General features: G+C 32.6%; 1 protein-coding gene, 1 non-coding gene and 2 pseudogenes across 2 annotated transcripts; 1 reads left to right on the top strand and 3 right to left on the bottom strand.

Moving 5' to 3' along the window:
• Positions 1-3680: 3680 nt before the first annotated feature.
• LOC107904699 (putative laccase-9) lies at positions 3681-6162 on the bottom strand. The gene is made up of 6 exons (XM_016831160.2): positions 5994-6162; positions 5741-5892; positions 5377-5621; positions 5174-5296; positions 4141-5088; positions 3681-4044 (listed from the first exon to the last, which is right to left on the bottom strand). The coding sequence occupies exons 1-6, from the start codon at positions 6096-6098 to the stop codon at positions 3902-3904; spliced, it is 1716 nt and encodes a 571-aa protein (XP_016686649.2). The 5' UTR covers positions 6099-6162; the 3' UTR covers positions 3681-3901.
• Positions 6163-50946: 44784 nt separating this feature from the next.
• LOC107904706 (cysteine--tRNA ligase 2, cytoplasmic-like) lies at positions 50947-57045 on the bottom strand (annotated as a pseudogene).
• A 4141-nt stretch (positions 57046-61186) lies between these two features.
• Positions 61187-63363, bottom strand: LOC121218400 (photosystem II CP47 reaction center protein-like; annotated as a pseudogene).
• A 5243-nt stretch (positions 63364-68606) lies between these two features.
• TRNAW-CCA (transfer RNA tryptophan (anticodon CCA)) lies at positions 68607-68680 on the top strand. Its single transcript has one exon. It is a non-coding gene; the product is annotated as a tRNA-Trp (tRNA).
• Positions 68681-72089: the final 3409 nt, after the last annotated feature.

Genomic DNA, 72089 nt, shown 5'->3' with positions numbered 1-72089 from the left:
CTACAATTCTACATGAAGCATTGTTTCCCATCAAAACAACACCTTCAGACACTGTTTTGTAAGCTGTAAACCAATCTCGGTTGGGACTCATGTGGAAGGTGCATCCCGAATCAAGGATCCACTCCTCGCTCACTCTAGAATTGTTTACAAAAGCGACTAAAAGTTCACCATCGCTGTAGTCTTCTACAACATCAGCTTTACCAAAATTTTCTGGTTGTTTTCCATTTTGATTCGCTGCCTCCCTTTTGATTTTGTTCTGTAGCTTATAGAACTCAGATTTAATGTGTCATTTCTTCTTGCAGAAGTTACAAGTTTTACCTCTGTTTGAAGACTTCAATCTACCCTTAGATTTACCGCGAGAATTCTGTTCCTGTGTCCTTCCACGATCATCATCAACATTTTGATCTTGTCTCCCACGAACAATGAGACCCTCTCCCTGAGAGTCAGTTTTAACCACAAGATGCTTCATCTTATCATACGAGGTTAAAGAATCATAAACATCATCAACTGTGAGAGACTTTCAGCTATATAAAATCGCATCTCTAAAGGTTGAATAAGACGGGGACAACGAACAAATTAGAATCAATCCTAGATCTTCCTTATCATACTGAACCTCCATGGCCTCCAAGTTTGAGAGAATTTCTTTAAACACTGTTAAGTGTTTCGTACACAGACACACCTTCCTCCAAACGATGAGCATAAAGACGCTGCTTCATATGTAGCTTGCTAGTTAGAGTTTTCGACATACATATTTGGTCCAACCTCTTCCATAATCTAGCGACGGTCTTCTCCTTCATCACATCCTGCAAAATTCCGTTAGACAAATGCAGATGTAACTGTGTTAACGCCTTTCGATCCTTGCGCTTCTTCTCTTCCTTCGTCAATGTTGAAGGCATCTTATCTACTCCTAGTAAGACTTCCTCTAAGTCCATCTGTGCAAGAACTGCCTGCATCTTTATCTGCCACAACGCGAATCTGGTGTTGCGATCCAACAGTGGAATTTCATACTTCAAGGACGTCATTACCGTGATTGAAATGAACAACCCGGAAGCTCAGATACCACTTTGTAAAAATAGAATGTCGGTAATGACAATTTATCACAAAGAAAAAAAGAGAGAAAAATAAAGAACACATAGATTTTACATGGAAACCCTTTCGGGGAAAAAACCACGAGCAGAGGAGAAGATAATTCACTATGTCGAATTCGAATAATTACAAGAGGAGTAGATTATGTCTATTTATAGGCTTGTAAAACCATATTCTAATAGGAGTGTAGTAAGACTGAAACACCTTATTCTAACCAATATCAAATAGATTGAGTTTAAAAAGGTTTAAAAAAATTATTATAAAATAAAATAAAATAAGTATAATTCTATAGTGATTTTACTTTTATTTTATTTTACCACTGTATTTGATTTAAATAAGAATTTGAGTCACTTAATTCTAACAATATTTAAATAAGGATTCGGGTCACTTAATTCTAATAGCCCATGCATAAAAAAATCGTAATAAATCCTAAACCACCATTAGAGAGATAGGATTTCAGTTTCCCTTTAATTGAAATAATCAAATTAAGCCCTTTGTTAACAGGAACCCACTAATTGGTCACATGTGACAATTTTTTTGGTTTAATCTAATTTTTCTTTTTTTAAAATATAAAAAAAATCATAAAAAATATAAAATTTATTAAAAATTAAAAATATTTAAATTAATACAAACTTATAAAAATAAAAAATCTAATAAATTATAAAAAAATATGAAATTAACAAAACATATTTAAAATTTTATAAAAAAGGTAAAAGAATTCTTTAAAACTTATAAAAATCACAAAATATTAAAAAAATTAAAATCGATATAAACTTATAAAAATTATAAAAAAATCATAAAAACTTGAAATGGATTGGATCAGTCGGTTGAACTAGTTGGATCGAAATCGACAAGGGTATTAGTCCGAAGAAAATCATTAGATCGATTGACTTGGGAACCATGCAGTTGAATCGATTTTTTTAATGTCTTGTCTAATTGAACTGGATGGATCGGTCGAACCAACGAACTTGTGGACTGACCAGTTCAACCATCAGTCTAGTTTTGAAAACCTTAGTCAGAATAGTTGATATTGATATATGCTAATAGGTGGATTATAAAATTTTGGTTTAATAGTATCTAATTGTACAAAAAAATACTTTATATCATACAATAACTAGCAAACATTTTTTAACTTTTTAAGGTCCAAACTATTGTGTTGCACTTAAAAAATTGGAGATAAAAATTTAAAATAATAATAATTTACCAATAAAAAAGAGGGTCACATAATTATTGTTTTATTTACGGAATAAGAGAACATTTTATTCAACATGAAAATAAACCTAATGTTCTTATAACTATTCTCATTATCCAATGATTGGTGTGATGTCATGTATTCATTATGACTTTAGGGGTATAATTTATAATTTTTTTACAATTTATTAGAATTTATTATATTATTTATAAGTTTTTTATGAATTTTTATTACTTGTTATAAATTATTAAATATTTTAAATATATTTTATTAATTTTATAAATCTATTTATAATTTATTATATTATTATAATTTATATCAATTTTAATAGTTTTAATATTTAATAATTTTTAAGAATTTTATAGGTTTTTATAAAATTTTAAATATTTTAATATGTTTATTAATTTTTTATATATTTTTATAATTAATTAGATTTATTATATGTTTTTATAATATTTATAAGCTTTTATAAGTATTATAAGTTTATATTAATTTTAATATTTTTAAATATTTTAAATATTTTATAATTTTTTCCTTATTTTTTATAATCTTTAATATTTTTTTATGATTTTTATAATTTTTAATGACTTTTTATGATTTTTAATCATTTTAATAGAATATATTAGATTAAACTAAAAGCTATCACGTGCCACCATGTAATTGGTCTACCAATTTATTTTAACGGTGAATGTGGTTGACCATGGATTCTATTAATGGAGGGCCTTAATTAATTATTTTAGTTAACAATAGGGACTCAATTGAGTATGAATTTAATACAATAGCTTAATTGATTTTTCACATTTTCTTAAGGGTTTTTTTTTTACATATAAGCCTTTTTGAAATGAGCTTCAAGAATGTTACATTGTACTTAGGCCTATTTATAGGCTAGATTACTCACTCAAGCTTAAAAGCCTGTTTGAATTTTGGAAAAGTTTTAGCTAAAATGTTAGACTCGAAAAATGGATTTGGGTAAAAAAAATTAATTTCATTTAAAATATGGATTGGGCTCAAGCTTAAACATTTATAGATTGAGTCTAACCCTTTTTTTTTAAGTTTGTAATATTTTTATATATTATATAATTGATAACACATAAAATTTAAATCTATAGTAGCATATAATACAATTATAATGTAAATATTAAAAAATTATTAAGATGATTATATATAACATTTTAATAAATAAAAAATATAAAATTATTAAAAATAATATAAATATATTTTTATTTTAAAAAAATAATATAAAGCTTAAAATAGGTTTAAATTAACTAATTATAAATATGGATGAAATTTGATAAAATTTTAAATTCATATTTTAGATCAGACTCAAACAAACCTAAAATATTTTAATATGCTTTTAATTGCACCCAGACAAATCGTAATATTTAAGAATGGTCAACAAAAGTAAAAAGAAATTAAAAATGTCTTCAATAAATAATCATAGATATTATGATAGAGAAGGGAGGTTTTCCTTGAATAGTCCTCTAACCTATCCCTAAAAATCCATTTTGTTTTTGTTGAGAAATCGAATATAAGGCTACATTTCCTAATGACAAATAATCTTATTGACATTAATAATTAAATCCAAATAAAATCTGCTTCTTTGGATATTAATGACCCAGTCTTCTAGGCTCCAGAACAGACAGGCATGCCGGATGCTGGCGGCGGACGGATGCTTGTGGCTTTGGTGCCTCCATTCTTCACTATGAACACCGTGTCCATACCCCAGCTACTATGCCTTTCGAAGTGGCAGTGTGAAAACCAAACCCCTGAAATTCATAAATAATAAATACATGGTTTTAATTCATTGCTAAATTAAATATTAGTGCTTTTAGTTTGGTTCCTTGAATTAATTGAAAACTTACCAGGATTGTTTGCAAAAAACCTAAGGGCAACCCAGCCGCTAGCAGGAACATGCACGGTGTTAATGAGGGGTGGATCAACCAGGTTGTAAGACTTGGGGTCAGTCACGTTATTGAAATTTCCTGAACCACTCCCCACCCGGTAGAAACTGAAACCGTGCAAATGAAATGGATGACTTCCACCAGCACCAAACTGGGTTGCTTGGAAAACGATCTCAACTGCTTCGCCATAGTTCAGCATAACAACCTTTGTCCCCATAGTAACGTTGCGATTTAGAATAGTCAAGTCTCCAGTGAAGTTATAATATTCAGGTGGTTCAAGGGGGAAATCTTTGGTGAAAACACCATTGATGCTCCTTTTGTAGTATGCTTGGAGAATGTCGATAACTGGGAACACAAAGCTGACATTGTTCAAAGCTGCAACAAATCTCTCTTCAGTAATACATACTGAGTCGTTGGTGCAAGGAATGGAGTTTGTAGAGATTGCGATGTAAACTCGTCTATGGATAGCTCTCGGCACTCTCAGTGGTGGGTTCTGTCTCACTCTTAAGTTCCTAATTCGGCTGAGAAAGCTACTTGTAGCGTTTGAATCGTCAGGTTCCGGCAATGATACTAAGGAAGCATTGTTCCTGGGCCCCCCAACGCTGTTTTTATACTGGAAAATAGCGGTGGTGAGATTATTGTTAGATGAAGCAGCGCTGTCGTGAAAATTCCTCATGACCATGTAATACTGGCCAATGTTTTGGTTAGCATGGACCAAAACATCCATGGTTTGTCCAGGGGTTATCATGATGTAGTCGGTTGCAAACCTTGTGACGTAGGAAGCATCTTGTGCAACCACTATGAGGGTGTGGTTTGCAATGGAGAAGAACTTCTCTTCATTCATTGCAGCATTGATTATGCGGAGAAGGTACGTGTCCTGGTAATTAACTTCCATCCGGAATATTGTATCTGCAACATGAACGAATGAACGAATTGCTGCTGCAACTAAGAAATGAAATCCATCGAAACTACAAAATATAGAGGCTACGCTTACCATTGCAATCATATGTGTCTCCTAAATGCCCATTAATAGCGTAAGCGTTTGGTATTCCTACAGCCTGGCCGTCTAAAGTTGAATTCCGGATAAGTTCCAAATAGTCGTCATTGTACCATGATTCTGTAAGCAATCAAGAATTATCAACTGAACTTGCTCAACTAAGGTTTTCCAATGGACTGGATTGGATAGTATATAGTTACCAAGTATGATAGTTTGATCAGCATCAGGCGGGTGGAATGGGTAAGTTTCGTGCGGAGCTGGTAGAATAACAAAGGCGCCATGGACGGAGCCACGAGTCCAGTCACTGTGGGCATGCCACCATAGTGTACCTATTTCATCCGACAATATCACTTGGTAAGTGAAGTTTGTTCCTGGCTGAATCGGGCACTGAGTCACGAACTCAGGGCCATCGGACCATGGATTTCTTGGTTGTTTCACACCGTGCCTACGGGAGTCAAATTTTCTTTAATTGATCACTAGGATGGATGACAATATATATATATATATAGAGAGAGAGAGAGAGAGTGCGTGTGTGTGTGTGTGTGTGTGTTAGTAAATTATTACCAGTGAATGGTAAAGCCATAAGATCCATGATTGTGGACATTAACAAACACGGTGTCTCCCCTATGAACCCGAATTTCTGGGCCTGGATAACTATCATTCACCACCAACATCGACTTTGTGGTGCACAGCCTTGTAAAGTTGGACTCTCGGACCTGCCGTTAATAAAAAATAGAGACGATAAACAGTAAACAATATTTATTAAATGTTTAAAAAAAGAAGTAAATGTGGTATGGTATGAGATACAATTACTTACAATGAAGTCATAGTAATGGACATCTGCCATGCATAGCAGCTCAAGGCTACTAAGGAACAAAATCCCTAGCAACCATGGCACACAACCTAGCTTGCATAAACCCATATTTTCCCCCAATCCAATCAACTCCTCTCTCTCAAAATATATAAATAATAATCTATTTAGTCTTAACGTGTTGATCAAGTTGTAAGTTTTGGGGTTACAAAATTCATCAATTTATAGCCGCGAAAAGGATGTGGTGTTAAGTTTCTTACATTGAACATTAACAAGATTAGTCTTCAACAATGAATACCTAACCTCGTCAAGGTTTGGAAATTCATCAGTCAAATATATATTAATGAAACTAAGTAAAGTTCCAACGCAGCATTAATTTACATAACATGGTTTTGGATTGTAATAAATAATTATTACTTTCCGTGTTGATCAATTTCTGGTAGCAGCCCCCAGAATGTATCAGACCATACGCGAAAAGCCATGTCAAAGTCAGCTCATATTTGCCAACATATTTTCTTCCCTTTCCAAATTAATCACTTTTATATTTTGCTTCCTCTAAATGATAATTTGGTAGCCAAAATTAATTTTTGTGCTCAAAATTATTCCAAATAGAGAGAGATTAAGTAAATTTTATAATGTATTTTTAAATTTGAGATTATTTGGACTATCAAAAATTAACATTTAACATTTAGACAAAATAAAATAAGTTAAAATGCGATTATTTAAAAAAATTTTATCAAATTTATATTTAGATACTATTTGCCAAATTAATAAAACATATTAAATACTTAATTATTTGTATTTATGTATAAATTTATATAGTTCATTCAATGTAATTTTTTGAGTTAATTGCACTCAACATCCCCAAACTATGATTCTCATTTTAAATTAGTCTTCAAACTGCAAAATATTCTAATTACATCCCTAAACTATTAATTTCATATCAATTAGGTCCTATAATTAAATTAGTTAATTCAGTCGTTAAATAACACGTCAAATTTTATGTGGCATAATTTAAAATGAAAATTTTAAAGAAAAGTACAACATTATGCTTAACTGTTACAAGGTAAAACTAAAGATAACGTAAACCCTCCAAAAAAAAGATAGTGAACAATAAAGCTTTTGTAAAAGTATGGAAAACCTTAAACCTAAGATTTTTATTACAATATTAATTTTTTCTTTAAAATTTTCATTTTAAGCTATACAACACAAGATCTGATGTCGTATTTAACGATTTTAGTAATGAAATGATCTTATTGATATAACATCTATAGTTTAGAGATGTAATTAAAATGTTTTAGAGTTTAGGTATCTATTTGGAATGAAGGTTATAATTTAGGGATATATGGTGAAATTAACTTTTTTTTCTTTAATAAATACACTAACAAATATAATAAATTAATTAGTGTCTAAATTTCAGAATCAGGAAGATGACGCATTTACGTATTTTCGTCAATTGAGATAGAAAAAGAAAAATAAAATATTGCATATAGAGGTCTTGAATGTAAGAATATTTTATTGATAATGGAAAGGTTAAAATATGATATAAGTTTATGTATTTTTTTTATAAATTTATAATTTAGTCTTTATATTTTTATTTTTAGGAATGTAGTCCTTTTATTTTTCAGATTTTAAAATTAAGATCCAATTTTTAACACTGTTAAAATTATTTTGTTAAATTAAAGTTCACTATAACGTCATTTTTCTTAGTTACATTGCTACTAAGTGAGGTTTTTTCTTTTTAATTTCAAAATGTCACACCACCAATTCAGTAGTGGTAACTATTGGACCTGAAATTTGAAGTTTAAAAGTAGAGATACTAAATTCATGAAAATAAATTTACAGTGACTAAATTTTAAATTTATGAAAAGTACATAGACCTATTACATATTTTAACCTAATGAAAACTATTATTTTGCGCGTTAAGTTTTTTTTAGTTCATTATATTTTATGTTGGTTTAAACCCCCTACCGGGGGTGAAGAGAGGAGGTAGGCAAGGACCATAACTCCTAAAAAAATAAATTTTTACTTTAGAACCCAAAAAAATTATAAAATAATAAGTTAATATATGGTAAATTTATAGTTTGGCCTCCCAAAAATGCTAACCTTTTGATTTAGTCCTTTTGAAGATACAAATCAGTACAATGGTGAAACTAAATTTTAGTTGTCATAAAAATATATAACTTAATTTCAACTTCCCTAAAAAAATTATTGTTTCACCCTTGCCCATCATGTGTGGATGTGTGGATCCTGCCTAGACTTATTTTGATTTAGATCTAAATATGTTCTAGTTATTAGTCCACCAGTTTGTGCATATAATAGTTTAATTTGGTCGTAGTTATAAGAATGTATTAATTGTAATTGTAATTTATTTGTGCATTATACTAATTGAGTCTAATTGTACTTAACTTGTAATTTCTAATTTTACTTAATAATTAAAAGAACACATTCTATGTTGACTGAGTCTTAGCTTGGTTAGAATCGATATTGTGCGAGTACAGAAGAACGTGAATTCGAGTGCGCTGAAGTACATTTATCATCCTTTTTAAGGGTTGGGAAAGGGTTATAGGTAGTTCTGAACATTGTATTAAAAAAACACATTTATAGTTTAATTAGTTAATACAATGAATATAACTAAAAAAGAGTTAATACAAAGAATAAGGGTGAACTATATAAATAGTCACTCAACTATTAGTGTGTTTTTATTTTGGTCACTCATTCATTAAATCACTAACAGAGTGCTGATCTAGCTGTTTTTCATTGGCATAATAACAAATTTATCCCTCATATTTACACATTATGTCAATTTAGTCTTAAACCTTAAGAATTCAAAATTCAAAAATAAACAAGAATTATTTAATTTTTTTATTTTTCGATAAAAATACATAAGATTTTATAAAAATATACACAATTGTATAAAAATATTTATAAATAAATATGTATTTTTCTTATTTTCTAACATAACATTTATTTATTAAAATAATAATTTTATAAATAAAACAATTTAAGGGCAAAAATGAAGAAGGCTTAAGTAGATTCAATTATCCCTTTTTTTACAAAATTAACAACCATCATGTTAAAAGTTGGGTAAAAAACAACGTGAAGTTGAAAGGGTAAGAATCAATGTCTTTAGGTTGTTGCCCAGAATAAATTTGTTGAGTTTGAGGTTATGCTTGAAAGCAGACATGATTGAAAATATATAGGTGAAGATGAAGTCTAGAAGATTTAGTAAGTTGAAAGCCATGTTGGTAGCTCCACAATGAATTCTTATTTTGATGGCATGACGATGGAAGATGAGGCAATTAAGGAGTTCGGAGCAAATGTTCTTGGTGTCAGTGGTTTTAGGCGAAGGTGGTGCCCAACGCTTAGTAAATTTGGTGAGGATTAAGGAACAATGCAGACCTAAATAAATTATTATTTATAAAATAAAACTAAAAAGAGGAAAAGTTTGAATTTGGTTTTAGTCAGAAAAAGAGAAGAATGAATATTCATTTATTTATAATTTTGTATGTATTTTTATAATTTAATATATATTTTTATAAAATCTTATGTATTTTTATTGCAAAATGAATTTTTAAATCATTTTATTTTTAAAGTTTTAATTTTGAATTTTGAATTTTTAAGAATCAAGACTAATTGATATAATGTGTAAAGTTGAGAGTTAAATTTGTTGAATTTTTAAAATTGAGATCAATTTGATAGACTCCATAAACTTGGAGTGCTAAATTTGTTATCATGATAATGAAAAATGGCCACATTAACACTTCATTAGTAATTTAACGGATAACTGATCAAAATATTAAATTTCGATAATGTTAGTGATTAAAATAAAAAAAATTAAACTTAGATGACTAAAACGGAAATTATGCTAATAGCAGGGTGAATATTTGTGCATATTACCGCAAAGAATAATTATTATTCTTAGTTAATACAAAGAATCACTTTATAAATGTGATTTATTACTATTATTATTATTATTATTGAGTTCACGAACTGAAGCTGTGTAGTGAGAGATAAAACGTTTATCTTTAAAACGAAATTCCGTTGGAACTTTACTAACTACTTCGAGATTTAAGCCAGCTGTCATGTACGACTCAATAAACACATGCATTATTGGTAATTTGACCCTTTTCTTTTTATACAATTTGACATTAATTCTTATAACACTTTTAGCTAAGGATTTGTTAGATAAATCAAAATTTTAAAAATAAATTTATTTGATTTGGTAAAAATAGAGTATTTGAAAATTTGGAAAGGCTAATATTTGAAAAATTGTAAACCCTAAACAAACTTTTATCTATTAATTTTATTTATTTAAATCCTTAATTTTTTTTATGCTCATCTTATTTTATTTTAGCTTTACATATGTCATTGGTTGTAAAGTTTTATTTTAAATCTCCTATTAAATATTCATATGTGTTGAATTATATCTATTTTAAAAGAAAAAGAAAGGGAATGATTATCACAGTTTTAGGGTTTAATATTTGAGAAATTAATTAGCCAAAACAATTTCTTTCTCTTCACTTTTCAATTCTCCCAATTGAAGCATTCAAGCATGAGAAATTAATAGTTTTAGGGTTAATATATAATTTACCCCTCAATTTATTCATTTGTATCTAATTGGTTCTTAAAAATTCTTTTGGATCTAGTTGATCCTTGAACTTGTATTCCGTCAATTAGGTTGGTAGTTCCACGCTAACACCGTTAGTTGTGCTGATGTAACATTGCTAACTAATCCGTTAGTGCCACATAGTAGCCTCTTAATGCGTCACGTGACAAACATAAATTAAGAAATAAAAATTATGTTTGGCATAAGACGCTTTAAGATGCTGCTGGCTAGAAATGACATGTCAGTACCACCTATCTCAAAAACGAAATTTAGGAATGAACCAAGCAGAAACCAACAAGTGTTGCATTTTGTTTTTAAATCAATCTGTTAGTGCGGTTCACGGCTCCTCCACAAATCTGTTAATATAGGTTTTAAATAAAATGATAGGATGATATCATAATATTGGGTAAAAACAACCATTACAATTACGAGTATAAAAAACTTGTGGAAATACCCTTTCTAATCAAATCTTGGGAGAACTGCAAAGTAAGAAGTCAAATAATTTGTTTTGGTATTGCACCCTTGGCACTTTGTTTAATAAGATATTTGAAATAAAACTTTATAACTACTAAAATAATCAAATGTGTAAAACAAAAAGTTAAAATAAAATACAATTTTACCATGTCACATAAATAAATAAAACAAATTCAATTAAAATTAAGGGTTTAAATGGATAAAATTTATAGATTAAGGGTTTACTTGACTACAAATTAAGTATTAGGTTTTGCTTAAACATTGTGCGGTAGTTTGAGGGCTTTTCTAGTGTATTATAGCCATTTGTAAATAATTTCGAACAGAGATTTGAGTAGCTTAATACTTTCATCTAAAGAGGTGATTTTTCAAAATTCTTGCATGTGAAGTCTAAAAATTCAAGCAGTGTATCAAATATTTTTCAATATATAAAAGAAAAAAATAACATATTATAAACATGACAATGGATCGAGCTTGAGCTGTGAATTTTAGAGATTGGGCTAGCCATATCTTAAACGAGTGAACATTCAGACTGGAGTGAGTAGCTTAGCCCTTGAACATTTAGTGGTATCAGAGTCAGGTTGCAAAACTCGGGCTGTGAATTTTGGGTTCCAAAATTGTGTTTCAAAAAGAACTGATTTTCAAATAATTTGGATAATTTGATAAAGTATGTGGTACATCGAGTCTCCGGCGCCGATCCTATAAGTATTTTTTAACATACTCTGAAAACACTGTAGTTAGCACTTTCTGAAACTGTACTGAAATAGTTAGAGATTGAAGCCTCTGAAAACATATCTGAACTTTTGATAATTTACGCATAAAATATCTGCTAATAAATATTGGAACTGATGCATAAAATTTTATAATATAGATAAAATTTGAAATTTTATGATGAGCGCTCATGGAGCTCGCGGTCGTAGTATTCGTGGGCGTGGTAGAAGCCGTAGGGGGCTCGAGCTGAGTCTTTCTCTTTGGGAAATATGTCAAATTTAGACACGAATGAGACACCAGTTTCGCCTGCTACTGAGACTGGGTCTCAAAGCCACTTGGCTGAGGATGACGCATTGTCCCAAGCCATGTTGAAAGTGTTGGAGAGGGTCGCTGGACCCTATTCTAGATCTAGGGGCTGTGGGTCGATAACTGAATGACTCTGGTCCAATGGAGCTGAGTTGTTTAAAGGTGTCACTAGAGTCGCCCCTACTGTGGCCGAGTATTGGTTGGAAGCCACCGAGAGGATTATGAATGATATAGACTGTACTCCTGAGCAAAAACTTAAAGGTGCAGTCTCTTTGCTTCGCGACGAGGCGTATCAGTGATAGTTATCAGTTGAGGAGGGTACTCAACGTGATCGTCTGAATTGAGATTTTTTTCAAGATTGCCTCAGAGGGCAATTCAGCAGCCACTTAGGGGTCGTGAAACGGTTAGAGGTGGTAATGGTTTGAGCCGAGGGCAGAGAGCACCAGATAGATGTGCTACTCAGACTGAGGCGAGGCAGCCTACATTGGTCTATGCTGCTCGACGTTGAGTGGATAGAGATGCTTCTGATGTTATCACCGGTACGTTCTTTATTTTTGATGTACCTTATACTGCTCTGATAGACATAGGTTCTACACACTCCTATATAGCTAGTACTGCTTCTGAAAACCTGGGGATTTCGGTTGAGAGCATTTCTAGTGAGATTATAGTACTGAGTCCGTTGGGGCAGTCTGTTCGAGTTAATAAACTTTATAGGAATGTTCTGTTAGAAGTGCAAGGGGCTATATTTCTGGTAAATCTGATGGAGCTTCCGTTTGGGGAGTTTGACTTAATTCTGGGTATGGAATGGTTAGTTGAGCACCGAATTAGTTTGGATTGTATGATTAAGAGGGTCGTTTTGAGGACCGAGGATGATAAGGAAGTGGTTGTGATCAGTGAGCGTCGAGATTATCTATCCAATGTGATATCCACTCTTGTGGCTGAGAAACTGGTTCGGAAAGGGTGTAAGACATATTTTGCTTTTGTCAGTATTTCAGTTTCTAGGGACTCTTCTGTCTGGGATATCAGAACAGTGAGGGAATTTTCGGATGTCTTTTCTGAGGAGTTACCTAGTTTACCTCCGAGTTCGAGAAGTTAAGTTTGGTATTGAGCTTCCACCGAGTACAGCTACTGTGTCCATCGCTCAATATCGTATGGCACCAAAGGAGCTTACAGAGCTTAAGGCTCAACTTCAAGAGCTTCTAGATCGTGGTTTCATCCGTCTCAGTGTGTCTCTGTGGGGGCCACCGATTTTGTTTGTTAAGAAGAAGAATGGGACCATGAAGATGTGCATTGACTATCGACAATTAAATAAATTGACTGAAAAGAATAAGTATCCACTTCTGAGGATCGACAATTTGTTTGATCAGTTTCGAGGGGCTTCTGATTTCTCAAAAATAAATCTCCGATCTGGGCATCATCAGTTTAGAGTTAAGGAAGTTGATGTTCATAAGACTGCATTTAGGACTCATTATAGACATTACGAGTTCCTAGTTATGCCTTTTGGCCTAACGAATGCTCCGGTTGCATTCATTGATTTGATGAACCGAGTCTTTCAGCCATATTTGGATCAGTTCATCATGGTCTTTATCGACGATATTCTGGTTTACTCTAAGATCGAGGATGAGCATGATGAACATCTTAGAGTAGTGCTTCAGATACTCCGAGAGAAATAGCTTTACACCAAGTTCAGTAAATATGAGTTCTGGTGGCGAGAGGTAACGTTTCTAGGGCATGTAGTTTCTGCCGAGGGGATTCAAGTTGATCCTATAAAGATTGAGGCTATGCTAGATTGGAAGCAGCCTAAGAATGTATCTGACACCCATAGTTTTCTAGGTCTTACAGGATATTATCAGCGATTTATTGAGGGGTTCTTTTTTATTGCAGCTCATTTGACTAAGCTTTCGTGTAAGGGTCTTTATTTTGTCTAGACTGATGCACAACAATCGAGCTTCGAGAAGCTTAAGTTTGTTCTAACTCAAGCTCCTATTCTGATATAGCCTGAATATGGTAAAGAGTTTGTGGTCTACAGTGATGCATCACACGTCGGTTTGGGATGTGTACTGATTCAAGATGGTAAGGTTATGTCTTATGCGTCCCAGAAACTTAAGACACATGAAAGGAATAATTTGATGCATGATCTCGAGTTGGTTGTTGTGGTTTTTGCGTTGAAGATTTAGAGGCACTATCTGTACGGTGAGAGGTGTATCATCTACACTGATCACAAGAGCCTTAAATACCTCATTACTCAGAAGGATTTGAATCTTAGACAGCGTCGATGGATTGAGCTGCTCCAAGATTATGACTGCACGATAGAGTATCATCTTGGTAAGGCCAATGTGGTGGCCGATGCTCTTAGTCGTAGAGCGATGACTGATTTGAAGGAGATATTCGCTCGTCTTAGTCTGTCGCTAGCTGATTTCGCCTACAATAACAGTTTCCAGTATAGCATTCAGATGACACCTTACGAGGCATTGTATGGTCGTAAGCGTCGTACTCCGATATGTTGGACTGAGTTGGGTGAGCGATGGGTTTTAGATCCTGAGTTAGTTTTTGAGACCGAAGATAAGGTTAGACTGATTCGAGATCATCTGAAGGCGGCTTCTGATAGACAGAAGTCCTATGCAGATTTGAAGATGAGAGATATCGAGTACTTTATGGGTGACTTCATTTTTCTTAAGGTTTCTCCGTGAAAAAATGTTCTGAGATTTGGTCGTAAGGGCAAGTTGAGCCCTAGGTTTATTGTGCCGTATCAAATTCTTAAGCATGTAAGACCAGTTGCTTATCAGTTAGAGCTACCTCCAGAGTTAGACCGTATTTATGATGTGTTCCACATCTCGATGCTGAGGCGGTATCGGTCTAATCCATCTCACGTTGTCTCTGTTGAGGAAATTGATGTTAGACAGAATTTGACTTTTGAGGAGGAGTTGCTTCAGATTTTGGATCGTGATGTTAAGGTTCTAAGGAGGAAGTCCATTCCATTAGTAAAGGTTCTGTGGCGGAAGTATGACATTGAGGAAGCCACATAGGAACCTGAGGACGCGATGCGTCTGCAGCATCCTCATCTGTTTGGATCAGGTAAATTTTGAGGTCAAAATTTCTTTTAGGGGGTAGAGTTGTAATGCCCTGAATGATTTATTTCTATTTCTGTAAATATCTGACACAAATGTATATCTGTTTCAGTGGCTAAGTGTTTTGGGTGTGTGTGAGAGGTTTTGGATTCAAGTCTCACCTCTGCCAAATTTTGTTATTTTTCTTATCCTAGCCTTACCATTGTTGAATGGGTTTATATTAAACTGTCTATTAATTCATATCAGAATAAGCCTGCTGGTTCGAGTGGTAAGGGAATTGGGGTGTTGGAGGTCCTGTGTTCGAATCCCTGCATGAGCGTGGATGTTATTTTTGCTCGGTGGTGAGTTAGTGTTTTGGTGGTGTTGGGATTCTGAGGAAGTTGAAATTATGTGGTTAGTGGGGAGTTGGGTGTTATCTAATTTGTTTTTATTTTTTATTTTCTTTTTCTTTTTTTGAATTTTTCTTTCTATCTTTAACGTTTCCTCTTCCCCTCCCATCTTCTTCGTTTTTCCTCCTTCGATTGTTCGTGGCTTTCCTCTGATCTCTACTGGAATTTTCTCGTTAAATCATCGCTATTGCATTCTTGGTTCTTTATTCGGCTGGTAAGTGATTTTTCAGCCCTTTAACTTTTGGTTTGGGTTTAGCAATGTTAATCTATGGTGGCTAAGCAATGAATTTTATGATTAGGAGAAGGTTGTGAGGCGAAAAATCTCACTTCAATAGCTTGGTTCGAGGTTGTGGTCATTTTTTAAGCGTTAAGTCAGTTATGTATTTGGGTAAATTGTGTAAGGCTTGTAATTGGTTACTAAAAGGTGTTCGGCATTCTATTTTAGGTGCTGGTGGCCTCAGAAGTGATTTCGCAATGAAAACAAACCAAGTGTACCCTTTACGCGTGAAAAACAAGTGTGGTGAAAGCTGAAAGTGCAGACTGCCGACGCCACACGGACGTGTAATCACCCGTGTGGTTGGTCGTGTGTGAGACACAGCTGTGCAGTTAACGAGGGCATGGCCGTATGCAAGACACGACCGTGTGGTGGTTTGAGTATGGCTGTGTGGGTAACACAGGCTAGGCCAAGTTGGGCGTGTGGGGCAACATGGGCATGCCAAACAGGCGTATAGGTTTTGGGCCGAGCCGTATGAGCCACACGGGCCAGGCCAATTTGGGCGTATGGGCTACACAAGTGTGTAGGCCTATATTTTTGAAATTTCCCCTAGGGTTGCACGGGTCATTCCGATCGACTGAGGGCCTACCGTATGGTCGGTAGGGGTTAATCAAACCCTAGATCATGTGATCTGATAGTTTGATGGTTTGCTCTGAGTATGACACTGTTATGCATGTCTGATTATTCTGCTATTTATATACATATGATATCTGTATGCGAGCATGATATTTCTGTATCTGTAATCTATAATTAAGTTGGGGAGGGGAAATTGTATATGTGGAGGAAGTGTTCTGAAAGGCAAACTTCGCTTATATTCTGGTAGCTTGGCTGCATGATATCTGATATGTGTCGTTATGACACAATATGGTGTGTAGGGATGGGTGGATGTTTTTAACCCCACATAGTATGTATGAATGGTCAGAGATGGTGTGTAGAGGATAGAGGTAGAATTCTACGTATCTGATTCTGTTCTCTGTATCTGTAAATGACTTAGGTCCGAATCTGAATCTGACTGTATATGTGAAGTCTGTAATTATTGTATGTCCATTTCTGTGGGTTACACATTGAGTTTACAAAAACTCACATCCACTTGTCTGTTTTGTTCAAGTAATCCTTAGACTTAGGCAGATCAGTGCGATGGAGTCTCACAGTGACCACGAGATGTGAACTATTTTTAATTATGGCTTTGCTTATTTTAAGTAATATTTCTCTGAGAGTTATGTAATTTTTGGACTTTCTGGACTATTGGATTTTTATTCTAGTTTTAGAGGTGTCTTTAACCTTTATTACGACAATTTACTAAAATTACGGTTTTATAAAAACTAAAGTTTTTCTAAAAATACGAGCGAGATTTCTAAAATATAAACGGTTAGTAAAACTTCCGCTGAAAATAATGTTTTGGAAAACGGTTTAATCAAATAACGTTTTAGTAATAGTCATGAAACTTCAATGATGTATTGTATCACTTTACAAAACTTTGACGAAATACATTATTCTCAAAACCCTTCATCGTATCATCACCTGATAAGGTCATAACATCCAGGCCGGGTTTGGGGTGTTACATTTATTGTGAATCTTTTTTAACTCTGACAGTAAAGCTAATATGTAAGCTATTGGCCCAATTCTCTCAATGATCTCGTACAGCTCGATAAACCGAGAATTAAACTTTCTTTTACGGCCAAATCAAAGAACTTTCTTCTAGGACGATACTTTCAAAAACACTTTGTCACCGATTTGGAATTCGATGTCTTTTCTTTTCAAATCTGCATAGGATTTCTGTCGATCTGAAGTTGCTTTCAAACTGTCATGTATCACTTTAACTTTTTCTTTGGTTTCTTGTATTAAATCAACACCAAATAACTTTTTTCTCACTGAGCTCAGTCCGTTCAACCATACAAAGCTTCATACGGTGCCATTTTAATGCTCGCTTGATAACTATTGTATGCAAATTCAACCAACAGTAGAAATCTCTCCCAATTACCTTCAAACTCTAAAACACAACATCGAAGCATATCCTCAAGTATCTGAATTACTCGCTCAGACTGACCATCGGTCTGTAGATGAAATGTTGTGCTAAAATGTAATCGAATACCTAGAGATTACTACCGGGTATTATATATAAATTCATTACCTTTACATATATTTATCAACCAAAGACACTTCCTCATTTCCGTACACATAACATAAACTCAATACACTCATATCAAAATTGTGCAATCACAAAGATTGACACCATCCATTAATCATCTTCATATGAATTTGATTTCAGTAGTTATTATACTATAAAAAAACCTATGAAATTTTACATGTATTAAAAAATTAAATAGAAACAATAACATTATCTCAAGAAACTTATAATTTACATATCAAACACTATGAACTTACCTACAATTCAATTCCGGTTAACACGCAGGAACTACTCCGTAATTTTCCCCTTTCCTTAGTTATTATCTTTTTCATTAGTTCTTGATCTATATAATAATTAAATACAATCTATTAATTACACATACATTTTACATCATTTCAATGCATATGACCCTTAAAATTTCACTAATTACACATTTTCCTTAAACTTTTACATTTTTCATAATTCAGTTCCTAAACTTAAAATCTCCAAATTTAGCAAAAATTGTCAAATACCCTTACTAGTCGAATTTATTCCCATACTAGTACAGTCAATAATTATTCAAATTCACAAGAATACCATGTAAATTTTAATATTTTATCAAATCAATCCTTAACTGAAAACTAACAAAATTACTTAATAAACTAATTCAAATCAACAACTAAAGCTTCTATCTCATCAATTAACATCTATAATAATAAGAATTCATCAATGGTACCTTTCAAAATCCTTAACAAATTTTAAAATGAAGCTATGGGTTAATTGGACCTAGTTGCAACGATCCCAAAAACACAAAATAACAAGAAATAAGCTAAAAAAGAACTCATATGCAAAGAAGATTATGGACGAACCTCCTTAAGCTCTTCAATGATGTTTTTCCTTCAAAATTTCGGTGAAAAACCCACTAAAGAAGATTATGTTTATTTTTATTTAATTTGCTTCTTTAGTTAAATTAATAATTTACACATTTATCCTTTAATCAACTTATAAAATATCACATATGCTTACTCATAACCGTCCATCTTAGATAGTGATGGTCTAATTATCATTTAAAGCCACCAAATTAAATTTCTAAAGCTATTGAACCTAATTTACTAATAATAACTTTCTTAACTTTTACAATTTAATCCTTTTTGCTTAATTGACTATCTAAACGTTAAAATTTTTCCACCAAAATTTAATACAGCCCCTATGTAACTCTATAAACATTAATGAAATAATAAAACATGACTTCACGTATCGGGATTATGGTCCTGAAACCACTATTGAAAATAAGATATTATATTATTCATACTCATCTACTATATTATGCCTGGATTCTCATCATTTAGGGTTGCATCATGAGAATTTGGTGATAGCAAAAATTTGAAAGATAATACAAGGAAATTTTTGCGAGTGTTGGTTTAGAATTGAAAAAAAAGGAAGAAGAGAATAGTATTTAAACTTTTGAGTTTAGAAGATACTAAATATTTTAGAAGTATTTCCCCTCAAAAATTTGCTAGAATTTTCTTTGTAAACTCAGGTAAGAGATATTGGTAAACATTATATATGTTTGTATTTGTTAGAGAACATAATGTCTATTAGAAGGTTTGAAACTATGTTTGAGATATTGGTATGCGTCAAAAAGGACTACGTGCTCCGTAGGCAATTGCTTAGTATGCTGAAAGAGGCCTAGAGAATGTTAGCACTAGGGACAAGGAATGTTAGTACCCTCAGCCCAAAGGCCAAGACAAAATAGTGGCCCTATTGCGAGTTGTAATAGTAGTAGTAAGAATGTGTATTAATACCTCATGTGTTTTCCTTAATACAACAGGAGAAAACATTATTCAATAATTGCTGAGGTGAGCGTGGACTACTTCCAACCAGTAGATTTTCTCCAGTTTGATTCAGTTCTCTTCAACCTAAAGTAAAAAATGACTTACCCCGACGAGACCTTTCCCTTCATCCCCTTCTTTGGTCAATATCGGGTCTTGACCCCTGACATGACGAGACAAACTTGTTTACCACCTGGTTTGCTGACAAGCCCAAAAACCTTGACAACATAGTCTATTGGGGCCTTCTCTTTCGCTAGACCTTAATCTTTCCTCCGGTCAAGGAATGCATCCTTCCCTCAACTAAGAACCACCCTTGCCTCAGCTTTTGGCCCTCTAAGAATAGATGAAGTTCATGAATGAGCAAATGGCAGTGCAAAAAGCACAGTTTGTAGAACTGTCAATAGAAGTTGCTATGGTAGAATGAGGAACTGTGCCGAAAGGCACGTGTTGATAACTCAGAATCCAAGAGAAACATTACCACCCAAGATGAAGCCCCGAGCACTCAAGTGAATAAGTGGATGAATGATATGGATGAGCTTTGTCGTGATGTACAGACCTTGCACCTTAAGTCACGAGACATAGACTAGTTGTTTTGTTCTAACAACCCGCTGGCTCCTAAAATCACGGAAACAAGCCTACCTCGCAACTTCAAGGTGCCTAAGAACATGTTTGAGGGAAGAAGGGATTTGCAAGCCCATCTAATACAATATAACTACTACATAAACATGCTGAGAGCTTCAGACGCGGCCAAATGTAAGGCCTTCTCTACGACGCTAAAAGTAAGTGCCAAGGATTGGTATCTCTCCCTTCTATAAGGCTCAGCTCACATCTTATCACAGTTGGGACAAATGTTATTGGGAAGATTCTGGACCTATCAAGCAATCATGAATACACCTATAGGGATGATGCCGATGAAGCAGCGAGAGGGTGAATCCCTCCAAGACTATATAAAGAGGTTTCACGTAGCTACATTCAACCCAAAGAATTTAGAAGATCAATGGGCAATAAATGCCTTATCATGGGGGTGTAGCACAACCACGTGCAGTATTCGTTCACGGACAATAGGGCACATATCCTAGCTGACCTATACGAATGAGCTCATACGTTTGTAGAGGTAGAAGAAATCAAAATGGCATTACAATTCAGTTTCCAAAGGGAAGATAAACAACCCAGGAATAGAAAATGGCAACGTGCTAGGAAATCTTCCAACAACCAGTCATTACGGGTTAGGATCAACAGGTCGCACAGAACCTCAGCCCAAGGCGATGCACTTAGAAACCTGCAGGGGCACCAGCAAGAGCACGCGAGGCATTAAACCCCTCAGGGACAGGGAATGTCAGTACCTTCAGCTCAAAAGCCGAGACAAAATAGTGGGCCCTATTGTGAGCTGTAATAGTAGCAGTAGAAATGTGTGCGGTAAATGTGAAAGTTTAAACCCCATTAAATGCCATGCGAGCTTACATCCTTAATTAGGTGAAGAGCTTGGGCATCATTCCTAAGCCGTCCCTAATGCGAAGTACTGGTAGAAGGACGGATTTTAGGGACCGATGCGCCTTCCATGATGATTTGGGACATAAGACCGATGACTACTTCATGCTAAATAATGCCATAGAAGAATCTATCTGAAATGGTGAACTGGTTGAGTTCATAAACCGGAGAGGTCCGAGTAGGGCCAAAGCTCGCAGGGACCAGACCTCAAGGGAAAGTAAAGAGTTCGAATAACCATTCATGTAATAGTAGGCATAGGCGACGAGTGAATGTAGTCAAGGACAAAGAGGCAAGCTCATATGAGGGGTGTGATGTCACTCAGTGCCTTGAAGAAACCACAACACCAGAAAAAGTAGAGTGTGTAGTTCAGAAGTGATGGCGATGAGCTAATACATGACGAAAAAGGGAACGACCCAAGAGTGGTTTCGACTGAGATTACGGGCTTCAAAGTTAAGAGGATACTTGTTGATAGCAGCAACATAGTGAAAGTCTTATCTTAAGGAGCATATAAGACAATAGGCTTAAAAGAGAAATATTTATTCGTAGCCAGCCCTTTGTACAGCTTCGCGAACCATCTTGTCGAAGTAAGGGGCACATCATGTTGCTAGCCACTCTAGGTGACAGCGAGCATACAACCACGGAGTGTGTCCAGTTCTATGTGGTCGATCACCCGATGGCATATAACGCTATCTTTGGTAAACCAATTATGCGAATAGTGAATATGGTGATAACAACCTATTGTATGAAGATCAAGTTCCCAATAAGTACCAGCGTCAGCTTCTTGCGATCCGACCATCGTATGGTGAGGTAGTGCCACCATGCTATCTATAAGGCATACAAAGCAGCCTCTCACTAAAAAGCAAAGTTCGCCAACCTAAGCCATTAACTTGGACGACTTGGATGTAAGGGAAGAATATCGAGATATAAAACCTGAGGTAGCGGAGCACATCGAGACCTTGCAACTATTCTGTGGCAATAAAGAAATGACAGTCAAAATTTCATTGACGCTGAACGAAGAAGAAAAATGTTACTAGTTGAATGCCTGAAGGGGAATTTAAACGTCTTCGCATGGTCCGTGACAGATATGTCTAGAGTGGATCCATAGGTAATAATGCACATGTTGAATGTACTCCCAAAGGCGAAGTCTGTGAAACAAAATAAGATAAAGTTCGCACAACATATAATTGAAGCAATGCGACAGGAGGTCGCCAAATTATTGACCGTCGAATTTATTAAGGAAATGGAGTACCCGGATTGAATTTCGATTATGGTGATAGTAAAAAAGATGACAGACAAGTATAGGATGTGCATTGACTTTACCAACTTAAACAAGGCATGCTCCAAGGATAGCTTCCCCTTACCATCGATAGATCGCCTAGTGGATGCCTCCGCTGGACACAGGTTCATGAGCTTCATGGATGCCTTTTCGGGCTACAATCTTTTTAGTCCAAGATGACCAGGAAAAGGCAACCTTCGTCACTGAGGAAAGTCTCTTCTGTTCCCAGGTTATGCCATTTTGACTCAAAAACGTGGGTGCAACTTACCAAAAATTGGTAAACAAGATATTCAAAGAACAAATAGGTCGCGGTTTGGAGGTGTACGTAGTTGATATGTTCGTAAAAACTGAATCCATAGAGAAACATGTGTGGAACCTATTTGACATATTCGCGACGTTGAAAGCCCACGGCATAAAGCTTAACCTCGAAAAGTGCGCATTTGGCATGCGAGTTGGCAAGTTATTGGGTTCCATGATCTCAGTGAGAGAAATAGAGGCGAACCCAAAAAAACAATTCAAGCTATTGCAAAGATGCCCTCACCGCAAACTACAAAAGAAATCCAGCGCCTCACAAGTAAGGTGGTGGCGTTGAACAGATTTATCTCCAAAATAGCAAACAAGTGGCTACCATTTTTTAGAGCTTTGAGGAAACCCTTCTCATGGACTGAAGAGTGTCAAACCGCCTTCAAACAACTAAAACAGTACCTCACTTCCCCCTACTGCTGAAGTCGCCTCAAACGGGAGAAATACTACATCTGTATTTAGCAGCCTCAGAGGAAACAATCGCGGCCGTCTTTGTCAAATCCGAAGGCACCCTTCAATTTTTGGTGTACTATTTAGTAAGGTCCTTCAGTATAGTGAGCTCAGGTAAGCCTCACGGGGACGAGGTCGCAAGTCATGCCCGCGAAGAGGACCCTCGCTGGTGATTGGCAAGTGCGAGGTTCACTGGGAGAGTTAGTCCCTGGGTTAGAAAGGACCACGTGCTTCGCAGGTAAGCGTCTAGTAAATCGAATGAGGCCTAGAGAATGTCAACACTAGGGACAGGGAATGTTAGTACCCTCGGCCCAAAGGTTGGGACAAAATAGTGGGCCCTATTATGATCTGTAATAATAGCAGTAGGAATGTGTATAAATACTCCATATGTTTCCCTTAATACAACACAAGAAAACATTACTCAACAATATCATATAATAATATGACACATGTTTATGAAATTATAATATTCATTAGATAATAATAGTCATTAGACATTATAAACACTTTTTAGTTATGTTATATATAATATCTCTATTAAAATAAAACATCTATATAAAATTCAAAATTATTTGAATTAGTTTAAGCCTGCACGATCTAAATTCGAAAAAATTCGAGCTCAAAGAAATTCAAATTCAAGAAAAATCCAAGCTTAAGAAAGCTCAAGTTGTGCTTATTTAAACCTAAGTTAATCTAAGCCTGAAATAATCTGAAACCAAAGACAATCCGATCCGAGCCCCTCGAACCTATTCGTTTGCCACCTCTATTGACCCCTGAATGGCAAATTGTCTATATAGCCCCTTTAAAATTTATGAAACCATAAGTTAATATAATAGTAAAATTATATTTTGACCCCCAAAATTTATTATCATTTTTTGGTTCACTAAAGCAAATTTTTGGCTTCAACCTTGATGTGGCATCACTACTATTTGAAAAGGTAATTAAGTAGTCTTGTATGTGTTTTTTTGTCATTTTGTAGAGAAATGGCATATCTCAAACAAATAAAGAAGAAGTATTTTGAATATTATGTGTGTGATTTATCGATGATACTGTAGATATTATTATAGAATTATAATATGTGCAAAATTATATATTATTTTACGAATAATTATTTGATACAAAATTTATGAAGTTTTTAGACTTCACAAAGTGTTTAGGGTGTAATATATGTCTAAAAGAGTATAATAAAAGAATAAAAGTTAATATATATATATATATAAAATAAGACAATGTCATACTCTCAATCTCTAAAAAATTGTGTAAATTTTAGAGGAGATGATTTTTATTTTATTTGTTATATTCGGAAAAAGAAAAAAGAAAAAAAACAATACATACTATTAGATATTTGACTAAGAAAATTAATAAATTGCATTGTTTTTCACGTTACTCGTTTAATTAATGAATGATATGGGTCCAAATTTTGTCGGTTTGAAAATAACAGTTTTATCCATCTTTATCAAGCACCTTGACTTGATATACAACGATGATCTGATGTTTCTTTGTAGCACTAGTGTACAATTTGTCTTGTTATTGTCTTCCATGAAAATGTCAATTCATTTTAACTTCGCCTTTACGCCATCTATTCAATCATCTAAAAAACAAATGTAAATGTTTTCTTTTTGGTAATGAAACAAAAAAAAAAATAGAAGAAAAAGTCAATAAGTGCTGAAAGAAACAACAAAAAAAAAAAGATGAGGTGCATACTGCATAGTAATTTTAGACATCAAACAAGTTATTGCTCCTAATGAATAAATCATGTGCTTGTTCTTTAGTTACATTCCCCCTTCCTTTTATTGAAAAAATAGATTGGTGGTATTCTTATATATATTACAGGGTAAATTTACCTCAAATCCGACGAATTGAATCAGATCAGATCCATCAAATTCAAATTATTTTATCATCTCTAACCATAACAAGATTCGATTTATTTAATAAATGTAAATGTTGAAGTTGTAAAAGCCACCTCTGTAATATGAAGCAACTGTATTATTTTAATTAAAAGAAAACAATGGTTTGCGGATTAAATGTCTTATTTGTGAAAATATTTAGGCTGCCTGCGTACATAAAAGATGACTGGCTTTCTTTCTGCAAAATCAAGCCGAAGCATGAGGGTAGGTTAGAATAATTTCATTATATGTAATTGCAGGATATTATTTAAGTTGATAAGCTTGGCATAATCGGAACCAACAAGTTAGGCAGGTTTTTAAGAAATTAAGATGTGTATTGGAAGCATTGAAAAACTAGCAAAGCAAAGAAGGTTGGTTTTGTGGGAAGGTATCGCTTGGCTTTGGTCTTCTTTGAATTTTCAGATATCTTTAGTAGGACGGAAAGGGGAATGAACTGTAATCCACGACGCCAAATTTACTAAACAACCTAAATTAAAGTCTATCCTTTTATTTGGTTTTTCGGGAATAATTTATATTAAGATGATATTCAATATTTTAGGTTTTAGGTACCAATAAAATAATGATATCTCAACAAATAGATGGTTGGATGCAATGGTAAAATATATTACACTCTTAATAGAACAATTCATGTCTAAATTTTAGAGATTACATTATTGGGAGATGCAATCACGAACTTTAAATATAAATTGTAAAATTGAAAATTAAGAAACGGATGGTACAAAGGCTACTAAGGGATTCAGTTACTTCACTTTCAATTTTAATCCACTTGGTTTCAATTTTTTTTAAATTAGAACTTTGATATAATGAGACAAGAAATTTATAAAACCAATCCAGAAAATTTATATAAAAAAAAAGGGATAGTAATGGCTTCCTTTCCAATTCATTCAACATTTTTTCTATAATTTGGATTACTTGCTTTAACTAAAATTAAATTAAATTAGAAAATAGGAAATAATTTATATAAGGATGATCCTAAACACTTTAATTTTTTAGGCACTAATAAAATGATGACACCTCATTAATTTCTAAAGACATAAAATTAATATTATACACTCATTAATTTTAGTGATTATATAATATATTAAATATGGATGAGTATATAATATTGATTTTATTAGTGCTTAAAAACTAAGTTTTTTATATCATCTTAATATAAGTTATTCCTAAAATGAGAATAAACTTAACCAATGGTTGAGGGTTTGTTTCTCACCCAAGATATGGAACAACTTTAAAACTCGTAGCAGACCTACAAAATACGAAGAATTAATTAATGGACTCGCTACAGTGGATACATTGGGAAACATAAAAAAGGTTAAACTTTTTTTTCTATAATTATAAAGATCCTCATTTGTTTTGTGATTAAATTTTATGAGGATAATATTAAGGTAAATCTTGAACTTAGCCCAAATATCTCGAGCCAACCAACAAGTTCAAAGGCTTTATCACGTTATAATCCACACACCCAGTTTGAGGTTGAAAATAATTAAAAGAGTTATTAAAAATAGGGTTAATTGTAGAAAACATTTCCAATTTATATTCATATTCTAAATTGGTTCTTAAACTTTAAGATGTTCTAATTGAGTCCCTAATTTATCAATATCACTCCGATTAGATCCTTTCATCAACTATCCCATTATATGTCTATTAAAAACACGAGCCACCATCTGAGAGCGAGTCTCTTGTTCGAACTTTTTTTGTTATTCTATTCTCTTTTCTCATAATAAATACGAAATAAAAATTAAAATAAATTTCAATACAAACAATGAATAGCTGAATACTTCAATTGATAAAAGGAGAGTTCCAAGAAAACCAACTTCACTTTGTGTCGCAACTGAAGATTTCCTTGCTTCAACATTTTTCATAATCTTCACCAACTACATGCTTGACTTGTATTTACTTTCGGATCAAACAGCAAACAACAATCACTAGCTGGGAATCACACAACATTAACCTGAATAATGTGCCTTTCCATACTTTTAAAATATGGATCAGGCTCAAGTCTAAGCTTGACTCAATCTATTTTTAAATTTATAATATGTTGTGTTCTTTTCTCTTCTTTTATCTATTATATATATTTTTTATTAAAAAAGTGAATTATGAAACAAATTAAACCAAAACTATCCCTTTACCACAAGCATAAGCTTGAAACAGAGGTGTAAGATTCAATGACAGTTCGCCTCAATGTGTTATCCTCACATTTACATACTGAGCCAAATTTGTTAAATAGGGCTGTAGTTTCGTAGTATCTATTGGAAGGCATGCGTTCAAAATATGTTACTTGAACTTGTATGTTAATATTGAATATAGAAATATATTCACATGGGATATAATATTCAATAATTCACATCTAACCATACTCACATGGGATATATATCTATATTCAATATTAACATTCAAGTTTTTTCATAAGGTTAATATAATATTTGCCTTCCAAAATTACACCTAATTATCGTTTTGGTACTTAAAAAAAAATTATCAATTTGCCGTTACAGAAAAGATAGCATGGCATGCTGGGAGTGCATCACCTCCCCAAATTTTGTTTTTGTTTTTTCTTTTCTGAAATAAATGCAAAAATTTAAAAAAAAAAACAAAAGAAATGCGAAATTTTCAGAAAAATAAAAAAGGAGAAATCTCAATTTTTTAAAAAAAATCAAGAAAATTGATAATAATTATTAAAATTTTCAGAATTAAAAAAAATACTTTTCTTTTTTAAAAATAAAATGCAAAAAAACAATGAAAAATAATAAAGAAAAAATCATTAAAATATAGAAAAAAAACACAAAATAATATACATATACATTTATGTATAGTACTTTTTATTAACCTTGAAATTTTTATTTTTTTGAAAATTTGATTTTTAAATTTATTTTCTCATAAAAACTCATTTTTTAAAAAAAATAATTATTATCTCAATTCTATAAAGTAAATAATAGTAAACTATTGTTATACGTAATTGAACTTAAAAGTTTATCTAAATTAATTTTAGATACACCTTAATTTGGTTTCAATCAATTAAAAAATTTAAAATATTAAATAAGTAAATGGTAAATGTAATTCAAAATGAATGTCATTCAAATGGAAAATAATCTCAACATTGTATTTTAACTCTAAAATTTTCTATTTGTAATCAACTCATAATTCTTTAATTTTGAAATGAATCAAATAAAAAAAAATAGTCAACGGCTTGTATTTAAATTAATCAAACTCGAAAGTATTTAAACTTAAAATAATTAAATTCAAAATGAGCTCAAATCTCAAATGAAAAATTTGATTGAAGAAAATTATGATAACTACAAATTCATCTACATGAAAATTTATTGCAGCTCTAGTTCGGAATCAAAAGTAATTGAAAAACTAACATAAATAACCTGTAATGTTAAAGCCCAAAGCATTTTGTACAATTTAATTTAATTCTTAATTCTTGACAAACTTTAAAACAACCAATTCCATATACATCTTCTATATTAAAAACAAGGTATCTTTTCATAATTTCTGGAAATTTTTTTATAATGTTTGTGTAATACCCAATTTTAGTCCAGGCTCACAAAAAAAAACCTAAAGTAATATCATTTGGCCCGATCGGAATTGCCCATTACTTGAAAAGGTTGAAGGTCCATCTACAAGCTTATAGAAACATAATCTTCAGGGATATGCAATCTTAGATATAATATATAATCTTAGATATGATATGCAATCTTAGAATATATGATTTTGTAATCTTAGAGATTTAATTTGTAGATACCCTTTAATCTTAGCCGCTGATGTAATTGATCTGTATCGTTGGATTTGGGGAGGCTGAACTATAAATAGAGGCCTCTCCCTTCATTGTAAAAAAAAAGGAGGAATAAAAAAAGAGAACGATTGGCAGTTTTTTAAAGGTGGCTTACTATTTTTTTTTCTTTCGATTATTTTTTACTTATTTACGATTTTAAAAAAAGGAGAAGGTGATACCACTGCGAATTTTATTTATTTATTTTATTTAGCCCCTCCGCCTTTTAATGTTTTTGTAATTAAGTTTTTTTATTTTTTTTAATTTACCCTTTTATTTATTTTTATTTCAATTTGGTCTAATTTGAACGGCGTCGTTTAGAGGAGAAGGGACAATTTCCTTTCCAGCCCCTCTGCATTCTTTGCGCGTTCAATATGGTCCTTGAGACTTCAATTATTTGCGAATTTACCCTAGTTTTTTATCACATTTTAAAATTAGTCATTTTTTAGAATTAATTAATTTCAAAATATTTTCTTTTTCCTTTTTTAAGTTTATATATGTAATTATTATTTTTATGATTTATATATTTATTACCTTATATATATATGTACGTATATATATTATACTTTCTATACATATTTTATAATTTCTATATATATATGTAATCATTATTTTTATGATCTATATATTTATTAACTTATATATATATGTACGTATATATATTATACTTTCTATCCATATTTTATAATTTCTATATGTATATTTTTCTTTATTCTCATGAATGTATTATATATAAATATATTTTTTATATAAATTTTATATATTTTTTTCATAATTTCAATGTATATATTATGTACTTTCTTTTCCTCATTTTTTATATGTTTGTTGATTTATGTTTTCATATTTTTTTTATTTTGTTCATTTATTTGATACATTGCATGTCATTGTTTTTTTTTAAATTTTGTTTATTTACTTGTCTATCTTATTTCTATACAATTGTCGTATTTATTATTGTTATTTGTTATTGCGACATTTATACACGCATTCAATATAACATTACATCATTTTTTTTACTCAATTTTAAAATTTTCAAAATTGAGATAATGCTTGTATTTAGGATTTTCAAGGAAATTGAGCCCTAACGTATTAGGTCCCGATTTTCTTCGTTAAATCTAACAATCGAGTATTTCTCTTTAATCAAAAAAATAAGAACTCATTATTAGGAATTCAACACGTTGTGTCCTAACGTATTGGATGTGACGCATTGATTTCTCGAAATGAATATTTTTTTTAAAAATAATAAAGGAAATATTCCGAGTTTGAGATTTTAGAGGAATTATGCCCTAACGTATTAGGCCGCGATTTCTTAAATCTTGAATAAATGGATATTCTTTTACATTTTTATTGCACTAGTATTTTGCCCTAATTCATTTTTGGGGAAAATTAGAATGTCGTGCCCTAACGTATTGGGTGTGGTATTTTATTTCTCTGAAATGATAAGGGTCTTAATACGTAACGTTTTAAGCTTTTGCTAAGGATTACGATTTTCAAATTTTTGACATTAAGACATTAATTAATTAACTAGGTACCAATTTTGGGGCGTAATGAGGGTGCTAATCCTTCCTCATACGTAACCGACTCCCGGACCCGTTTTTCTAAAATTTGTAGACCAAAGTCATTTTTAGGTAACCCAATCACACCTTAATAAAAGATTGGTGGCGACTCCCAATTTTCATTTTTTAAAGTCGGCAATCTAAAATTTTTGTTTTTTTCAAAAAAATGGTTTCGACAGCTTGGCGACTCCACTAGGGACTTAAGAGAGTCGAGCCACAAAGTTGATTAATTCTTGTCTTATAGTCGAGAAAATATTTTTATAAAAAAACTCATGACATCATTCATTATCTTCTTGTTTAAATATTGTTTGCATTATACATTCCATGAGCTGAACAATTTTACCCTTTTAAGTGGGAGCGAGAAGCTATGCCTTCGTGAGGTTTTCACCTCCATGTAGGGTAGTCAATTACTTCCGGGATACATCTATACCTATGTCTTCGTGAGATTTTCATCTCCGTACAACCATAGGGAAATGTATTTCCCTGAACTGAACTCGGTCCATATGAGCCTATAATGGGTGAAGATCGAGGAATCTGCTAGTTCGGGTACCTTTGCCCTAGAAGCCGAACTTCATATAGTGAACTTTAAGAATCCACCTTAGGTAGAATTATACTAAACCCTAGTAGATATCCTAGTAGGTGTTTTACTCTTTCTTGATTATATTCTATGTTTATATTCGATACTAACTTTTTGTGTTTTATTTTGATTGCATGACATGACATTTCATTTCATCATAAAAAAGGAGGTGTTGATTCACGTTCAGTTGTTAAATAGAGAGCTTGTTATAATGAAATGGGTTTCTTGATAAAGTGGATGACAATATGGTTGTCCGAATATGGTCCAAGAACACGTGATAAGAGAAAGATGATAATTTAATGGAAGACTACACGACTATGGCTCCGTTGCCCAAGGATTCAAGATGACAAAGATTATTTGAGAGCTGCTGAACCTTCTTAAAGAGAAGCCAATGAGCATCACGAGGATGAGTGAGCAACAAGTTACGACCTGGATCGAGCAAAAAAGGAGATAGAAGAGATGTTTTTTAAAGAGTTCGTGAGATTTATCTTAATGCTCGAATGAAGAAGAGGATCGAATATCTCTACCTATGAGGGCAAGGCCATATAAATATCCATTTTATGTAAAGAGATTTGTTTTCTAGTAAAGTTTTCTAAATGGAATTGAATCAGAATCAACGTCTCTTTATGCATTCATTTCATGCATTCATTACATGTTATCATATCATTAAAATTCTTCAAAAATTCTAATTAATTTAAATCACTGCTCAGTTAATCTGGAAACCAACCAGCCTACTAAACACCGCTACGGTACTCGATCGAAAAATAAGGATATGGATCAAAGGATGGAAAGACTAGAACAATCCCAAAAGGAAATGCAGGAGCAGCTTCAAAAGTAAATGAATGAGCAGCAAAAAATGATAGACAAAATGATGGAATCTCAAGGGAGTATGATGACTCAGTTAACTCAATGGTTCAACAAAGGAACTGTGCTCAATATTGAAGAAGGAGACAATGAGGGACCTGTCTATCCTCCGGACTTCACCCCCGGACAAATTGTGATATACCCGCGTAGGTCCTCTGTTACCATTAATCCTCCGAGTGACGCTGCAACGCTAATGAATCTCCAGGAAGGATCAGGCTCTAACCCTGAAGCCAACTTTGTTAATCCTGTTATCCCTGATTTTGATGAGACGGCTAGAAAGGAGAAAATGAATAATGAATTGCCAAAACAGCTCGAAGAAAAGTATAAATGGCTGGAGGAAAAACTTAGAGCGATGGACAGTACTGAGGGCTACCATGGAATTGACGCTAAAGAATTGAGCTTGGTTCCAGATTTAGCACTCCTTTATAAATTCAAAATGCCTGAGTTTGAAAAGTACAATGGAACTAGCAGCCCCGAAGCTCATGTTACTATGTTCTGCAGACGGATGACTGGGTAAGTTAATAATGACCAACTGCTGATACATTGTTTCCAGGATAGCCTCGCAGGGGCAGCATCCAAGTGGTACAATCAATTAAGCCGTACCCAGATTAATTCATGGAGAGATCTAGCACAGGCGTTCTTAAAACAGTATAGCCATGTGACTGACATGGTACCTGATAGAATTACTCTTCAGAACATGGAGAAGAAGCCTGGTGAAAGTTTTAGGCAATACGCACAGAGATGGAGGGAGGTTGCCGTCCAAGTTCAGCCATCTCTTCTAGAAAGAGAGATGACGATGCTTTTCGTTAGTACATTGAAGGCCCTATTCATCACACATACGTTAGGGAGTGCAACAAAAAGCTTTTCTGACATAATCATGAATGGTGAAATGATTGAAAGCGCCATAAGGAGCGGAAAGATTGATGCTGGAGGAAATAACAGAAGGCAAGCCTCAAAAGAAAAGGAAAATGAGGTGAACAACGTGAATACGTATGAAAAATCGATTGCTAATCAACAGAGTTCATCAAGACAAGAATTGGGTGTGAAGCCAGGTACTGAAAAGCTCCAGTTCACGCCAATTCCAATGTCGTACAAAGAGCTGTATCAAAGCTTATTCAATGCGCATGTTGTTTCTCCTTTACATGTGAAGCCTCCACAACCCCTATATCCCAAATGGTATGATGCAAGTGCACAATGTGATTATCATGCAGGAATTACGGGGCATTCTATAGAAAACTGCATTACCTTAAAAAAAGTGGTTGAAAGGCTTATCGGTATGGGCGTTGTCAAATTTGGTGATTCATCCAGTGCAGAAAATCTGCTACCCAATCACATTTGATAATGGGGGTGAATGGGATGTATGAAGAAATGTTGAGAGGCGTTCACATCAATGCCATTTTTGAAGACACAATTTGCAAAGGTCCTTGAAGATATTCGCCCTTATCAACTTAGAAGTGTTCTAAGTAATTGAACTGCGGAAGAAATCTCTGTAGTTTTTTAGAGCTTATTTAGAGTAATGTTCAGAACAATTTTGTTATTTTTAGCCTAAAAATGATAAAAATTCATTTGCGAAATAGGCTCATGTCTAAACGTCATTATTCTAATAAAATACATCTTTGCATTCATTTTTGAGCCAATATATTTTATAATCATTCTTTTGGATTTTCTTTCACATTCATAATTATATTGTACAAATAATCATTCTTAAGTTCGTACATTCTTTGTATATTCTTTTGTACTTACTATAGGTCCCTGGATATCAACGACATGAGTGACACTGCTACAGACTCAGAATCTCCTTTTGAGCGAGACATGTGTTTAGAGGGATCTCATGACTTTGAAGATGACATAGATTGTAGCCTATTTCCGAACCTGTTAAGGATGGTAAAACAAGTCGAGAAACGGATCTTACCTTACAAAGAATCATTGAGATACTTGACTTCTCCATATGTGGGGCATAAAGGTCATTTGGTCAATCTAGCCAAAAAAGTCTGACGATCATTGATTCATCTTTGTGGTCGTCAACTACTTTACTAAATGGGTGGAAGCTACTTCATATGTCAATGTCACAAAATTGACAGTTAGAAAATTCGTGAAGAATCAGTATGGAACGCCAAAAGGATCATATCTGACAATGTACTAAAGAACAGCACAATATCAAAAGTTTGCAGTCTGTTCATGATTAATGCCATATCGCCAAAAAGGGGATGACAAAAAAAACAAAACAAAAAAAAAACAAAATCTACCAGGGCAATGTCTTTCTCTTGGGTCCATTGCGGTTTTGCCTATTGAAGACAAGATTCTTTCTCTCTGAGTTTTTGGATCCAATACCGATTGAGGAAGAATGTTCAAAGTTATCCGTCATGGTCAAATACGCCAAAAGTAAATGATGCGAGCTCACAAAAAAAGTCCGCCCTAAAGAATTCCTTGAGAGAGACCTGGTATTGAAGAAGATCCTTCCCATACAAAAAGAACTTCATCCCAAGCTAGGAAGGACCTTATGTGGAAGGCCTTATCCGGAAAAGCATCGATTTTGATCAGAAGGGATAATAAGGACATGCCTAATCTTACAAGTTCAGATTCAATAAAAAATATTTCAAAAAAAAGAAAGGAGAGGCCAAGGTGAAAATCCACAAAGGACGCCTTCAGACCAAAGGGGATTTGAGTTGAAAACCCGAAAAGGGCGGCTCAAATATTGATCAAAATGGGGTATGAGGTGATCAGAGCAACTCGAATCTTGATCAGATTGGGGCATGTGGTGATCTAGTTATATCTGAATCAACAGGAAAGAGTAGGCAAAATCTTGGGGCATTGGCAGAGTACTGTGGATCTCTTAAACACATCTCAGAAGGATCTTCAAAAAGTTTGTACAGAGGAGTTCAAGCTGCGATATCTGGGGCACCCAATTTTCATACTATTGAATTTTTTATTCTTGGAATACTTCATTCTTTTCAAAGATACACATTTCCAATCAATTTCTTTGTTATCTTTTTTTTTTACTATAATTTATTCTTATCCCTTGTTATGACCTTTTTTTAAGCATGTTGCATTGGAATAATGATCAATGGACTAATAAAACTTTCACAAGGAAAGTTTTACATATTACTCTAGAAGTTTCTAAATAATATAGAAGCCTGAAACAAGACTATTATTTAGAACGCACCAGGTTTAAAGGCTGGAAATCTGAAAAGGAAGAGTCTAAACTAGGACTTTCGCTTTGGATTTTATTGTCAAAAACATTGGTTGAACAAAATAATAAGATGTCGTCTTGATGACAAAACATAAATCAAAAAGCAAGTAATTATCACCAGGTAATAGAAAGAGGTTGCCTCGGGAAGAGAGCCTTCATTTGCACATGAGCCTTTGGTACGACACCTTGGGAATGGTGTAAGAGACTAGAAAGATTTAGATCATGTATCCTTGAATTGTGATAGGAGAGGATTGAAGAAAAGCCATATAATCTTGGGTTACAGTGGGAGAACGATGGTATGAATTTTTGCGCCCCAATGGATTAAACTTGGAGGTTCACAGTGGGGGGCAACCTGGCTAAATGTTTCTTCAGAAAAGCCAGTCAAGCAAGAAGGCGTTGTAGCACGCCAGTCACAAATTCTTAATAAACTTCGAGTAATGACAACCTAAGCGGGATCATTCTCGGAAAAATAAAATTTTGCATTCATGCAAACACCATTCACACATGTCTAGTTAGGAGCATTTGATGCATTTTGATCATGCCATCCTAATCATTAGGCATAATTAGGTTCATTATATAGGTCATGTTTCCCAGAGAATAGATAGGTGAAAATAACAGATCTTACCTTTCTGCATCGATAGCGAAGTAGATCGAAAACAAAGCCTTGTCTTCCTCGGTTGTAGTGGAGCAGGTTAAGGATAGCAGATCTTGCCTTCCTGCATTGACTGTGAAGCAGATCGAAGATGGCAGATTTTACCTCCCTGTGGTTACAGTGGGATACATTAAAGCCAATAATTCTACTTCCTTGGACAACAGTGGAATAGATTGAAGATTTCAGATCTTATCTCCCTAAGCAGTAGTGGAGCAGATCGAAGATGGCGGATTTTACCGTTCTGTGGTTATAGTGGAGTACATTGAAGCCAATAATTCTACTTCCCTGGGCAACAGTGGAATAGATTGAAGATTTTATATCTTATCTCCCTAAGCAGTAGTGGAACAGATCGAAGATGGTGGATTTTACCTCCCTGTGGTTACAGTGGAGTACATTGAAGCCAGTAATTCTACTTCCCTAAACAACAGTGGAATAAATTGAAGATTTCAGATCTTATCTCTTTAAGCAGTAGTGGAGCAGATCGAAGATGGCAGATTTTACCTCCCTGTGGTTACAGTGGAGTACATTGTGAAGCCAGTAACTCTACTTCCCTGGGCAACAGTGGAATAGATTGAAGATTTCAGGTCTTATCTCCCTAAGCAGTAGTGGAGCAGATCGAAGATGGCGGATTTTACCTCCCTGTGGTTACAGTGGAGTACATTGAAGCCAGTAATTCTACTTCCCTAAACAACAGTGGAATAAATTGAAGATTTCAGATCTTATCTCCCGAAGCAGTAGTGGAGTAGATCGAAGATGGCGGATTTTACCTCCCTATGATTATAGTGGAGTACATTGAAGCCAGTAATTCTACTTCCCTAGACAACAGTGGAATAGATTGAAGATTTCAGATCTTATCTCCCTAAGCAGTAGTGGAGCAGATCGAAGATAGCGGATTTTACCTCCCTGTGGTTACAGTGGAGTACATTGAAGCCAGTAATCATATCTCCCTGATCAGCAGTGGAATAGGTTGAAGATTGTAAGTCCTATCTCCTTGATATTGCAGTGGAGTAGATTGAAGCACCAATTCTTATACATTTGAAGATGCAGTAGGATTGAATGTGGCTGCTTGAAGAAGAACACTAAGATCCAGCGTGACTGAGCAAAAATTGGCCATTTCTGAAGTCTTTGCGCCATTCCTATTACACGACAACGAGCAAAGAGGGGCAGCTGTAATACCCAATTTTAGCTTGGGCTCACAAAAAAAACCCAAAGTAATATCATTTGGCCCGATCAGAATTGTCCATTACTTGAAAAGGTTAAAGGTCCATCTACAAGCTTATGGAAACATAATCTTCAGGGATATGCAATCTTAGATATAATATATAATCTTAGATATGATATGCAATCTTAGATATGATATATAATCTTAGATATGATATGCAATCTTAGAATATATGATTTTGTAATCTTAGAGATTTAATTTGTAGATACCCTTTAATCGCAACCACTGATGTAATTGATCTATACCGTTGGATTTGGGGAGGCTCAACTATAAATAGAGGCCTCTCCCTTCATTGTAAAAAAAAAGGAGGAATAAAAAAAGAGAACGATTGGCAGTTTTTTAAAGGTGGCTTACTATTTTTTTTTCTTTCGATTATTTTTTACTTATTTACGATTTTAAAAAAAGGAGAAGGTGATACCACTGCGAATTTTATTTATTTATTTTATTTAGCCCCTCCGCCTTTTAATGTTTTTGTAATTAAGTTTTTTTTTATTTTTCTTAATTTACCCTTTTATTTATTTTTATTTCAATTTGGTCTAATTTGAACGACGTCGTTTAGAGGAGAAGGGACAATTTCCTTTCCAGCCCCTCTGCATTCTTTGCGCGTTCAATATGGTCCTTGAGACTTCAATTATTTGCGAATTTGCCCTAGTTTTTATCACATTTTAAAATTAGTCATTTTTTAGAATTAATTAATTTCAAAATATTTTCTTTTTCCTTTTTTAAGTTTATATATGTAATTATTATTTTTATGTTTTATATATTTATTACCTTATATATATATGTACGTATATATATTATACTTTCTATACATATTTTATAATTTCTATATATATATATGTAATCATTATCTTTATGATCTATATATTTATTAACTTATATATATATGTACGTATATATATATATTATACTTTCTATCCATATTTTATAATTTCTATATGTATATTTTTCTTTATTCTCATGAATGTATTATATATAAATATATTTTTATATAAATTATATATTTTTTTTCATAATTTCAATGTATATATTATGTACTTTCTTTTCTTCATTTTTTATATGTTTGTTGATTTATGTTTTCATATTTTTTTTATTTTGCTTATTTATTTGATACATTGCATGTCATTGTTTTTTTAAATTTTGTTTATTTATTTGTCTATCTTATTTCTATACAATTGTCGTATTTATTATTGTTATTTGTTATTGCGACATTTATACACGCATTCAATATAACATTACATCATTTTTTTTACTCAATTTTAAATTTTTCAAAATTGAGATAATGCTTGTATTTAGGATTTTCAAGGAAATTGAGCCCTAACGTATTGGGTTCCGATTTTCTTCGTTAAATCTAACAATCGAGTATTTCTCTTTAATCAAAAAAATAAGAACTCATTATTGGGAATTCAACACGTTGTGTCCTAACGTATTGGATGTGACGCATTGATTTCTCGAAATGAATATTTTTTAAAAAAATAATAAAGGAAATATTCCGAGTTTGGGATTTTAGAGGAATTGTGCCCTAACGTATTGGGCCGCGATTTCTTAAATCTTGAATAAATGGATATTCTTTTACATTTTTTATTGCACTAGTATTTTGCCCTAATTCATTTTTGGGGAAAATTAGAATATCGTGCCCTAACGTATTGGGTGTGATATTTTATTTCTCTGAAATGATAAGGGTCTTAATACGTAACGTTTTAAGTTTTTGCTAAGGATTACGATTTTCAAATTTTCGACATTAAGACATTAATTAATTAACTAGGTACCAATTTTTGGGCGTAATGAGGGTGCTAATACTTCCTCATACGTAACCGACTCCCGGACCCGTTTTTCTAAAATTTGTAGACCAATGTCATTTTTAGGTGACCCAATCACACCTTAATAAAAGATTGGTGGCGACCCCCAATTTTCATTTTTTAAAGTCGACAACCTAAAATTTTTGTTTTTTTCAAAAAAATGGTTTCGACAGTTTGTAATATTTTTTCTTTTATTTTTATGTTTTTTTAAATAATCAAATATCCAAGTTGATTAAAGTACTATAGATATTTCTATATCCATATTATTCCATGTTTCTTTTTCTACATATTTTATGATTTTTTTCTTTTTCTTTTTGATTTTCACTATTTTTTGAATTTTATGTTTTTTAAAACGAAAAGTATTTTTTAAAAAATTCTGGAAAAGTTCTATAACTTTTCCTGATTTTTTTATAAAAAAAAGTGAGATTTTATTATTATTATTTTGCTATTTTTTTCTGATTTTTTGCATTTTTCTGGTTTTTTTTACTTATTTTAGGAAAACAAAAAATAGGGTGGTTGACATGTTCCATGCGTGCCACATCGTAAGGACTTGGAAACTTCAAATACCAAATTGATAAAAGAAATTTTTTAGGTACAAAGGTGATAATTGAATGCAACTTTAGAAAGGCAAATAGTAAATTAACCCTGAAAAATCTTTAGAAGTCATACATACCAACATCCATGTATCGAATAAGTAAAGAAAATATCCTAGCAACATAACTTTCAAATACAAGTCAAACCTTAACAGAATATAACCAGTATAACAAATAATGAAGAACATTACTAAGCTCATCAAAATTTTGGAACACAAATTAATATACTCTTCATTGTTCTTTCAATACTACTATTCAACACACATTCATCAAATACCAGGATATACTACAATCAAATACAGGAGAAAACTTAACAAAATATAACCAAGCATATTCATGGAGTCTGATGTAGATTTAGGTCCTTTATATTATGGTAATGGTAAGGATAATATTTTAGCTTTATCCGAGGAAGAAAACACTTTTTTGATGAATCAACGTCTATGTTAAAAAATTATAAAAAAACATAAAAAAACGTAAAGAAGAAAATCAACAACAAAAATATGATTTCCCGTCCTATAAAAATCTTATAGAACATTGGAAAGAAAAATTCACTACTACAAATGATCAACTAGAAAGAGTTGAATATTTAAAATTAATAGAAGAACCTTATGAACAACATAAAGATCTATTTTCTATGTTTAATTATCATTATATGTTAAAATATGATGATAGAGACAGTAGTAATGCGAGTAATTCTGAAAACACAGAATTATTCAAAAATCAATCTGATGAAGAAAAAACTTCAACAAGTCAGAATGAAGACATAAAAGTCTCTACTTATAATTCTGATGAAGAAAACACTTCATCTGAAGATGAAAATGTAGAGATTTCAGAACTCATGGATACTGAAAAAGCAGATCCTTATGGAAAAAGGAAAATAGAGTCAGATAGTCAAACAAATGACTATTTAATAGATTTTGATTTTGAGAAAGATCATAATTTAAACAGTATTTTGACTAGTAAATTAAAAATTTTAACTATTAATAAGTTAAATTTTGAAAATACAGGAAAATCAATTAGTACAAATTTATTAGGATATAAAACATTAAGACTGAATACTCATCATAGACATGACAAGTGAAAGTAGAAACCAGGTAATAAAAAATTCTCTGGTAAAAATCAAAAAGTTTTTAGAAGAAAAACTTCTAGAAAACTTAAAAATATTTTAAGTATTAAGTCAGGTCATATAGTCAAACACTTCTCTAAAAAAAGAAAAGAGGCTAGAAAAAGAATTAAAAATCTTGAAAAACAAGATTTAAATCCTGATAAAATATTATCAGAAATAAAATTTGGTAAAAAGAAAAAATATTTTTACTAGAAAATTCTAGAAACACTAGAATTGGAAAATTACTTCAGCAAATGAAAATTGGGAAAAATGGCATATTTACATTTTCAAATTTTCAATCCAAGAAATATTATACTTATATTGAAATTACATTTCAGTTTAGAGAATATAAAAAATATTCTTTACATGCTTTACTAGATACTGGAGCTACAACTAGTAGTTGCAGAAAAAATGCAATTCCTATAGAAAAATAGGAATTAATGAGAAATCCTATAAATGTTGTTGGAATAGATGGCAAAGAAACCATAATCCAATATAAGGCTAAAAATATACTAATCTACATAAACAATGTTAGACTTGTGATTCTTAAAATATTATGTTTTCCTGAAATGCATAGAGATATATTATTAGGGAATAATTTTATATATCAGCATCTACCATTTTCTATAGATAAAATTTAATTATTTTATCTGTGGAAAATTTCTCTGTGGAAATACCACTTGTAGAAAATCATAAGTTTGTGTGTGATAAAAATCCTTTGATATTGTGAAATAAAATACCACTTGAAGATAATTTTAGTGAAGAACCATTAAAATTATGGAAAAATAGCCTTAGATATTGTGAAATAAAATTAGTAAATCCTAATAAAATTATTAGGGTTAAACCTATAATCTGTACTAAACAAGATATAGATGAGTTTGATGTTCAAATAAATGAACTATTAGAAAAATGATTAATAGAAAAAACTAATAGTCCTTATTCTAGTCCAGCTTTTATGGTAAGAAACCATGCCGAAATTAAAAGAGGGAAAGCTAGGATGGCAATTAATTATAAAAGATTAAATCAAAATACTATTTTTGATGGATACTTTATCCCAAGAAAAGAGGTTTTGATTAATCAGGCTAAACAAGCTAAATAGTTTAGTAAATTTGATTGTAAATCGGGTTATTGGCAAATCATGCTAACCAATGAGTCCAAACCATTAATAGCCTTTAGTGCACCTAATGGACATTACCAATGGAGAGTAATGCCATTTGGAATATGTAATGCTCCGCAAATCTTTCAAAGATGGATGAATTATATTTTTAATAAATATAAAAAGTTTTGTGTGGTATATATAGATGATATTTTAGTCTTTTCAAAAACACTAGAAAAGCATAGAAAACATTTAAATATTATCTCCCAAGAATTTCTAAAACATGGAATTATTTTAAGCCCTAAAAAGATAGAGCTTGAAAAAACTGAGATAGAATTTTTAGGATTAAAATTATCAGCTGATGGTCTTAAACTACAAGATCATATTATTGTAAAAATAAAAGAATTTCCTAAAAAAATAGAAGATAAAAAACATCTTCAGCAATTTTTAGGAATTATTAATTATGGAAGAACCTTTTTTCCTAAATTATCCGAAAAAATAGGTGTGTTATATGATAAATTAAAAAAGAATAATCCTTTTTGCTGGTCTAAACAAGATTCAGAAATTATAAAAAATCTAAAAACAGAAATAACTTATAATCCAAAAGTTTATTTACCTAAAACGGGTGATAAATTAATTTTAGAAACAGATGCATCACAAAATGATTGGGGATGTGTTTTAAAAGCTAGAACTAATAATAATGAAGAATTAATATGTGGTTATAGTTCTGAAAAATTTAAACCAAATGAAGTTAATTATATTATTTATGAAAAAGAACTTCTAACTATTAAAAAAAGGAATAAAAACTCTCCTTATTTATTTAACACCTGAAAAATTCATCATAAAAACTGATAATCAACCAGTTAAATAGTTCTTTACTAACAACAGATTGGAAACTGTACCAAGAAGAATTAGATGGTATAATGATTTATGTACTTTTGATTTTGAAATTATTTATATAAAAAGTACTGAGAATCTTCTTGCTGATTATTTGAGTAGGCCTAATGGATAGAGGTAAAAAGCCTCTAAAAGAAATAGTTGGTGAATGAACTACCATTCACAAAAAGCCCAACAAAGGGAATGCAGCAACAAACTCCAGAAAAGGATTTGTACCTGCAAATGTATCATTTTATCCTAATCAGGGATATTATGAACCATATCCAATGGTAAACCAACCGATTGGAACAAATGTTTTAAATTATCCAATGGTAAACCAACCAATTGAAACTACTTTTTCATTGACCCCAAATATGGTGTGTCAATCACCGATGTCCCAAAATCCATATTTAGCACCACAAACCAATTATGCTGAAATGATCAAAGGATCAGAAAATTTGTTGAAAAAACAACAAATTGAAGAAGAAAAAGATCTTTCAAAAATTAAAGATTTTTATAATCCTGGTTTACTACCAGAAATTTATAATTGTATAAATGAAATATGGAAAATCCATGTTTCATAACAAAGAGCCAATTTCAGAAGAGCTCTTACTAGATTTTCATAATTTTTAGTTGAAAAAACAACTAAGGATAGTGAATATGAAGATTTATTATTAAAATCAGTTTTATACAGAGATTCGGATGAATTCCAACTCTTTATCATGGATATTAAGGAGATAAACAATCTTCTTGATATTTTTCAATATTTTATTCATAAAGGGAAAAATAGTCCTATTATGAATAAGGGATTTAGAATCTGTTTATATAACAAATCTAGACAGATTTTACAGGTAGAAATATTCACTAAAATAAATGGCATTATCTGCAACTAGCAGAAACAATTTCAAAAAATATTTTCTGAATATTTTCTACAAGCTTATGTTTTTACTAATTTTATTGATAAAACTTACCCAAATATAAAATATAGATTGGATCATGAACCATTCGATATAACCAGTATTGAATGGGGTTTTGTAAGAGAAATAGTTGTGCAAAATATTTCTTTTCATCTTTTAAAAGATTTTCCAGCAGTAGTAAAATCTTTATTACAAACCATCATAACCAATGATGACTTTTTCTACTGCTTTTATATTAAAATAAGTAGTTTTATTGGTATAGCTGAAGAAGAATAATTTTATCAGCGATATCAAATATGGGAAATTCAAAGGATGCTCGATAGTCCCCGATTATCAGCCATTAATGAAGATAAAGAGCACTTAGCAACAATAATTGACAAGTGTCAACAAAATTTTAGACACTATCAGATCCAAGCAGGGATTAATCTGATGGGTAAAGCCAAATATCTTCTCCAACAAAAAGATTACAGGTTCAAAATTGATGGAAGAAGGATATTGGCATATCATTCTGGAATTATTGAAGAAAAAGATGAAGAATCCATTCGACTACTAAAAAAGTTAGCTGATATGGAAATTGAAGATTTTCCACATGATATTCTGGAACAAATCAAACACACATGGGAAAATTGTCACCAAAATATTTCTACAATTCATCATTTCTAAACAAGAAAATGAATCAAAAGGTTGAAGTCAACAAAGATGGAAACCTGAAAGAAAGGAAATCCATATACCAACAAAAATTTTGGCAAAGTGGAAGTCATCATGATGGAAGCAACCATTAATGATAATTAAATACATCCATTTGAAGACAAAAAAGTCTTGCAACGTGGAAGCTATCATCAAAGCAATGATGACGCAAGCAATGATGGAAGCAACCATGACACAAGCAGTGATGGAAGCAACCATTAATTCAAGCATGCAACGTGAAAACAACCATGACCATGCAATTAAAGAAGCAAAAAGACATGAGACATGGAAGCAACCACATCCATGAAGAATTGGATCCTTATCAGAACTACTGTTCGGGATTCAAAATACAATTGTATAGAATTATTAGAATTCTTCTATAAATAGAGAGGAAAGATCAATTGTATAGACATCTTGTAAATTACCAAATACTTTACTTTATATTTTTCTTTTGTAAACTTTTCCTTTTGTAATAAAGAGTCTATATTCCCTTCCACTCATAGTCGCACTCTCCTCCCCTCTCAGAAACAAAAGATCTTTCAAAAATTAAGGATTTTTATAATCCTGGTATACCACCAGAGTTTTATAATTTTATAAACGAGATATGGAAAACCCATATTTCAAATCAAAGAGTCAATTTCAAGAGAGCTCTTACACAGTTTTCATTACTTTTAGTTGAAAAAACAACTAAGGAAAATGAAGCTGAAGATTTATTATTAAAATCTATTTTGTATAGAGATTGAGATGAATTCCATTTCTTAATTATGGATATTGAGGAGATAAACAATCTTCTTGATATTTTTTAATATTTTATTTATAAAGGAAAAAAATACTCCTATTATGAATAAGATATTTAGATTATGTTTATATAATAAAGCTTGAAATATTCTACCAATTGATTTATTTAGAAAAATTGATAGAGCTATTGACAAACAATATGCTTTATTTCAAAAAGTTTTTACAGAATATTTCTTACAAGCTTATGTTTTTACAAATGATCTAGGAGAAGAATTTCCTACTATAAAATTCAGACTAGATCATGAACCATTTGATATAACAAGTATTGAATGGGGTTTTGTCAAAGATATAGTTGTACAAAACTTTTCTTTTCATTTATTAAAAGATTTTCCAGCTATGATTAAAGCTGTATTACAAAACATCATAAACAATGATGATTTTTATTACTATTTTCATATAGAAATTAGTAGTTTTATTGGTATAGCTGAACAAGAAAAATTTCATCAGCAATATCAAATTGGATTATCCAAAAGATAATTGGAAACCCCCAATTATCAGCCGTAAATGAGGACAAAGATCATTTGGCAACAACCATTGATCATTGTTCTAAATTATCAAGTTATTATCAAATTCAAGTTGGATTAGATTTAATAACTAAAGCCAAATTTCTACTTCAACAAAATGATTATTAATTTTGGACCGATGGAAGAAGAACATTGGCATGCAAAACTAGAAACAACCAGGAAGAAAAAGATGAAAAGTCTCTAAGGTTATTAAAAAAGATAGCCAATATGGACATTGAAGATTTTCCATACTACATTCTAGAATAAATTAGAAGCACGTGGGATGATTGGAACTCACCAAGATCTTCATTCAATTCATTACATCTTAATGAAATTGAAGAAATGAATCTCAACAATATGCAAGAAGGATAAAGTCAACAAAGATGGCAACCTAAAAGAAAGGAAATCCATACACCAACAATAAAGTTTGGCAACATGGAGATCTCGATGATGCAAGCAGTAATGGAAGCAACCATTAATGCTAATCAATGACATCCAGATGTAGACAAAAAAGTCTTGCAACGTAGAAGCTATCATCAAAGCAATGATGACACAGGAAGCAACCATGACACAAGCGGTGATGGAAGCAGCCATTAATTCAAGAATGCAACGTGAAACAACCATGACCATGCAATTAAAGAAGTAAAAAGACATGAGACGTGGAAGCAACCACATCCATGAAGAATTGGATCCTTATCAGAACTACTGTTCGGGATTCAAAATACAATTGTATAGAATTTTTAATCTCCTCTATAAATAGAGAGGAAAGATCAATTGTATAGACATCTTGTAAATTACCAAATACTTTACTTTATAGTTTTCTTTTGTAAACTTTTCCTTTTGTAAAAAAGAGTCTATATTCCCTTCTGCTCATAGTCGCACTCTCATTTCCCTCCCCCAGTTAACCTTAATTCTAAAAACAGAATTTTGTGGATATTTTGATAAAAAAGATCAAGATAGTACATCCAGTTATATCCTTTCAAATATTAAATTATGTGATATTAGATATTTAGAAGAATTTTCTAAAAAATTTCTTCATGAATATCAAAAATTAAAAAATGAAAATATAGAATTTCAGAAAAACCAATATTTTCATAAATTACCCCTACCTCGGGACAATATATGTATAAAAAAATATGTACCTTATTTAGAGAAGCACAGTAAAACATCTGGGCTTTCAATGGAAAATTTAGATTCTATAAGAAATAGGATCAACTTTGCAAGAGAAAGAATAACTTTACATTGTTTGCAAAGTAAAGCCGCTAAACAAGTTAAGCATAATTGAGGGGAGGGGAAGGAGAGTGCAACTATGAGCGGAAGGGAATATAGACTTTTTTTTACAAAAGGAAAAGTTTACAAAAGAAAACTATAAAGTAAAGTATTTGGTAATTTACAAGATGTCTATACAATTGATCTTTCCTCTCTATTTATAGAGGAGATTAAAAATTCTATACAATTGTATTTTGAATCCCGAACAGTAGTTCTGATAAGGATCCAATTCTTCATGGATGTGGACAATTACTAGCTATGTGACCTTCTTCATCACATATGAAACATTTACAAATTTGTTTCTTTGGATTCAAAATACAATTGTATAGAATTTTTAGAATTCCTCTATAAACAGAGAGGAAAATCAATTGTATAGGTATCTTGTAAATTACCAAATACTTTACTTTATAGTTTTCTTTTGTAAACTTTTTCTTTTGTAAAAAAGAGTCTATATTCCCTTCCGCTCATAGTCGCACTCTCCCTCCCCTCCCCCCAGTTTGGTATCAGAGGTGTCGGAGTAACGAATTTCTAGAGAAATAATATCGTAATATTCATTGTAAGTTTTTATCTTTGATTTACATTTATGTTTGTTTCACAGTTATTTGTTTCAAAACCCATATATCTGTTACTAGAGCTACAACTAGTAGTTGCAGAAAAATACAATTGCTATAGAAAAATGGGAATTAATGAGAAATCCTATAAATCCTGTTGAATAGATGGTAAATAAACCATAATCCAATATAAGGCTAAAAATATACCAATCTACATAAATAAGAGTTTGATACTGCTTTCCCTTTGTTGGACTTTTGTGAACAGTTGTCCACTCACCAACTATTTCTTGTAGAGGGTTTTTACCTCTATCCATAGAACCTGCTAAGATAATCAACAATTATTAGTAATAGTTATTTATTATCTAACAATTTAACTGGTGTAAAATTTTTATTACACACAATATTATTATTATTTTCAAGTGGAATTTCCATAAAATCTTCTTCTACTGATAATTAAATAGAATGTTTATCAGTAGTAAAAGGTAAGTTTTTATCTTTGATTTACATTTCTGTTTGTTTCACAGTTATTTGTTTCAAAACCCATATATCTGTTATTCTGTCTTTTTGTGTTGTTGAGTCCAGGGAGGATGTTAGGCGTTGTGTGAAGACGATAAAGATAATAGACGGTCTTAGGTACCAGAAACAAATATTATGGAACAAATCGAGTGTCAATTTCAAGATAAAACTTGTAATCATATTACACATATAGACTCTAGAAATGGAAATAACATTTCATCTCTAAGTAAGGGTATAAATAGTCTTGGGGAGAGGGGAGCGAGAGTGCGACTATGAGCGGAAGGGAATATAGACTCTTTTTTACAAAAGGAAAAGTTTACGAAAGAGAAAACTAAAAAGTAAAGTATTTGGTAATTTACAAGATGTCTATACAATTGATCTTTCCTCACTATTTATAGAGGAATTCTAAAAATTCTATACAGTTGTATTTTGAACCCCGAACAGTGTTTCTGATAAGAATTCGGATTCGGCTTCGGATTTGTACCTGTTCAAATACCATTTTATCCTAACCAGAGATATTATGTGTCTTATCCAATGGTAAACCAACCGATTGGAACAAACGTTTTAAAATATCCAATGGTAAATCAACTAGTTGGAAATATTTCTTCATTGACCCCAAAAAAGGAGAGTCAATCACATTGGTCCCAAAATCAAAATTTGGCACCACAAACCAATTATGGAAGCAGCCACATCCATTTGAAGTCGAATCCTTATCAGAAACATTGTTCGGGATTCAAAATACAATTGTATATAATTTTTAATCTCCTCTATAAATAGAGAGGATAGATCAATTGTATAGATATCTTGTAAAATACCAAATACTTTACTTTATAGTTTTCTTTTGTAAACTTTTCCTTTTGTAAAAAAGAGTCTATATTCCCTTCCGCTCATAGCCGCACTCTCCCTCCCCTCCACAACTATGACCATGCAAATAAAGAAGCAATAAGACAAATGAGACATGGAAGCAGCCACATCCATTTGAAGTCGAATCCTTATCAGAAACATTGTTCGAGATTCAAAATACAATTGTATAGAATTTTTAATCTCCTCTATAAATAGAGAGGAAAGATCAATTGTAGACACATCTTGTAAATTACCAAATACTTTACTTTATAGTTTTCTTTTGTAAACTTTTCATTCTGTAAAAAAGAGTCTAATAGATCTTTATGTTGTTCATAAAGTTCTTCTATTAATTTTAAATATTCAACTCTTTCTAGTTGATCATTTGTAGTAGTAAATTTTTCTTTTCAATGTTCTATAAGATTTTTATAGGACAGGAAATCATATTTTTGTTGTTGATTTTCTTCTTTACGTTTTTTTATGTTTTTTTATAATTTTTTAACATAGATGTTGATTCATCAGAAGAAGTGTTTTCTTCCTCGGATAAAACTAAAATATTATCCTTACCATTACCATAATATAAAGGACCTAAATCTACATCAGACTCCATATTATTATTATTAATAACCTGATCTAATTTATTATTATATTTCTTTAGACTCATGGTTTAAGTCTAAATTTTTAATTTCTCCTAAATTATTTATTTTTTTCTTTTACACAACTGACCATAGGGAGGGAGAGTGCGACTATGAGCGGAAGGGAATATATACTCTTTTTTACAAAAGGAAAAGTTTACAAAAGAAAACTATAAAGTAAAGTATTTGGTAATTTACAAGATGTCTATACAATTGATCTTTCCTCTCTATTTATAAAGGAATTCTAAAAATTCTATACAATTGTATTTTGAATCCCGAACAGTGTTTCTGATAAGGATTTGACTTCAAATGGATGCGGCTGCTTCCACGCCTCATTTGTTTCCATCTTTGATTTACATTTCTGTTTGTTTCACAGTTATTTGTTTCAAAACTCATATATTTGTTATTCTGTCTTCTTGTTGCCGTTGAGTCCAGGGAGGACGTTAGGCGTTGTGTGAAGACGATAAAGATAATAGACGGTCTTAGGTACCAGAAACAAATATTATGGAACAAATCGAGTGTCAATTTCAAGAAAAAACTTGTAATCATATTACGCATATAAACTCTAGAAATGAAAATAACATTTCATCTTTGAGTAAGGGTATAAATAGTCTTGTGGATATAACTTCTTTTTATTTTGGTAAATTATATAAAAAGGTCAGTAATATAGAAGAAAAGGTAAATAATATAGCAGATGTTAAAAATATAGACTTAAACCATGAGTCTAAAAAAATATTAACTATTGTTAATAATAAATTAGATCAGGAGCAATTGTCCTAACAAAGGAAAAAAAATGTTAGGAAAATGATAAAAAGTCTTGAAGAACAAGATTTAGAAATATGTTTTAAAAAGGAAATAAATCATGAAGAAATATTATGAGTTAATATCAGAAATAGACTCTGATAATAACGAAGAATATATATTTATGTTTAACATAGGAAATAGTTCTAATAATCAATTAGAAGAAATTCCTAATTTTGAAAAATAGGATATTAAATTAGGTAATCTAATTGGAGAAGAAAAAGACTTTTTCGATGAAATAAGACGTAATAATTCTAGAAAAACTAGAATGGAAGAAATTCAAACTTCAACAATTAATAAAAAGTCAAAAGTTGGAATAAATATTAAAATTACATTCCAGTTTAGAAAATATTGAAAATATTCTCTAAATGTTTTGATAGACACTGGAGTTACAATCAATAGTTGCAGAAAGAATGCGATTTCTGTAGAAAAATGGGAATTAATGAAAAACCCCATAAAAATAATGGGAATAGATGGTAGTAAAACCATTATAAAACTAAAGTTAAAAATATATCAATCTACATAAACAATGTTAGATTTGTGATTCCTAAAATAGTATTCATGTACCGTGAATATTAGGAGAAAAGAGGGAAGGAAGCTGCCGCCGTTGAAGTGAAGGCAGACAAAAGAGAAAGTGGAGAAGATATCTGAAAGATCAGTTGCTTAAGCGTACTCATATAGCCACTACATTTCTGCAAGAGTTTGTCTTTGAGTTGAGGGTCTCCACCTTTGTGATAATCCTGGGGTAATTCCATCTGTACCAAACTTAGAAAAGTCGATATAACCACCATATTCATGCCTGCTATGTACCAGTATACAACATTGTATTAATGTACTGTTTCCAGAAAAGAAAAATAATCTGGCTCACTCTCTGTGCAGCTAAAGGCCAAATAGTAAGAGAACATGATTCATTACACAAGTTTATTAGATCAGAAACAGAAAGACAATTTTATAAATTATGAATCAAAACTGTCTACAAATGGCCCTGATCCCAGCAAATTCAATATGTTTTTTTAGTGAACTTGAATCAAGATCTGCATTCTTATGCAGTTTCAGGCTTGGGAGGGACCTTCTGGCTCTCTGATGGCACTACTTCCGATTCTTGTTGAACAGGAACACAAGGTCTCCAAATTGTTTTCGTGCCTACATCCATGAGTGCAATGCCCTTTGCTTGCAAATGAGCTCTCATCTGATCACTTTTCAAGAAGTCTTTGTTTCTCCTCACTTCAGCTCTTTCGTTAATTAAATGAATCACATCATCTTCCACCAACCCGGCTCTCGTTAATGCTTTCTCCTTTAATTGCAGCAAAACCTGTTTAAGTAAGAAATTCATCATCTTTAGTGTTCAAACTTTTACAGAAGGCATGAATATCGTGTAATAAGTAAATCCCGACACCTCATTATAAGAGCAAGGTGGCTGCAATCCAAGAACATCCAAAACTTTCGTAACTTCTTTCTCGATCTCTTTAAGGGATTGAATTACCAATAATCTTTGTTGCTTTTGCTGCTTCTTCTGTCAAATTACAAGAGAAAATATATTGTTATTGGCCTTGGCATAAACATGTATGTGTGTGTGTATATATATATAAAAGAGAGTTACTAGCATTTTGAAAGATAAACAAATACCTTTAGCATGGTCAACAAATTGTTTACCAACTTCAATGTTTCTAGAAAGGCTCCAGTTAGTATAAGTGCTCAAATCATCTGACATTTTCACCTGGAACTCATTGCGGAGCTTGCTAATGCATTCCTTGACATCCGGAGTAGTCCAAGCTGGTTTGCCATCGTTGGGAATTTCTTCTTGTAGTTGCAATAGAGCATCTTGGCAATCTTTCAAAGTCTGTACAACAAAGCAGGTAAAGATACTTTTCCAAAGGACTTGAATCTAAACTAAGGGTGGGTTTGGATGGGCGATTGGGTGCGATATGGTGCGTTTAGTTTACTTTTTGTCTCACGCTACAGTATCGCTGCAGTATCTAATCTCACTGCCACCGCTATTTTTACACTAATCGCAGGTAAACGCACTGCCCATCCAAACTCACCCTAAATCCTGGTACAGTTGCCCATGTAAATTAAAAAAAAACTCAGCATCTCAGGTTAACTCAGAAAATAATTCGGTCACACTTTTGAGTAATTTTTAACCTGAAGGAGAGGCAAATCTAATCAATTATAGAAGAAATATTAAGTGGTAAAAGGAAGCCAATATTAAATAAAGCTGAACTCCAAGAAATGGAATGAGGCATGCTCCTCATCCATGACACCTTACAAGTATACAAGCCCTACACAATTCAGACAAAACAAATTTTAAGCCTAAAAGGCCAGATCACTATCTGTACCAAGACATCTGAATTCTAATCAGCATTTGCCTATTGCAAAGGAAAAGCAGTGAAATAAGCTTTAAACCTGATATATGTAAAAAATAGCATCTGATGCACCTTCCAACTGAACAACGGAGTAATTGAGAGGAGAACGATAGTGTGCATTTATCAAGAAGTACCGCAAAGCCAGTGGATGATATCTCTCGGTAATCTAGAAAAAAACACAAACACAAAAAAATGAAGCTCATATGAGAACACTTCTGCAACTAGAACCAGAGAAAAGGGAAATCACATAAATAATAAGCCCCAACTTTACCTGGCGAATTGTGAAAAAATTACCCAAAGATTTTAACATCTTCTCATTGTTATTAGTAACATGCCCATTGTGCAACCAATAACTTACGTCACTCTTTTTGCATGCAGCACAACTTTGAGCAATTTCATTTTCATGGTGAGGAAAAATCAAATCAAGCCCACCACCATGAATGTCAAATTTGAAGCTTAAATAATGTGCACTCATTGCACTACATTCTATGTGCCACCCAGGTCGTCCAGGTCCCCATGGGCTGTCCCAAGATGGCTCACCTAGCTTTGCAGCCTGAAACAATTATTAAACATCAAAATTTGGAAATGATGCCAACATTATAAATGGCAGGTAACTGATGCAAATAGAATGGATGAAGAAAATTTGACATTAGAAGTTGTGCAACATTAGTTTCAATGAAGTGTGTCATTATTATTGAAGGGGGAGGGGTATCTAAATTGCAACTCTTAAATTTTTTTTATCTTGTAATTAGGGCTTGTCATCCTTGTACTCTATGTTACATAGAGCTGATGAATGTTGGATAACAAGATGCATCTTATGCAGATATGCTCATTGTTTTCTTTAAGTTTCCATATAATTTAAGGATAAGACCTCCTTATCTAAATGTGCCGAACATAGGTGTTGAACACAAGTGCTTTAGAGAAAATGAAAAGTTCAGGTAACTTAGCTTGTACTTGATATATAGTTGCCTATTTAAAGTCCCATCCATAGAGCTTACGAAGTAGTTTTTTCAGTCAACAGCTAGACATTAGGAAGCAATGATAATTTGAGTAATTCTTTTTATAGCTTGAACAGATTTAAGCACAGTACAGCAACTTTGGAAGGGCAAATTTTAGACTCTAGATGAAATGTCGCAAGCATGAACACAATAAATACCTATTCCTTAAATAAATTTAATAATAACTGAACCTAATTGAAGGGAGCTCAAGTAGCTTTATTTTTTTCAAAACAAGCTCAAGCACATAAATTAAAGCTCCACCATGATCAAGCCAACTTCAAGCCTCAAGATTTCAAAAGGAAAGAATCTTGAGCCTATAGGCTAGACTCAGCTTGATTACATCCCTAAAGTTACTAGTAAGCTAGTAGGTTTTGCACCTTCCATAATGCAAAGTCGGAAGAATTACGCTTCCTTGAGTCAACAGCAACACGTTCACCCGCTCTATTATTTTCCAGCTTCTGCCCAGATAACTTGCCATAATTTGGGAATTTATCAACAGCAAAAAACACATCGCCATCAACAACATATCCAAAGTCTTTGTTTATAATCTGCAAGATGAAATTATAGAGAACGTTATGATAGGAATTAAAAAACGGCATATGAAGTATTTTCCTTCAGCCCTTCACATGTTAAAATAATGCAATATATGTAATAAACTTCATGTTCAGCAGTTCAACAACTCTTAACAATTAAAATGGACAACTTCAGTTCAAAATGAATTGGTGCAAGTTAAAAACTGCTCTTCTACTTCTTCATAGAAGGAAACATCTAAAATGCCTTCTAAGACCAGAGCATGGGTCCTTGCTACATCATTGATTGTCATTGGGCAGATGTAGATAAATTACAAGTATACAGTACATGACAATGACATGCCCAATAATAGCTTTTTATCACATGATATGGTAACGATCCGAAAATATAACTACCAAATATAACCCATTTAAATGAATCATACTTTTGTTAATGCAAATACATACATATGCACATTATGCATGCATGCATAAAAACATAGTGTTATCATGGGTTTTAGATGTGCATAAACCTAATTATACTAGGGAAATTCCCCTAAAGCAGCAATAGAGATCCAACAGTGAACTTGACCATAAATATGTGCACTACATTTTCCATAGGGGGGAGATGCAAGATTGCTAAAGGGAGAGAGGAATCATGGTATCCATATTTCTACAAAATAAAACTAGCATATTCAATAGGAAGGAAACCTGAGTTATCATATCTTTAATCTGCTCCATGTGACCAGAAACGCGTGGCTTATGTGTTGGAGAAAGACACTGTAGATCACTCATATCTATATTATATTCTTTACAGTACCGGTCACTCAAACTTGTTGGATCTTCTCCAGTCTCATTGGCTTGACGAATTATTTGCAAAAGTCCAATCAGTAGCTCTCATAATATGAGGAAGACATAATGGTTGTTGACATATGAGAGATGGACTATTAATCAGAAAGTAGATGTGGTAAAACATTGGAAACAAGAGAGTGCATTCTCTATAACATCTCCAGAAAGAATGATCTTAAACAAGTTTAAAATAGATTAACATATCAAATAGAAGTCTTTAAGCTCTTGTTCAATAAGCTCAAAAGGAGAAAACAACTAATAAGTTGAGGTTTCAACCCCCCAATATTATAAATACATAAGTTGAATGCATCAGATTCAAATGATAAGTATCATTTCAACATAAAAAACGCCATTGCTCTCAACTAAAACACCAAAAACCGAAAGCAAAGAGCCAATCAAATCGAAATTCAAACCTTATCATCAACATCAGTAAAATTCCTGACATAAGTAACCTCATAACCCAAATTGATATGAGAATGCGCGCGGACCAAGATCGAGTTGCCAAGTCACGAGAAACTCCTATGAAAGCTCTAGACGAATCAGATCTGAAATCAAAACAAAGAACAATATTAAAAGCAAATCAGAATTGAATTGAAATTCCCCAAATTCAATTAAAAGAGCAGCAAGAAACAAAGAAATAGAATAAGCGAATCAAACGGAATTGAAAGTATGGAAAGGATGCGAATCTGCCAAGGGATTGATTCGGCCAAGAATGCCCAATTTCCAGCAATCAATTGATTCCCAAATTGAAAGAGATCCAATCGGCCAAACCCTAGGAATTGGGGATTTTTGGGTTCGAATGGGTGCTGCCAATAGGAGAACAACTTAAACGATGAGATCTTGAGTTTAATCAATGCTGGGAAACAAACAAGAACAACAAAATATTAGATGAGAAATCGGCACAAGTATAAGCAAAGAAAAGTAAAGAAAGAAATCGAAAACAGCAAGAATTAAAGGATAAGTCCTAAAGATCCTTGAAATCCCGAAAGATTTCACAAATCTCTTCAAACGGCTCTAATCTCCCCTCCAAAGAATATCGATGGCAAGAAGAAGGTTGAAGATGGCTCCCACAATCAAAAGATTGTTAAAACAACTTCTAAAGAAAAATCAAGAGAGAATTCTTGGAGAAAACCCCAAAGAAAATTCTGCACTCAACAAATCTGAAATTTGATAGAAAAAATAATAATAAGATGTGTTTACAAAGGGTGGCTGGCCAATGCTTATATAGGCCTCCAACAAATCCTAATCTCACAAGTAACTAATAAAAATTAAACCTAATTAATAACATAACAAGGTAAATTCGGCCATGCACTTATATGGGCTGTTTTGGGCCAAATTTTACATGTAATGCTCCTAAAGATTAAAAAATTAAATTAAACAAGTAAGATGTTTACAAATTGGGCCCTTTGACATTTTGGCCTGATTTTTAACTAAGTATGAAGAAATTTCTTGATTGGGCTAAATTTTGGTTATTGGGCCTCGCCTTCAAGAATTTGGGCTCGTGATCCATCTCCTACCAAAATTGGGTCGTTGACGCTCGTAATGGAGATCCAATGCGTTTTGGCTGCAAGATTTGGTTTCTTGGACCAAGATTTCCAAGACTTGAAATCTTGATTTTCTTGATTCTTGAAATCTCTTCGAACAGCAAAATTGGTCCAAGATTCGGTTTCTTGATTTTCTTGAAAACAAGAAAGTGAATCTTGATTTTCTTGTTCTCTCGTGTATGCATCTAAGGCCTTGCTAACAAGCTCTTGAATGGTCCCATTTAGTTTTTGACCGCATTTTTCGGGCCTTTGATCTTGTTATTGGGCCTTGTGGCAATTTGAGCCCATCACGTTCTTGAACTTGGATTGGGCCTTTATGACTCGTATCACAAATGCTTAAGGTACCTGTACAATTCCAATAGTCAGCAACCAATTTTAAAAATAAAGGGGGGAAAAGCATAAGGGATGTCTCCAAGACAAATTATACACCTGTAAAGGACATCGAAGGAAACGGCAGCACGAGCATGGCCAAGGTGACTGAAATCATAGGCAGTGACACCGCAGACATACATGCGAACTTTTCCAGGAGTTTTGGGCTTGAAAACCTCTTTTTGCTTAGTCATGGTATTGTAAACAACAAATTGGAATTCTTCGGTTTCCTTCTTAGCCATCGTTTTAGAAGCTTTTTTCTGGTTTGTTTCTTGCTTTGAAGGATCCATGCCTTGATTAAGGGCAAAAAACCCCTAACCCTAAACGGAATTTCCGCAAGCGTTAATGTCAGATTTAAACTCCATCCGACACCCCAAATAGCAGTGTAATGGAAATTAGCAGCGATAACAGTTCGCCATTTCCACTAAACCGATGCCTTTCAAAAAAATAGGATAAGAGAGAGTGAGATCAGACACAGAAAATCAAATACAGCAGAGTGATGCAGAGGCAGACAGCAGACAACACAAACCGAGCCATACCTCAAAATCTCATGACTCATTAAGTTTAGGGTTCCAAAAAGTATCTTATTCAATTTCGTGGTTTGTAGGAAACTTGAGGGCAAGAGAGAGCTTGGGTCAGGGACAGGAGAAGGAGATGGAGAAGCTTGATTGCGGCGGGATGTCTGAATTGAGATGAGAATGGGTCGGGAATTTTTAATGGAAATCTATATAACCTGTATATAAAGGGAAGGTCCAACTTGGTTGACACTTCTTTTTCCTTATATATTTTTGGTTCTCAGATTTAAATTTTTAAATTACAAATATTAAAAAAGAAGGATTAAATTTATAAAAATAAAACTACGAAAATTAAATTTTAAATATACAAAAAATTCTAAGAAAGTATATTTTAATATTCAATTAGTTACGTTATGATTTAACCTAAAAGTATTTAATAATTAATCCAACGCAATGGCTGGTAGGATTTACAGTAGTTTTAGAATAACTTTTTGATATATAATTTTAGGGTAATCTTCTCTTGTTTATTTCAGGTTACATTTTAGTCTCTTATTTTTGAAATGTTACATTTTAGTCACTTATATTATTATTTTGTTACGAAGTGATCACCCAACCGTTAAGTTTCGTTATCTCTCTAATGGTAATCCTACGTGGCAGTTTAACTAGATTTTAGGTGCCAACTTAGGCATGAGTTCTAGTATCGTAAGTGTTTCTTCGTAGGAACGTCAACGAATCTGATCAATTATTCTTTGTTTTTTTGTAAGCAGACATACATATATGTTGACCTAAAGCGTATACTTCGTCTGAAAGCTGTATATGGTTCCTCTTGTGTTTCTATCAAAGCAACTAAAAGAATTATTGAAATGAATTAAAATGGAAGAAAAAAATCGGTTGCTAAATGAATTCCAATTTGTTGAGATTTCTAAATAGGATGAAAATAGATTTTTAATTAAATAAATTTAATTAATTAAAAATTTTAAACCTAAACCTTAATTGAAAAAACTATTCATCTCCTCTTTTTAATTTTCTTCCATCTCTTTTTTTTTTCTTTTGACTGGAAAAACCATTATCAATATCAAAATAGTTGAAATCAAACTGACTGCTTCATAAAGATGGACTTAATGGAGGGTCTAGGTATGTCTTCTTTGCATTCCTCTACCTCTTTTATTCAATACTGAAAAACAAAAGATTGGATTTTTTATTGTTTAATGAAAATCCTAAATTAAAATTCTTGATATTTTCTTCGACTTTTTGAAATTGTTTGTGAACATATATTTTATTTTGCGTCGGTAGACATCCCATAAAATGCAACCAAAAACATGTTTTCATGAACTTGTTTCATTCAAGCTAATTGTAACTTTTTCATAAAAGGGTTGTTACTTTTACTGTTCTTGTTCCTAATCATTATATTTTCTAGTTCTTTCACAATTCTTGAATAATTGGTTTCTCAATCAATTTTTTGAATCAACTTGTATGTTCACAATCTCTTTGTGGGTATTCCAGATTATTCTTTCTTACTGCTGATTTTGTGTTGAATTACCTTGCAATCTTTTTTTTTTTTGCTGGTCTTGGGTAAGTTTTGGTTTAGAGCTAATTGGTTAGTAGCTTGTGTTTTATTTAAATTATATTTCTATGTTATTAGTTTTATCTGCTTAGTACTTGGAGACTCTACATTATTAATTGTATTTCTGATGTGGGTTTTGCATAATTTCTGCTAACAACTTGGTTTTACTCAAATTTGGATCTAAAATCGTTTTATTTCTTCGTTCTGCATATTACTGCTGGTGAAAAGGGCCTTCCTTTTTATTCCAAATTATTCTTTCTTATTGTTGATTTTTGTGTTGAATTACCTTACAATCTTTCTTTTTTGCTGGTCTTGGGTAAGTTTTGGTTCAAGCTAATTGGTTAGTAGCTTTTGTATTCTTTAAACTATATTTCTATGTTATTAGTTTTATCTACTTGGTACTTTGAGACTATATTATTAATTGTATATCTAATGTAGGTTTTGTATAATTTCTGCTAACAACTTGGTTTTACTCAAATTTGGATCTAAAATCATTTTATTTTTTCGCTCTGCATGTTATTGCTAGTGAAAAGGGCCTTCCTTTTTTATTCCAGATTATTCTTTCTTACTGTTGATTTTGTGTTAAACTACCTTGCAATTTTTTTCTTTTGCTGGTCTTGGGTAAATTTTGGTTCAGAGCTAATTGATTAGTAGCTTTTGTTTTCTTTAAATTATATCTCTATGTTATTAGTTTTATCTGTTGGTACTTGGAGACTCTACATGATTAATTGTAAATCTGATGTGGGTTTTGCATAATTTTTGCTAAGAACTTGGTTTTACTCAAATTTGGATCTAAAATCATTTTATTTCTTTGCTATGCATGTTACTGCTGGTGAAAAGGGCTTTCCTTTTTATTCTTTTGTAATTATCATCTCATTTTTAATGTAATTTGTATAGCTTGAACTTAAACATTTGTACAAATTGTGGCAGCTTGATTCCTTCAATAAATTATAAATGCAGGTTTCATTACTTAATTATATGTTATAACCAACTCAGCATTTGACTTTAGACCTTTAAGTTGACAGTTAGGTTTTTGAAATCTGCAATCTTCTCAGGCTTGCAGATTGATATTATGAATTGTGATTGCTTAATTTTTGTCGCCGTCTTAGCGAAACAAACATTATTCTTTGTCAGTCCTTTATGCTTATGTTTATGTTCAGCTTTTCATTTTAACTTGGGTGTATTTTGATGCAAATGTATAACAAATAATTGATTTAAAGATGTATATAATGATAACTTCACTCTAATTGTCTAAGTAAGGATTGAAGTTCCCCAATTTTGCCACAATGTGTTAACAATTTGCACTTGTAATTTACAGCTGCTGCCAAAATATCTTTTAATGTGTATATTTATGCTATCCAAATGCAATTTGCAACTGCTGTCATAATGTCTTTTAATGCACATATTTATGTTGTCAAAATGTGAATAATGGCTACTGTTTTTATGTTCTAGATTATGTATTTTAATGCTGTCCAAAGATGAATATCGACTGTTGTTCGAATATCCTAAAATGTTCATGAATTCATTAATTATGTTGTTTGAAATTGAACTGGAGTTGATATAATGTTGTTTTCAGGTTTGAATTTTTGTGTAATTTGTTGTTACTAATATATTGTTTTATTTTCCTTTTTTGGTTTAGGGTTTGATGTTGAACAAAATACTTTAGGGGGAGATTTTGGAGGAGAAGTGTCTGACTCAGATGATAGTTCATATAAAGCTTATGAGTCAGCTACTTCTTATTCTAATTCTTTTTAGTCTGATGGTGATAAGGTAGATGAACCAGAGGTTGAACTGATAGGTGAAATGATGCAAAATGAGTTAGACCACTTACTGGGCTCAGTTTTTTAGGGTTTAGGAGATGATTTTGATAGTAACAGTGATGAGGATTTGAATAATAACGTGGGTTATGATGAATATGAGAATAAAAAGTACCATTTGTTCAATCTTCAAATTGATATGAGGAACCCTATATTGATAAAGGGTTTGGTTTTCCCTAGTAGAGATATTTTAAAAGATGCAGTTAAATAGTATAGGGGGATAAATAGGGTAGTAACCAAACTAACTAGGAATGACAAGCTTAGGGTGAAAGCAGTTTGTGTACCTAGTTTTCCATGGACGTTATGGGCGTCCAAATTAAATCCCAAGGATCCAATGGATGGGAGTTGGCAAGTTAAGACCTTAGTCAACCACCATAAGTGTGGCAATGTAATGAAAAATAAGAATATTACTTCAAAGTGGATGGCTAGGCATTATTTACACAAATTTCAAGTTGATTCCAACTATTCCTTAACATCTTTACGAAATGATATTAGGGTGGATTTTGGAACAATTGTGTCTCGGACTAAATGTATGAGAGCTAAGATTAGGGATCTAGAACTAGTTCTAGGGAATCACAAAGCCCAATATGCCAATATATACAATTATTTACTTGAGTTAAAGAAAAGCAACCATGGTACAACAACCATATGTAAATTAGACTGTAGGCTATTTTAGAGGCTTTATTTCGTCTCTGTCTACCAAAACAACCGGAAATGTTTTAAAAAAAGTAGGCATACGATGTACAAAAAGTTCACGCCCATCTTTATCTCTACAGATAGGGTGCCCTAACCACCCAACGGCTATTCCATCCCCGTTGTCCATTGAACCTATTCTGAATAATCCTCATTTTGCAGGATTATTGCCAATGTAATCATAAAAAAAACTAATTTTTTAAGAATTTTAGACCAAGCTTCTGATAAACTTTGATTTTCGGCTAACCCAACACTAACCCTTCGATATATTTCTTGCTGGAAGTATCCTTGATCCCATTGATAACGAGTAGGACCAAGATGGGGGTAGTTGCTGAACCATACCACATAGTTCCGGCAACAACAAAAGCTGCAAAAAAGACAACAACTATACTACTAGAAAGGACGGTTTCAATATTTCCCATACATAATCCTTTGTATAAACGTCAGGGCGGGCGGACACTAAGATGGACTAAGCCCGCTAATATGCCCAATGTCCCTGCTACAATATGATGAGAGGCTATTCCTCCCGGAACAAAAGGATCAAAACCTTCCACGCCCCACGCCGGATTTACAGGTTGGACCTTGCCAGTTAGTCCATAAGGGTCCGACACCCATATTCCAGGACCATACAATCCTGTTACATGAAATGCGCCAAAGCCAAAGCAAGCCACTCCTGAGAGAAATAAATGAATTCCAAAAATCTTGGGCAAATCCAAAGAAGGTTTTCCTGTGCGCTCATCACAAAAAATTTCTAGATCCCAATATACCCAATGCCAGATAGCTGCCAAGAAGCACAAGCCAGAAAACACAATATGTGCTCCGGCCACACCTTCGTAACTCCAAATACCCGGATTTGTTATAGTCCCCCCTGTAATACTCCAACCGCCCCATGAATTGGTTATTCCTAAACGAGTCATGAAGGGTATAACGAACATACCTTGTCTCCACATTGGATCAAGAACGGGATCGGAGGGATAAAAACGGCTAATTCATATAGAGCCATTGAACCGGCCCAACCAGCAACCAGAGCCGTATGCATTATATGAACAGAAAGCAAGCGACCGGGATCATTCAATACGACAGTATGAACACGATACCAAGGCAAACCCATGGAAATACCCCTTTATCAACGAAAAATAGACACTATGTAACTTTATTGCATTGGAATACCTCCCCTTTTGGGTGGATTCTTTCGGAGAAAGGATTAATATTTGTTCTATTCCATTAGTAATTAAGGGAAGAATTCGGCTCAGAAGAAAAAAGAGAAGCAGATCTATTCTATACCCGATAAGTATCAATACGCAATGGGGGTTGATCCTATTTTTTATGAATGAACGTATCCCTATTTGTTCATCATTCAAAGACCTATTGGTAAGAATTCTCTTTCATTCATTCTGTCTTTCTTTATTTTATGGCCTTATTCTATCTATGTATAAAATATGAGGCCAATATTATTAAGACCATTATTACGCTTCCAGATCAAAGTGAAATATAGTATTTAATTTTTTTCTTTCCTTTAATGCCTATTGGTGTTCCAAAAGTTCCTTTTGAAATCCGGGAGAGGAAGATGCAGTTTGGGTTGACGTATAGTGCGACTTGTCAAATATATTGGGTCATATGGGATTCCCCCGTTTCTCTCGCCCATCGAGATCTCCTCTGTTTGCCCAAAAAAGATTGATTGAATTATCAAAAATTTGTAGCGTGAAGTGTAATGAAGTGCAATTAGAGATCCATTTCATTTTTTTTGGGGGTATCCAGATTAATATTTTCAATTAGAATGATTTATGGTTGGCTTGGTTGGACCGAAAAAATGAAGCATCCAGGCTCCGTTTAGAAAAAACCCAATTGGTAATACATTTATGATTACCACCTATATCATAATCATAAATCTTTTTTATTTACAAATTCGAAATAGAAATAAGAACGATTTCAAACTATTAATCAATCGAATAATATGAGAAATACGTTGAATATTTGGGGAAAACATGAAAGAAAAAGGAATTAAAATAAAAAAGGAAATGAAATCATAGCAAAAAGATGTGGTATTGGGTCATTTGTCCTAATGCGCAAATCAAAATCGGGCGGATCTTTACTCGGAGTAGAGCATAAACCTAAAAATTGAATAAATTGATGAAACCCATTCAGGAACAAGAAAATGACATCATGATTTGGATTGAATCCCAATGAAAAAAAAATAGATCAATGAAAAGTTTGTGCGATAAGTTTAGCGGATTTTTCTATATTATAGATTATAGGAAAACGGGCCAAAACTATCTTTCTTTAATTTCATTTTGAATTTCATTTTATTTAAAAAATGTAAGAAAAATCCCCTTCATTAGAAATTAGAAGTTAGAAAAGGCACACTAGAAAAAATGAAGGATGGCTGGAATCTATGCATTGATTTTTTTTGCAATTTTTGTTGAACTGTATGCATCAAAAGGTGCCTGTACGACTGTTAAGGGTTGCAATTTTATCCTAATCAACCGAATTTATCGAGAAAGATTAAATTTTTTAGGACAAGAGGTTGATATCGAGATCTCGAATCAACTTATTGGTCTTATGGTATATCTCAGTAGAGAGAATGATACCAAAAATCTGTATTTGTTTATAAACTCTCTTGGCAGATGGGTAATACCCGGAGTAGCTATTTATGATACTATACAATTTTTGCAACCAGATGTCCATACAATATGCATGGGATTGGTTGCTTTAATGGGATATTTTCTCCTAGCCGGAGGAGAAATTACCAAATGTCTAGCATTCCCTCACGCTCGGCGCCAATGAGTTTTTTTATTTAATGGAAAGAAAAAAGAAGACGCCTTCGCCATATGAAACATGAATTAGTAAGTAATAATAGCATGGCACTTTGAATTTGATATGAATTTTTTTGATTTCTTTTTTTTTTCAAAACATTAGATTATATATCGAAAGGGTAGTATGAGAGAAAGGGCATTTCCAATTTTATCTTAGCTTTCATGGGCCCATCTTAGCGTCACAAAATTTTTTTCTTTTCACACCAGAGGCTATTAACAATATTTATAACAATATTTGTGTTATAAAATAAAAGAGTACGAAAAAAACTATTTTTTTCGTTCTTTTTTTTGAAAAAAAAACTTTGGGATTGCTGAATTACAGACGAAATAAATATATAAAGCAACAGAGCCATCATAGTATTTTTGAACTTTTCCGAAAAAAAAGAAAAAAAGAAGGGTGGTAATTGGATTATTTAGTGATCTGGGTCTAATAAACGCTCTCTATATTTTCTCTTTTTCTTTTTTCGATGAAAGAAAAAAGAGAATTCATTGTAAAGCCGTATGCAATGCACAAAAAATGCTTGTATGGTTGTTCAATTCTATCTTTTTTTTCTTATTATTCTTTAGCTATTTTTAGTTATTCTTCTCGCCTTATTATGTGAGTTAGAAGACTTTTTATTATGTTATATCATCAGGGTAATGATCCATCAACCTGCTAGTTCTTTTTATGAGGCACAAATAGGAGAATTTATCCTGGAAGCGGAAGAATTACTGAAATTTCGCGAAAGCCTCACAAGGGTTTATGTACAAAGAATGGGCAAGCCCCTATGGGTTGTATCCGAAGACATGGAAAGAAATTTTTTTATGTCAGCAACAGAAGCCCAAGCTCATAGAATTGTGGATCTTGTAGCGGTTAAAGAAGTTAAATAACAAATAGCAATAGCAACGATTTAACACCAATCCATAATTTAATTAAGATTGATTTAATCCCTCTTCTTCATTTCCTTCTTAACTTAAGCCTAAGGGGTTAATATTTTATTAATCTATTAAATAGAAAAAGAAGTAATTCAGAATCATCTGGTTAGGATCGATCTAAACCATCTATTATGTATATGATTCAGTATGCCAACTATTAAACAACTTATTAGAAATGCAAGACAGCCAATTAGAAATGTCATGAAATCCTCTGCTCTTGGGGGATGTCCTCAGCACCGAGGAACATGTACTAGGGTGTATGTGCGACTTGTTCAGATCATGGGCTGAGAACAAAGAAATAACTTTTTCAGTATCAACGATCTGTACCAGTGAATAGAATGAGGTTCGTCCGTTCACTATCTAAAAAAGATAGATCTACCATATCCTTCTATTGTGTATGAAATTTATGGTTTCCATTGGCACAAATCCAATCTTGGAATTTAAAATGAGAAAAAATTCCCTATTGGTAGCAAATGCTTATCCATTAAGCGGGGAAAATCCTATTTAAAAAGCAAAAATATTATGTTTCGACTCTTGCAAAGAATGGACTAACAGGGTCAGCTGCCCAATTAATCCTCATCCTTACATACCGTTACTGTATAAGATAGATCTCATTGTGGAAGATCTATTACTGGAAAATTTATGAGTAATGCCGAAAAGTGTGAACTGTACAAGTTACCAATTAAATGAAGGAATAAGCTCCGGTGTATAGAGAGGACCTCACTGTTTAAGAAGTAACCATAGAAACGATGGAACCCACTATTTATTTATCCATTTCTATTTACTCCTTTATTTTAGTCAATATGCTTTTTTTGATGCCTAGTATCAATACAATTTCTTATTTCAAGGCGAAATGAAATGCCTAGAAAAAAAAGAAAAAATCGTGGTCGGGACGGTTAGAGTAGCAAAAGCCATTAGAATTTTTATTTTATACATTGGAAGAATCTGTTTTGTTATTAATAGACTAGAAAAGAACAACTAGAAGAAGGAATTAGTTATTCATCAAAATTTCTTTTATTCAATGACCAGAATTAAACGGGGATATATAGCTCATAAATGTTGAAAAAAAATTAGTTTATTTGCATCAAGCTTTTGAGGGGCTCATTCAAGACTTACTCAAACTATTACTCAACAAAGAATAAGAGCTTTAGTTTCGGCTCATCGGGATAGAGATAGGAAAAAAAGGGATTTTCGTCGTTTGTGGGTCACTTGAATAAATGCAGTAATTCGCGAAATGGGGGTATCCTATAGTTATAATAGATTAATACACAATGTGTACAAGAAATAGTTGCTTCTAAATCGTAAAGTACTTGCACAAATAGCTATCTCAAATAGGAATTATCTTTATATGATTTCACGAGATTAGAAAGGAAGAAGATCGGAAGGAATCCAATGAAATGCTTTAAATAAAATAAGGTTCCCTCGAGAATGAAATCGGGGAAGGTAGAGTAGAAATTAATATGATAAAAAATTCTAATTCTGATAAGGTCATCAAAACAAGATGAGCGAAGTAGCTCACTAAAAAAAGGATTTATTTTCTTCCCCAACCAGATTCGATTCTTTTGAAGGGGTAAGCCTATTTATTTCTGGTTCTAAGAGCAGTAGTTCTAGTGGTCGACTCACTTCTTTCAAACTATTTCTCATTATTAAGAAAGGATAACGAAGATAAAATACGAGCTTGTTTTATAGCAATAGTAATTAATCGTTGTTGTTTTAAGGTCAATCTATTTACTCGCCTAGATAATATTTTTCCTTGTTTACTAATGAATCGACTAATTAAACTCATGTTTCTATAATCAATTCGATCCCCCGATTGGATCGGGGGCAAACGCCTACGAAAAGATCGCTTGGATTTAAGAAAGAGTCGCTTGGATTTATCCATGATTTCTTTATTCCTTATTTCGAAAAAGAATCCTATCCCTATCTCTATTTCTAAAATCTTATTTTGAAAATTCAAATTATAGGATTAATATTATAAATAGGATTTGGTTTGTTTATTTTAAAATTTTATTATTATTTATCATTTAAATATATAATTTAAATATATAAAAATTTAAATATATAAATAATATTAATAATATAATAATATAGAAAGAAAATATGCATTATATATAAATTCAATTATATGCGTTATATATAACTAATTATGTACTTATACTTAATATATTATATACCTAATGTCATATTTTCATATTCTCAGGAAGTGGTGACATACGAGCACTTGATTTGATTTATTTCTTTATCTCATTGTGAATTGTATGTTTGTAACAATAGGGACAACATTTCTTCAATTCCAATCGACTGGGCATATTGTGTCAATTTTTTGAGTAATATACCTGGAAATACCCGTTGATTCCTTAGTAATGCTGTTTCGAACACAATTGGTATATTCCAAAATAATCGTTACTCGAACATCTTTACTCTTGGCCATGGACCTCCTTTGAGTTTTTAATTCACCCAACTTTTCTATTTTCCAATCAAAAGCGAAGAAGAAAGGAATGAAAAAAAAAGAAATAAAAGTTGCTAACTCAAAACCAAATCTTGAAAGATTTTGTTGCAATCAATATAGTAAATCAATATAGATTTATAGTAATAGTAAATCATAAGAATAAGTAATACAGCGATTTTGAACTCTATTTAGAATCAAACCACCATACGGTATTTTATTTAAGTACCTTGTAGGATACTGCTGTTCTAGCCACATTTCTCTTTTCGCTCTACTAGTAATTAAATTGAAGCTTGAACTCAAGTTTCGGTGACGTTGAATCTACTTTTTTTATTCTACCTTCCTTATTTATTTTATCTAATTCTTATCTAATTTGAAAAAAAAACAAAAAAAGGGCGAGAGAGTAGTCACAGATATTTGATTGTATCTCGATCTAATCTTTTCCACCCCGTCCCGCGGCAATAACTAGAATGAAAAAAGGGAACGTTAATGCATCCAGGAAGAAATGATTGATCTCTATCAATAAACCCGCTAAAGAACCAAACCAGAGAGTACTTAGTACCAGTGCTACGAAAATATATGTTTTTAGATCTCGCATTTAAAATCCTCCTTCTTTATCGTATTACATTATTGTAATACATATATAATCGCATGTATGTGTGGTTAAAGACCACTTAGATTTTTCTATTTGTACCCGGAATTCCTAATTCAAAATTAAAATTTAAATGTACAATGATTCGATATATAAGATTTTCCCTTTCTTAAAACAACTAAACAAAATAGGTCCCTTTCCGCCTGAGAATTCCCACTAAAAATATTCCTTTATTATTCATTATATGATTGTTATATGATATGAAACCAAAAAGAGTAAATGGAAAGATCCGTTTTGTATATCAATAGATGAAATAAGGGTGTGGAAAACAAGACAGGGATTTTCTACAATGACATTGTAGGCCAATGGAAAGGGATATAGCGTAGCTTGGTAGCACGTTTGTTTTGGGTACAAAATGTCACGGGTTCAAATCCTGTCATCGCTACTTATTACTTCTCCTTTGAGCAGTAACGAGGGAGTCGTTTTAGATTGATTAAAATTAAGCATACATAATCTATCATTTTCTCATATTATATATGATATATGATAGTATAGTTGTGCGCGATGTATTGGGGTTATAAAATAAAAGAATCCTCTTTTTTACAGTCTTATTTATTATGATAAGAAAGTGCTCTTAGTTCAGTTCGGTAGAACATGGGTCTCCAAAACCCAATGTCTTAGGTTCAAATCCTACAGAGCGTGATTCCGTTCTTGTTAGGTCAAAATTACACCGAACTAAAAAAAATTTGAACAACAATTCAAATTTGACGTCCTTGGATTAAATTATTAAATTAAAATTATTAAATAAATTGAAATTCAAAAATTTAAGAATTAAAGGGGTCAGTCAAAAAAAGGTATGTTAATTAATCAAAGGTCCAACTGATCACCACGTCTGTATTGTAAATATGCGGTTACGAATAATCCAGCCAAAGTAATAGGAATTAGGCCTAAGACGATTCCATATAGAAAAATTTCAATCATTTCAATTTATTTGAAAGGAGAAAAAGAAATGTAATATCTATCCCTAAATATTAATTTCTATTGCCCATGAATATCAACACCTAATAATTGATAATTAACATGGTAAGGAGCTATAGAATATATGGAATAGGACAGAAAGCTTTGTTTTTTTGAATTGGTCGTTCATTGAATTAATTTTCAAATAAGTCGTATCTTACTTAGACCAATAAGTTCTTTTTATAAAGCACTTACCTAAGTTTAAATTTTTAAACGAGAGGGGGATAAGCAAAAATACCAATTGAAATAATATGTTCAAATGAAATTTTTTCCTTCATCAATCATTATAAATGGTATTCACAAAAATAGAGCAGCAGGACAAGAGTAGAAAAGAAAAAGAAATCGATCCAACATCTTTGTAGTTAGTTCAAGAAAAAACCTTTGGATCTAATACAAGAATACAAGAAAGGCCGCCTCACAAATATTGATTAGTAGGAAAAAAATTTATTCCTTGCTCTTTTTTTTTTGTCTATAACTAATACTATCGACTACTCTTACTTGTTACTAGACGACTAAGCAATTCCTTAAAATAAAAAAAGAGGACTTCTAAAAAAAAATAAAACCTCTTGTGCAACTACGAAAAAAAGTTAATTTTTATATTTCGCATCTAATTGACTTGCGAAAATATGATAATTTCCTTCATGAATTATTATAAACCAACTCATTGGATTCACGGGTTACCTGATATTCCGTTTCTAGGCCTAAGCCAATACCTCCAGGAATTTGAGGAATTTTCTATTGCATGATACCTGGTTATACATCGACAAGCAAGAAGAAGAAAGAAATTATCTAGCACTTCACGTCGATATACTGTTTGAAATTGCACTGCTGTGTCAGAAGAAGGATAGCTATATTGATTTGGTATACTTTAAAAATACCTTTGGTACAATATTGAAGATCTCACAAAGATTGAGTTTCAGTGAATTCCCATTTACTGATCCTATCTTTTATGAAATCGATCCCCTACAAGAATATTTGGAGCTTGGTATGTTTGGAAGTACATGAGAACATTCTTTTGCTGATATTATTACCAGTATTGGATACTAGGTCATTCATAGTATTACTATACCTTCCCTATTCATCGTGGGTTGGTTATTCATCAATACATGTTTAGCTTATGATGTGTTTGGAAGCCCTCATCCAAACGAGTATTTTACAAAGAGCCGACAAGGAATTCCATTAATAACTGGCCATTTTGATTCTTTGGAACAACTCGATGAATTTAGTAGATCTTTTTAGGAGGACCCAATGACCATCTATACTCGCACAAGATCATTTTAGTGGGTGCAAATCAGGTTGGTAAACTGGTTGTAGGAGAATTATAAGGTTAGATGGGTGTTGGCTGAAGGGATATTATGGTGGGCATTTGCTTGCTGCTGTTGGGTTTGATGCCAATGATTATATATATTCAGTGTTATTTGCTGTAGTTATGAGTGAAAACAAACATTCATGGTTTTGGTTCCTTAAGCTATTACAGAGGGATTTAGAGATCGACAACTCCTATAATATATGTTTCATGTCTGACAAACAAGAGGTACTATAAAGTCATACTATACCCTAAATTGTTTATATAAATATGGTTGCTTATCATGTTGTTTTAATTGTTTTACAGGGTCTAATAGAAGCGATTTATGTATTGTTCCCTAATGCTGAAGCAAGAAACTGTGCCAGACATCTTTACAACAACTTCAAAAACATGAAAGGATTTAGAGGCCAAGCTATGCGTCTCACTTACTGGAAGGCTATTAAAGCAAATTTTCCAAGACAATTTGAAGAAGCAATGTCTGAAATGAGGTCACTATCAGAATCTACTGAGGCTTGGTTGCATGGCAAGGATCCAAAGACTTGGTCAAGAGCCCACTTCTCAACCAGATGCAAATCTGATCTGCTACTGAACAACAACTGTGAAGGTTTCAACAATTATGCAAATCTAACTATTTATCACATGTTGTATAATTGTTGTTGGAGTTATTTAAGGACTTGCTCTCCTTGTACATAATTTTAGAAGGTAGAGATAAACCAATCTTAACGATGTTGGAAATAATTAAAAGAAAAGTCATGACTAGGTTGGTTTCTATGAGGAAGGCTGCTGAAAAGTATCCTGGACCTTTATGTCCAAGGATACAAAAGAAGATGTCTGAAATTGTTAGTCAATCCAATAAGTATGTTTTGCTAACTCTTTTGTACTTAACTTGAATTTTGTTACTTGGATGCAAAAGTTTTAACTTTAAAATGTTACTTTATTTGTAGTCTATAGCCAGTATATGTTGGAAACGAGAAGTATGAGGTAGACTGTGGATTAGGCAACAATCATGTGGTTGACCTCCTTAACTCCTCTTGTTCAAACAAAAAATGGGACTTGTCAGGAATCCAATGTAAGCATGCTATTTCTTGCATGCAACTACTGGCTGTGAGCCCTGAAACTGTCAACACATGTTATACTATCACTACCCAGTTGAATATTTACAGCCACTTGATTAACCATGTAAAAGGTAATAACCCTAAAACCTTAAACCTTTATGAAATATTACTTATTTGTAAAATGTGTTTGACATCTTTAAATTTTTGTGTATTGGTCCTATGCAATAGGAACATCTGAGGGACATGGAACCTATTCTTCCTCCCATGATTAAAAGGCCCCCAAAAAGACCCAAACAAACAAGGAGGAAGGAAGTTGATGAAGCAAGAAAAAGTGGACCAAAATTAAACAAGACAAGACAGCAAGCTAACTGCACCAAATGTGGCAAACCAGGCCATAATACAAGGACTTGCAAAGGTATTGTTGGGGGAAACCAAATGGCAAACCAATCATCGAGCCTACAAATTTTGAACCAAGCCACTTCAATGGATAACACATCAAGCCAACCACCCTTAAGCCAACAAAGCTCAAACCTTACAGCAAATTTTAGGGCCAAATTACCTTTCAAAAGGAATGGTCTACTTGGTCAACGAACATAAGTTAGATGGATGCCAACTCAACAGATCAATGACTCCATTTCGACACAGCTATCACAATATGAAAAATGCCCAAGGATGGATCAATTACTTTAATTGAATTGGATTTCATTTTTTTTTGCACAGTTAGGAATATATT

The sequence above is a fragment of the Gossypium hirsutum genome, chromosome D06, assembly GCF_007990345.1.
Source record: "Gossypium hirsutum isolate 1008001.06 chromosome D06, Gossypium_hirsutum_v2.1, whole genome shotgun sequence".
In the NCBI taxonomy this organism is placed as follows: domain Eukaryota; kingdom Viridiplantae; phylum Streptophyta; class Magnoliopsida; order Malvales; family Malvaceae; genus Gossypium; species Gossypium hirsutum.
The sequence above is the reverse complement of the archived record's forward strand: the minus strand, read 5'-3'. Positions and strand labels throughout refer to the sequence as shown.

Coding starts and splice junctions, on each gene's coding strand:
- LOC107904699 (XM_016831160.2), bottom strand. CDS start 6,098: ATGGGTTTATGCAAGCTAGGTTGTGTGCCATGGTTGCTAGGGATTTTG. Junction 5,297..5,376: donor TGATCAAACTATCATACTTG/GTAACTATATAC, acceptor GATTGCTTACAG/AATCATGGTACAATGACGAC. Junction 4,045..4,140: donor GTTTTTTGCAAACAATCCTG/GTAAGTTTTCAA, acceptor TATGAATTTCAG/GGGTTTGGTTTTCACACTGC.